Raw genomic sequence first — 71,282 nt, forward strand, 5'->3', positions numbered from 1 at the left:
AAATTTTTCGAACTTTTTTTTTTGGTCAAAATGTTTTCGAAGTTTTTTTTGGGTCAAAATTTTTCGAACTTTTTTTTAGGTCAAAATTTTTTCGAACTTTTTTTTGGGTCAAAATTTTTTTGGTCCCAAAATTTTTCGAACTTTTTTTTTGGTCAAAATTTTTTTGGTCCCAAAATTTTTCAAACTTTTTTTTGGGTCAAAATTTTTTTGGGTCAAAATTTTTTCGAAGTTTTTCTTGGATCAAAATTTTTTTGGTCCCAAAAATTTTCAAACTTTTTTTTGGCTCAAATTTTTTTTGGGTCAACATTTTTTTTAACTTTTTTTTGGGTCAAAATTTTTTTGGTCCCAAAATTTTTCGAACTTTTTTTGGGTTAAAATTTTTTTGGTCCCAAATTTTTTTGAACTTTTTCTGGCTCAAAATTTTTTTGGTCCTAAAATTTTTCGAACTATTTTTTGGCTCAAAATTTTTTTGGTCCCAAAATTTTTCGAACTTTTTTTGGGTCAAAATTGTTTTGGTCCCAAAATTTTTCGAACTTTTTTTTTGGTCAAAATTTTTTTGGTCCCAAAGTTTTTCAAATTTTTTTTTGGGTCAAAAATTTTTTGGTCCCAAAATTTTTCAAACTTTTTTTTGGCTCAAAATTTTTTTGGGTCAAAATTTTTTTGAACTTTTTTTTGGGTCAAAATTTCTTTGGTCCCAAAATTTTTCAAACTTTTTTTTGGGTCAAAATTTTTTGGTCCCAAAATTTTTCAAACTATTTTTTGGGTCAAAATTTTTTCGAAGTTTTTTTTCGGTTCAATATTTTTCGAACTTTTTTTGGGTCGAATTTTTTTTGGTCCCAAAATTTTTCGAACTTTTTTTTGGGTCAATATTTTTTCGAACTTTTTTTTGGGTCAAAATTTTTTTGGTCCCAAAATTTTTCGAACTTTTTTTTTGGTCAAAATGTTTTCGAAGTTTTTTTTGGGTCAAAATTTTTCGAACTTTTTTTTAGGTCAAAATTTTTTCGAACTTTTTTTTGGGTCAAAATTTTTTTGTTCCCAAAATTTTTCAAACTATTTTTTGGCTCAAATTTTTTTTGGGTCAACATTTTTTTGAACTTTTTTTTGGGTCAAAATTTTTTGGTCCCAAAATTTTTCAAACTTTTTTTTGGCTCAAAATTTTTTGGGTCAAAATTTTTTTGAACTTTTTTTTGGGTCAAAATTTTTTTGAACTTTTTTTTGGGTCAAAATTTTTTTGGTCCCAAAATTTTTCGAAGTTTTTTTTGGGTCAAAATTTTTTTGGTCCAAAAAATTTTCAAACTTTTTTTTGACTCAAAATTTTTTCGAACTTTTTTTTGGGTCAAACTTTTTTGGGTAAAAATTTTTTCGAAGTTTTTTTTGGGTCAAAATATTTTTGGTCCAAAAATTTTTCAAACTTTTTTTTGGCTCAAAATTTTTTTGGTCCCAAAATTTTTCAAACTTTTTTTTGGCTCAACATTTTTTTAGTCCCAAAATTTTTCGAACTTTTTTTTGGTCAAAATTTTTTTGAAGGTTTTTTTGGCTCAAAATTTTTTTCGTCCCAAAATTTTTCGAATTTTTTTTTTGGGTCAAAATTTTTTTGGTCCCAAAATTTTTCAAACTTTTTTTTGGCTCAAAATTTTTTGGGGTCAAAATTTATTCGAAGTTTTTTTTGGGTCAAAATTTTTTTGAACTTTTTTTTGGGTCAAAATTTTTTTGAACTTTTTTTTGGGTCAAAATTTTTTTGGTCCCAAAATTTTTCGAACTTTTTTTGGGTTAAAATTTTTTTGGTCCCAAAATTTTTTGAACTTTTTCTGGCTCAAAATTTTTTTGGTCCTAAAATTTTTCGAACTATTTTTTGGCTCAAAATTTTTTTGGTCCCAAAATTTTTCGAACTTTTTTTGGGTCAAAATTTTTTTGGTCCCAAAATTTTTCGAACTTTTTTTTTGGTCAAAATTTTTTTGGTCCCAAAATTTTTCAAACTTTTTTTTGGGTCAAAAATTTTTTGGTCCCAAAATTTTTCAAACTTTTTTTTGGCTCAAAATTTTTTTGGGTCAAAATTTTTTTGAACTTTTTTTTGGGTCAAAATTTTTTTGGTCCCAAAATTTTTCAAACTTTTTTTTGGGTCAAAATTTTTTGGTCCCAAAATTTTTCAAACTATTTTTTGGGTCAAAATTTTTTCGAAGTTTTTTTTCGGTTCAATATTTTTCGAACTTTTTTTGGGTCGAAATTTTTTTGGTCCCAAAATTTTTCGAACTTTTTTTTGGGTCGAAATTTTTTCGAAGTTTTTTTTGGGTCAAAATTTTTTTGGTCCCAAAATTTTTCGAACTTTTTTTTGGGTCAATATTTTTTCGAACTTTTTTTTGGGTCAAAATTTTTTTGGTCCCAAAATTTTTCGAACTTTTTTTTTTGGTCAAAATGTTTTCGAAGTTTTTTTTGGGTCAAAATTTTTCGAACTTTTTTTTAGGTCAAAATTTTTTCGAACTTTTTTTTGGGTCAAAATTTTTTTGGTCCCAAAATTTTTCGAACTTTTTTTTTGGTCAAAATTTTTTTGGTCCCAAAATTTTTCAAACTTTTTTTTGGGTCAAAATTTTTTTGGGTCAAAATTTTTTCGAAGTTTTTCTTGGATCAAAATTTTTTTGGTCCCAAAAATTTTCAAACTTTTTTTTGGCTCAAATTTTTTTTGGGTCAACATTTTTTTTAACTTTTTTTTGGGTCAAAATTTTTTTGGTCCCAAAATTTTTCGAACTTTTTTTGGGTTAAAATTTTTTTGGTCCCAAATTTTTTTGAACTTTTTCTGGCTCAAAATTTTTTTGGTCCTAAAATTTTTCGAACTATTTTTTGGCTCAAAATTTTTTTGGTCCCAAAATTTTTCGAACTTTTTTTGGGTCAAAATTGTTTTGGTCCCAAAATTTTTCGAACTTTTTTTTTGGTCAAAATTTTTTTGGTCCCAAAGTTTTTCAAATTTTTTTTTGGGTCAAAAATTTTTTGGTCCCAAAATTTTTCAAACTTTTTTTTGGCTCAAAATTTTTTTGGGTCAAAATTTTTTTGAACTTTTTTTTGGGTCAAAATTTCTTTGGTCCCAAAATTTTTCAAACTTTTTTTTGGGTCAAAATTTTTTGGTCCCAAAATTTTTCAAACTATTTTTTGGGTCAAAATTTTTTCGAAGTTTTTTTTCGGTTCAATATTTTTCGAACTTTTTTTGGGTCGAATTTTTTTTGGTCCCAAAATTTTTCGAACTTTTTTTTGGGTCAATATTTTTTCGAACTTTTTTTTGGGTCAAAATTTTTTTGGTCCCAAAATTTTTCGAACTTTTTTTTTGGTCAAAATGTTTTCGAAGTTTTTTTTGGGTCAAAATTTTTCGAACTTTTTTTTAGGTCAAAATTTTTTCGAACTTTTTTTTGGGTCAAAATTTTTTTGTTCCCAAAATTTTTCAAACTATTTTTTGGCTCAAATTTTTTTTGGGTCAACATTTTTTTGAACTTTTTTTTGGGTCAAAATTTTTTGGTCCCAAAATTTTTCAAACTTTTTTTTGGCTCAAAATTTTTTGGGTCAAAATTTTTTTGAACTTTTTTTTGGGTCAAAATTTTTTTGAACTTTTTTTTGGGTCAAAATTTTTTTGGTCCCAAAATTTTTCGAAGTTTTTTTTGGGTCAAAATTTTTTTGGTCCAAAAAATTTTCAAACTTTTTTTTGACTCAAAATTTTTTCGAACTTTTTTTTGGGTCAAACTTTTTTGGGTAAAAATTTTTTCGAAGTTTTTTTTGGGTCAAAATATTTTTGGTCCAAAAATTTTTCAAACTTTTTTTTGGCTCAAAATTTTTTTGGTCCCAAAATTTTTCAAACTTTTTTTTGGCTCAACATTTTTTTAGTCCCAAAATTTTTCGAACTTTTTTTTGGTCAAAATTTTTTCGAAGGTTTTTTTGGCTCAAAATTTTTTTCGTCCCAAAATTTTTCGAATTTTTTTTTTGGGTCAAAATTTTTTTGGTCCCAAAATTTTTCAAACTTTTTTTTGGCTCAAAATTTTTTGGGGTCAAAATTTATTCGAAGTTTTTTTTGGGTCAAAATTTTTTTGAACTTTTTTTTGGGTCAAAATTTTTTTGAACTTTTTTTTGGGTCAAAATTTTTTTGGTCCCACAATTTTTCGAACTTTTTTTGGGTTAAAATTTTTTTGGTCCCAAAATTTTTTGAACTTTTTCTGGCTCAAAATTTTTTTGGTCCTAAAATTTTTCGAACTATTTTTTGGCTCAAAATTTTTTTGGTCCCAAAATTTTTCGAACTTTTTTTGGGTCAAAATTGTTTTGGTCCCAAAATTTTTCGAACTTTTTTTTTGGTCAAAATTTTTTTGGTCCCAAAGTTTTTCAAATTTTTTTTTGGGTCAAAAATTTTTTGGTCCCAAAATTTTTCAATTTTTTTTTTGGCTCAAAATTTTTTTGGGTCAAAATTTTTTTGAACTTTTTTTTGGGTCAAAATTTTTTTGGTCCCAAAATTTTTCAAACTTTTTTTTGGGTCAAAATTTTTTGGTCCCAAAATTTTTCAAACTATTTTTTGGGTCAAAATTTTTTCGAAGTTTTTTTTCGGTTCAATATTTTTCGAACTTTTTTTGGGTCGAATTTTTTTTGGTCCCAAAATTTTTCGAACTTTTTTTTGGGTCAATATTTTTTCGAACTTTTTTTTGGGTCAAAATTTTTTTGGTCCCAAAATTTTTCGAACTTTTTTTTTGGTCAAAATGTTTTCAAAGTTTTTTTTGGGTCAAAATTTTTCGAACTTTTTTTTAGGTCAAAATTTTTTCGAACTTTTTTTTGGGTCAAAATTTTTTTGGTCCCAAAATTTTTCAAACTATTTTTTGGCTCAAATTTTTTTTGGGTCAACATTTTTTTGAACTTTTTTTTGGGTCAAAATTTTTTTGGTCCCAAAATTTTTCGAAGTTTTTTTTGGGTCAAAATTTTTTTGGTCCAAAAAATTTTCAAACTTTTTTTTGACTCAAAATTTTTTCGAACTTTTTTTTGGGTCAAACTTTTTTTGGGTAAAAATTTTTTCGAAGTTTTTTTTGGGTCAAAATTTTTTTGGTCCAAAAATTTTTCAAACTTTTTTTTGGCTCAAAATTTTTTTGGTCCCAAAATTTTTCAAATTTTTTTTTGCTCAACATTTTTTTAGTCCCAAAATTTTTCGAACTTTTTTTTGGTCAAAATTTTTTCGAAGTTTTTTTTGGCTCAAAATTTTTTTCGTCCCAAAATTTTTCAAACTTTTTTTTTGCTCAAAATTTTTTGGGGTCAAAATTTTTTCGAAGTTTTTTTTGGGTCAAAATTTTTTTGGGTCAAAATTTTTTTGAACTTTTTTTTGGGTCAAAATTTTTTTGAACTTTTTTTTGGGTCAAAATTTTTTTGGTCCCAAAATTTTTCGAACTTTTTTTGGGTTAAAATTTTTTTGGTCCCAAAATTTTTTGAACTTTTTCTGGCTCAAAATTTTTTTGGTCCTAAAATTTTTCGAACTATTTTTTGGCTCAAATTTTTTTTGGTCCCAAAATTTTTCGAACTTTTTTTGGGTCAAAATTTTTTTGGTCCCAAAATTTTTCGAACTTTTTTTTTGGTCAAAATTTTTTTGGTCCCAAAATTTTTCAAACTTTTTTTTGGCTCAAAATTTTTTTGGGTCAAAATTTTTTTGAACTTTTTTTTGGGTCAAAATTTTTTTGGTCCCAAAATTTTTCAAACTTTTTTTTGGGTCAAAATTTTTTGGTCCAAAAATTTTTCAAACTATTTTTTGGGTCAAAATTTTTTCGAAGTTTTTTTTCGGTTCAATATTTTTCGAACTTTTTTTGGGTCGAAATTTTTTTGGTCCCAAAATTTTTCGAACTTTTTTTTGGGTCGAAATTTTTTCGAAGTTTTTTTTGGGTCAAAATTTTTTTGGTCCCAAAATTTTTCGAACTTTTTTTTGGGTCAATATTTTTTCGAACTTTTTTTTGGGTCAAAATTTTTTTGGTCCCAAAATTTTTCGAACTTTTTTTTTTGGTCAAAATGTTTTCGAAGTTTTTTTTGGGTCAAAATTTTTCGAACTTTTTTTTAGGTCAAAATTTTTTCGAACTTTTTTTTGGGTCAAAATTTTTTTGGTCCCAAAATTTTTCGAACTTTTTTTTTGGTCAAAATTTTTTTGGTCCCAAAATTTTTCAAACTTTTTTTTGGGTCAAAATTTTTTTGGGTCAAAATTTTTTCGAAGTTTTTCTTGGATCAAAATTTTTTTGGTCCCAAAAATTTTCAAACTTTTTTTTGGCTCAAATTTTTTTTGGGTCAACATTTTTTTTAACTTTTTTTTGGGTCAAAATTTTTTTGGTCCCAAAATTTTTCGAACTTTTTTTGGGTTAAAATTTTTTTGGTCCCAAATTTTTTTGAACTTTTTCTGGCTCAAAATTTTTTTGGTCCTAAAATTTTTCGAACTATTTTTTGGCTCAAAATTTTTTTGGTCCCAAAATTTTTCGAACTTTTTTTGGGTCAAATTTTTTTGGTCCCAAAATTTTTCGAACTTTTTTTTTGGTCAAAATTTTTTGGTCCCAAAATTTTTCAAACTATTTTTTGGGTCAAAATTTTTTCGAAGTTTTTTTTCGGTTCAATATTTTTCGAACTTTTTTTGGGTCAAAATTTTTTTGGTCCCAAAATTTTTCGAACTTTTTTTTGGGTCAAAATTTTTTCAAAGTTTTTTTTGGGTCAAAATTTTTTTGGTCCCAAAATTTTTCAAACTTTTTTTTGGCTCAAAATTTTTTCGAAACTTTTTTTTGGGTCCAAATTTTTTCGAAGTTTTTTTTGGGTTCAATATTTTTCGAACTTTTTTTTGGGTCAAAATTTTTTTGGTCTCAAAATTTTTCGAACTTTTTTTTTGGTCAAAATTTTTTCGAAGTTTTTTTTGGGTAAAAAATTTTTCGAACTTTTTTTTAGGTCAAAATTTTTTTGGTCCCAAAATTTTTCGAACTTTTTTTTGGGTCAAAATTTTTTTGGTCCAAAAATTTGTCGAACTTTTTTTTGGGTCAAAATTTTTTTGGTCTCAAAATTTTTCTAACTTTTTTTTTGGTCAAAATTTTTTCGAAGTTTTTTTTGGGTTCAATATTTTTCGAACTTTTTTTTGGCTCAAAATGTTTTTGGTCCCAAAATTTTTCGAACTTTTTTTCGGCTCAAAATTTTTTTGGTCCCAAAATTTTTCGAACTTTTTTTTGGGTCAAAATTTTTTTGGTACCAAAATTTTTCTAACTTTTTTTTTGGTCAAAATTTTTTTGGTCCCAAAATTTTCAAACTTTTTTTTGGGTCAAAATTTTTTCGAAAATTTTTTTGGGTCAAACTTTTTTTTGGGGCAAAATTGTTTTGGTCCCAAAATTTTTCGAACTTTTTTTTTGGTCAAAATTTTTTTGGTCCCAAAGTTTTTCAAATTTTTTTTTGGGTCAAAAATTTTTTGGTCCCAAAATTTTTCAAACTTTTTTTTGGCTCAAAATTTTTTTGGGTCAAAATTTTTTTGAACTTTTTTTTGGGTCAAAATTTTTTTGGTCCCAAAATTTTTCAAACTTTTTTTTGGGTCAAAATTTTTTGGTCCCAAAATTTTTCAAACTATTTTTTGGGTCAAAATTTTTTCGAAGTTTTTTTTCGGTTCAATATTTTTCGAACTTTTTTTGGGTCGAATTTTTTTTGGTCCCAAAATTTTTCGAACTTTTTTTTGGGTCAATATTTTTTCGAACTTTTTTTTGGGTCAAAATTTTTTTGGTCCCAAAATTTTTCGAACTTTTTTTTTGGTCAAAATGTTTTCGAAGTTTTTTTTGGGTCAAAATTTTTCGAACTTTTTTTTAGGTCAAAATTTTTTCGAACTTTTTTTTGGGTCAAAATTTTTTTGTTCCCAAAATTTTTCAAACTATTTTTTGGCTCAAATTTTTTTTGGGTCAACATTTTTTTGAACTTTTTTTTGGGTCAAAATTTTTTGGTCCCAAAATTTTTCAAACTTTTTTTTGGCTCAAAATTTTTTGGGTCAAAATTTTTTTGAACTTTTTTTTGGGTCAAAATTTTTTTGAACTTTTTTTTGGGTCAAAATTTTTTTGGTCCCAAAATTTTTCGAAGTTTTTTTTGGGTCAAAATTTTTTTGGTCCAAAAAATTTTCAAACTTTTTTTTGACTCAAAATTTTTTCGAACTTTTTTTTGGGTCAAACTTTTTTGGGTAAAAATTTTTTCGAAGTTTTTTTTGGGTCAAAATATTTTTGGTCCAAAAATTTTTCAAACTTTTTTTTGGCTCAAAATTTTTTTGGTCCCAAAATTTTTCAAACTTTTTTTTGGCTCAACATTTTTTTAGTCCCAAAATTTTTCGAACTTTTTTTTGGTCAAAATTTTTTCGAAGTTTTTTTTGGCTCAAAATTTTTTTCGTCCCAAAATTTTTCGAATTTTTTTTTTGGGTCAAAATTTTTTTGGTCCCAAAATTTTTCAAACTTTTTTTTGGCTCAAAATTTTTTGGGGTCAAAATTTATTCGAAGTTTTTTTTGGGTCAAAATTTTTTTGAACTTTTTTTTGGGTCAAAATTTTTTTGAACTTTTTTTTGGGTCAAAATTTTTTTGGTCCCACAATTTTTCGAACTTTTTTTGGGTTAAAATTTTTTTGGTCCCAAAATTTTTTGAACTTTTTCTGGCTCAAAATTTTTTTGGTCCTAAAATTTTTCGAACTATTTTTTGGCTCAAAATTTTTTTGGTCCCAAAATTTTTCGAACTTTTTTTGGGTCAAAATTGTTTTGGTCCCAAAATTTTTCGAACTTTTTTTTTGGTCAAAATTTTTTTGGTCCCAAAGTTTTTCAAATTTTTTTTTGGGTCAAAAATTTTTTGGTCCCAAAATTTTTCAATTTTTTTTTTGGCTCAAAATTTTTTTGGGTCAAAATTTTTTTGAACTTTTTTTTGGGTCAAAATTTTTTTGGTCCCAAAATTTTTCAAACTTTTTTTTGGGTCAAAATTTTTTGGTCCCAAAATTTTTCAAACTATTTTTTGGGTCAAAATTTTTTCGAAGTTTTTTTTCGGTTCAATATTTTTCGAACTTTTTTTGGGTCGAATTTTTTTTGGTCCCAAAATTTTTCGAACTTTTTTTTGGGTCAATATTTTTTCGAACTTTTTTTTGGGTCAAAATTTTTTTGGTCCCAAAATTTTTCGAACTTTTTTTTTGGTCAAAATGTTTTCGAAGTTTTTTTTGGGTCAAAATTTTTCGAACTTTTTTTTAGGTCAAAATTTTTTCGAACTTTTTTTTGGGTCAAAATTTTTTTGGTCCCAAAATTTTTCAAACTATTTTTTGGCTCAAATTTTTTTTGGGTCAACATTTTTTTGAACTTTTTTTTGGGTCAAAATTTTTTTGGTCCCAAAATTTTTCGAAGTTTTTTTTGGGTCAAAATTTTTTTGGTCCAAAAAATTTTCAAACTTTTTTTTGACTCAAAATTTTTTCGAACTTTTTTTTGGGTCAAACTTTTTTTGGGTAAAATTTTTTTCGAAGTTTTTTTTGGGTCAAAATTTTTTTGGTCCAAAAATTTTTCAAACTTTTTTTTGGCTCAAAATTTTTTTGGTCCCAAAATTTTTCAAACTTTTTTTTGGCTCAACATTTTTTTAGTCCCAAAATTTTTCGAACTTTTTTTTGGTCAAAATTTTTTCGAAGTTTTTTTTGGCTCAAAATTTTTTTCGTCCCAAAATTTTTCAAACTTTTTTTTTGCTCAAAATTTTTTGGGGTCAAAATTTTTTCGAAGTTTTTTTTGGGTAAAAATTTTTTTGGGTCAAAATTTTTTTGAACTTTTTTTTGGGTCAAAATTTTTTTGAACTTTTTTTTGGGTCAAAATTTTTTTGGTCCCAAAATTTTTCGAACTTTTTTTGGGTTAAAATTTTTTTGGTCCCAAAATTTTTTGAACTTTTTCTGGCTCAAAATTTTTTTGGTCCTAAAATTTTTCGAACTATTTTTTGGCTCAAAATTTTTTTGGTCCCAAAGTTTTTCAAATTTTTTTTTGGGTCAAAAATTTTTTGGTCCCAAAATTTTTCAAACTTTTTTTTGGCTCAAAATTTTTTTGGGTCAAAATTTTTTTGAACTTTTTTTTGGGTCAAAATTTTTTTGGTCCCAAAATTTTTCAAACTTTTTTTTGGGTCAAAATTTTTTGGTCCCAAAATTCTTCAAACTATTTTTTGGGTCAAAATTTTTTCGAAGTTTTTTTTCGGTTCAATATTTTTCGAACTTTTTTTGGGTCGAATTTTTTTTGGTCCCAAAATTTTTCGAACTTTTTTTTGGGTCAATATTTTTTCAAACTTTTTTTTGGGTCAAAATTTTTTTGGTCCCAAAATTTTTCGAACTTTTTTTTTGGTCAAAATGTTTTCGAAGTTTTTTTTGGGTCAAAATTTTTCGAACTTTTTTTTAGGTCAAAATTTTTTCGAACTTTTTTTTGGGTCAAAATTTTTTTGTTCCCAAAATTTTTCAAACTATTTTTTGGCTCAAATTTTTTTTGGGTCAACATTTTTTTGAACTTTTTTTTGGGTCAAAATTTTTTGGTCCCAAAATTTTTCAAACTTTTTTTTGGCTCAAAATTTTTTGGGTCAAAATTTTTTTGAACTTTTTTTTGGGTCAAAATTTTTTTGAACTTTTTTTTGGGTCAAAATTTTTTTGGTCCCAAAATTTTTCGAAGTTTTTTTTGGGTCAAAATTTTTTTGGTCCAAAAAATTTTCAAACTTTTTTTTGACTCAAAATTTTTTCGAACTTTTTTTTGGGTCAAACTTTTTTGGGTAAAAATTTTTTCGAAGTTTTTTTTGGGTCAAAATATTTTTGGTCCAAAAATTTTTCAAACTTTTTTTTGGCTCAAAATTTTTTTGGTCCCAAAATTTTTCAAACTTTTTTTTGGCTCAACATTTTTTTAGTCCCAAAATTTTTCGAACTTTTTTTTGGTCAAAATTTTTTCGAAGTTTTTTTTGGCTCAAAATTTTTTTCGTCCCAAAATTTTTCGAATTTTTTTTTTGGGTCAAAATTTTTTTGGTCCCAAAATTTTTCAAACTTTTTTTTGGCTCAAAATTTTTTGGGGTCAAAATTTATTCGAAGTTTTTTTTGGGTCAAAATTTTTTTGAACTTTTTTTTGGGTCAAAATTTTTTTGAACTTTTTTTTGGGTCAAAATTTTTTTGGTCCCACAATTTTTCGAACTTTTTTTGGGTTAAAATTTTTTTGGTCCCAAAATTTTTTGAACTTTTTCTGGCTCAAAATTTTTTTGGTCCTAAAATTTTTCGAACTATTTTTTGGCTCAAAATTTTTTTGGTCCCAAAATTTTTCGAACTTTTTTTGGGTCAAAATTGTTTTGGTCCCAAAATTTTTCGAACTTTTTTTTTGGTCAAAATTTTTTTGGTCCCAAAGTTTTTCAAATTTTTTTTTGGGTCAAAAATTTTTTGGTCCCAAAATTTTTCAATTTTTTTTTTGGCTCAAAATTTTTTTGGGTCAAAATTTTTTTGAACTTTTTTTTGGGTCAAAATTTTTTTGGTCCCAAAATTTTTCAAACTTTTTTTTGGGTCAAAATTTTTTGGTCCCAAAATTTTTCAAACTATTTTTTGGGTCAAAATTTTTTCGAAGTTTTTTTTCGGTTCAATATTTTTCGAACTTTTTTTGGGTCGAATTTTTTTTGGTCCCAAAATTTTTCGAACTTTTTTTTGGGTCAATATTTTTTCGAACTTTTTTTTGGGTCAAAATTTTTTTGGTCCCAAAATTTTTCGAACTTTTTTTTTGGTCAAAATGTTTTCGAAGTTTTTTTTGGGTCAAAATTTTTCGAACTTTTTTTTAGGTCAAAATTTTTTCGAACTTTTTTTTGGGTCAAAATTTTTTTGGTCCCAAAATTTTTCAAACTATTTTTTGGCTCAAATTTTTTTTGGGTCAACATTTTTTTGAACTTTTTTTTGGGTCAAAATTTTTTTGGTCCCAAAATTTTTCGAAGTTTTTTTTGGGTCAAAATTTTTTTGGTCCAAAAAATTTTCAAACTTTTTTTTGACTCAAAATTTTTTCGAACTTTTTTTTGGGTCAAACTTTTTTTGGGTAAAATTTTTTTCGAAGTTTTTTTTGGGTCAAAATTTTTTTGGTCCAAAAATTTTTCAAACTTTTTTTTGGCTCAAAATTTTTTTGGTCCCAAAATTTTTCAAACTTTTTTTTGGCTCAACATTTTTTTAGTCCCAAAATTTTTCGAACTTTTTTTTGGTCAAAATTTTTTCGAAGTTTTTTTTGGCTCAAAATTTTTTTCGTCCCAAAATTTTTCAAACTTTTTTTTTGCTCAAAATTTTTTGGGGTCAAAATTTTTTCGAAGTTTTTTTTGGGTCAAAATTTTTTTGGGTCAAAATTTTTTTGAACTTTTTTTTGGGTCAAAATTTTTTTGAACTTTTTTTTGGGTCAAAATTTTTTTGGTCCCAAAATTTTTCGAACTTTTTTTGGGTTAAAATTTTTTTGGTCCCAAAATTTTTTGAACTTTTTCTGGCTCAAAATTTTTTTGGTCCTAAAATTTTTCGAACTATTTTTTGGCTCAAAATTTTTTTGGTCCCAAAATTTTTCGAACTTTTTTTGGGTCAAAATTTTTTTGGTCCCAAAATTTTTTGAACTTTTTCTGGCTCAAAATTTTTTTGGTCCCAAAATTTTTCAAACTTTTTTTTGGCTCAAAATTTTTTTGGGTCAAAATTTTTTTGAACTTTTTTTTGGGTCAAAATTTTTTTGGTCCCAAAATTTTTCAAACTTTTTTTTGGGTCAAAATTTTTTGGTCCCAAAATTTTTCAAACTATTTTTTGGGTCAAAATTTTTTCGAAGTTTTTTTTCGGTTCAATATTTTTCGAACTTTTTTTGGGTCGAAATTTTTTTGGTCCCAAAATTTTTCGAACTTTTTTTTGGGTCGAAATTTTTTCGAAGTTTTTTTTGGGTCAAAATTTTTTTGGTCCCAAAATTTTTCGAACTTTTTTTTGGGTCAATATTTTTTCGAACTTTTTTTTGGGTCAAAATTTTTTTGGTCCCAAAATTTTTCGAACTTTTTTTTTTGGTCAAAATGTTTTCGAAGTTTTTTTTGGGTCAAAATTTTTCGAACTTTTTTTTAGGTCAAAATTTTTTCGAACTTTTTTTTGGGTCAAAATTTTTTTGGTCCCAAAATTTTTCGAACTTTTTTTTTGGTCAAAATTTTTTTGGTCCCAAAATTTTTCAAACTTTTTTTTGGGTCAAAATTTTTTTGGGTCAAAATTTTTTCGAAGTTTTTCTTGGATCAAAATTTTTTTAGTCCCAAAAATTTTCAAACTTTTTTTTGGCTCAAATTTTTTTTGGGTCAACATTTTTTTTAACTTTTTTTTGGGTCAAAATTTTTTTGGTCCCAAAATTTTTCGAACTTTTTTTGGGTTAAAATTTTTTTGGTCCCAAATTTTTTTGAACTTTTTCTGGCTCAAAATTTTTTTGGTCCTAAAATTTTTCGAACTATTTTTTGGCTCAAAATTTTTTTGGTCCCAAAATTTTTCGAACTTTTTTTGGGTCAAATTTTTTTGGTCCCAAAATTTTTCGAACTTTTTTTTTGGTCAAAATTTTTTGGTCCCAAAATTTTTCAAACTATTTTTTGGGTCAAAATTTTTTCGAAGTTTTTTTTCGGTTCAATATTTTTCGAACTTTTTTTGGGTCAAAATTTTTTTGGTCCCAAAATTTTTCGAACTTTTTTTTGGGTCAAAATTTTTTCAAAGTTTTTTTTGGGTCAAAATTTTTTTGGTCCCAAAATTTTTCAAACTTTTTTTTGGCTCAAAATTTTTTCGAAACTTTTTTTTGGGTCCAAATTTTTTCGAAGTTTTTTTTGGGTTCAATATTTTTCGAACTTTTTTTTGGGTCAAAATTTTTTTGGTCTCAAAATTTTTCGAACTTTTTTTTTGGTCAAAATTTTTTCGAAGTTTTTTTTGGGTAAAAAATTTTTCGAACTTTTTTTTAGGTCAAAATTTTTTTGGTCCCAAAATTTTTCGAACTTTTTTTTGGGTCAAAATTTTTTTGGTCCAAAAATTTGTCGAACTTTTTTTTGGGTCAAAATTTTTTTGGTCTCAAAATTTTTCTAACTTTTTTTTTGGTCAAAATTTTTTCGAAGTTTTTTTTGGGTTCAATATTTTTCGAACTTTTTTTTGGCTCAAAATGTTTTTGGTCCCAAAATTTTTCGAACTTTTTTTCGGCTCAAAATTTTTTTGGTCCCAAAATTTTTCGAACTTTTTTTTGGGTCAAAATTTTTTTGGTACCAAAATTTTTCTAACTTTTTTTTTGGTCAAAATTTTTTTGGTCCCAAAATTTTCAAACTTTTTTTTGGGTCAAAATTTTTTCGAAAATTTTTTTGGGTCAAACTTTTTTTTGGGGCAAAATTTTTTCGAAATTTTTTTTGGCTCAAAATTTTTTTTGTCCCAAAATTTTTCGAACTTTTTTTTGGCTCAAAATTTTTTTGGTCCCAAAATTTTTCGAACTTTTTTTTGGGTCAAAATTTTTTTGGTCCCAAAGTTTTTCAAACTTTTTGTTTGGTCAAAATTTTTTCGAAGTTTTTTTTGGGTCAAAATTTTTCGAACTTTTTTTTAGGTCAAAATTTTTTCGAACTTTTTTTTGGGTCAAAATTTTTTTGGTCCCAAAATTTTTCAAACTATTTTTTGGCTCAAATTTTTTTTGGGTCAACATTTTTTTGAACTTTTTTTTGGGTCAAAATTTTTTTGGTCCCAAAATTTTTCGAAGTTTTTTTTGGGTCAAAATTTTTTTGGTCCAAAAAATTTTCAAACTTTTTTTTGACTCAAAATTTTTTCGAACTTTTTTTTGGGTCAAACTTTTTTTGGGTAAAATTTTTTTCGAAGTTTTTTTTGGGTCAAAATTTTTTTGGTCCAAAAATTTTTCAAACTTTTTTTTGGCTCAAAATTTTTTTGGTCCCAAAATTTTTCAAACTTTTTTTTGGCTCAACATTTTTTTAGTCCCAAAATTTTTCGAACTTTTTTTTGGTCAAAATTTTTTCGAAGTTTTTTTTGGCTCAAAATTTTTTTCGTCCCAAAATTTTTCAAACTTTTTTTTTGCTCAAAATTTTTTGGGGTCAAAATTTTTTCGAAGTTTTTTTTGGGTCAAAATTTTTTTGGGTCAAAATTTTTTTGAACTTTTTTTTGGGTCAAAATTTTTTTGAACTTTTTTTTGGGTCAAAATTTTTTTGGTCCCAAAATTTTTTGAACTTTTTCTGGCTCAAAATTTTTTTGGTCCTAAAATTTTTCGAACTATTTTTTGGCTCAAAATTTTTTTGGTCCCAAAATTTTTCGAACTTTTTTTGGGTCAAAATTTTTTTGGTCCCAAAATTTTTCGAACTTTTTTTTTGGTCAAAATTTTTTTGGTCCCAAAATTTTTCAAACTTTTTTTTGGCTCAAAATTTTTTTGGGTCAAAATTTTTTTGAACTTTTTTTTGGGTCAAAATTTTTTTGGTCCCAAAATTTTTCAAACTTTTTTTTGGGTCAAAATTTTTTGGTCCCAAAATTTTTCAAACTATTTTTTGGGTCAAAATTTTTTCGAAGTTTTTTTTCGGTTCAATATTTTTCGAACTTTTTTTGGGTCGAAATTTTTTTGGTCCCAAAATTTTTCGAACTTTTTTTTGGGTCGAAATTTTTTCGAAGTTTTTTTTGGGTCAAAATTTTTTTGGTCCCAAAATTTTTCGAACTTTTTTTTGGGTCAATATTTTTTCGAACTTTTTTTTGGGTCAAAATTTTTTTGGTCCCAAAATTTTTCGAACTTTTTTTTTTGGTCAAAATGTTTTCGAAGTTTTTTTTGGGTCAAAATTTTTCGAACTTTTTTTTAGGTCAAAATTTTTTCGAACTTTTTTTTGGGTCAAAATTTTTTTGGTCCCAAAATTTTTCGAACTTTTTTTTTGGTCAAAATTTTTTTGGTCCCAAAATTTTTCAAACTTTTTTTTGGGTCAAAATTTTTTTGGGTCAAAATTTTTTCGAAGTTTTTCTTGGATCAAAATTTTTTTGGTCCCAAAAATTTTCAAACTTTTTTTTGGCTCAAATTTTTTTTGGGTCAACATTTTTTTTAACTTTTTTTTGGGTCAAAATTTTTTTGGTCCCAAAATTTTTCGAACTTTTTTTGGGTTAAAATTTTTTTGGTCCCAAATTTTTTTGAACTTTTTCTGGCTCAAAATTTTTTTGGTCCTAAAATTTTTCGAACTATTTTTTGGCTCAAAATTTTTTTGGTCCCAAAATTTTTCGAACTTTTTTTGGGTCAAATTTTTTTGGTCCCAAAATTTTTCGAACTTTTTTTTTGGTCAAAATTTTTTGGTCCCAAAATTTTTCAAACTATTTTTTGGGTCAAAATTTTTTCGAAGTTTTTTTTCGGTTCAATATTTTTCGAACTTTTTTTGGGTCAAAATTTTTTTGGTCCCAAAATTTTTCGAACTTTTTTTTGGGTCAAAATTTTTTCAAAGTTTTTTTTGGGTCAAAATTTTTTTGGTCCCAAAATTTTTCAAACTTTTTTTTGGCTCAAAATTTTTTCGAAACTTTTTTTTGGGTCCAAATTTTTTCGAAGTTTTTTTTGGGTTCAATATTTTTCGAACTTTTTTTTGGGTCAAAATTTTTTTGGTCTCAAAATTTTTCGAACTTTTTTTTTGGTCAAAATTTTTTCGAAGTTTTTTTTGGGTAAAAAATTTTTCGAACTTTTTTTTAGGTCAAAATTTTTTTGGTCCCAAAATTTTTCGAACTTTTTTTTGGGTCAAAATTTTTTTGGTCCAAAAATTTGTCGAACTTTTTTTTGGGTCAAAATTTTTTTGGTCTCAAAATTTTTCTAACTTTTTTTTTGGTCAAAATTTTTTCGAAGTTTTTTTTGGGTTCAATATTTTTCGAACTTTTTTTTGGCTCAAAATGTTTTTGGTCCCAAAATTTTTCGAACTTTTTTTCGGCTCAAAATTTTTTTGGTCCCAAAATTTTTCGAACTTTTTTTTGGGTCAAAATTTTTTTGGTACCAAAATTTTTCTAACTTTTTTTTTGGTCAAAATTTTTTTGGTCCCAAAATTTTCAAACTTTTTTTTGGGTCAAAATTTTTTCGAAAATTTTTTTGGGTCAAACTTTTTTTTGGGGCAAAATTTTTTCGAAATTTTTTTTGGCTCAAAATTTTTTTGGTCCCAAAATTTTTCGAACTTTTTTTTGGCTCAAAATTTTTTTGGGTCAAAATTTTTTCGAACTTTTTTTTGGGTCAAAATTTTTTTGGTCCCAAAATTTTTCGAACTTTTTTTTGGCTCAAAATTTTTTGGGGTCAAAATTTTTTCGAACTTTTTTTTGGCTCAAAATTTTTTTGGTCCCAAAATTTTTCGAACTTTTTTTTGGCTCAAAATTTTTTTGGTCCCAAAATTTTTCGAACTTTTTTTTGGGTAAAAATTTTTTTGGCTCAAAATTTTTTCGAACTTTTTTTTGGCTCAAAATTTTTTCGAAGTTTTTTTTGGGTTCAATATTTTTTGAACTTTTTTTTGGTTCAAAATTTTTTTGGTCAAAATTTTTTCGAACTTTTTTTTGGGTCAAAATGTTTTTGGTCCCAATATTTTTCGAACTTTTTTTTTAGTCAAAATTTTTTCGAACTTTTTTTTGGGTCCAAATTTTTTCAAAGTTTTTTTTGGGTTCAATATTTTTCGAACTTTTTTGGGTCAAAATTTTTTTAGTCCCAAAATTTTTCGAACTTTTTTTTGGCTCAAAATTTTTTTGGTCCCAAAATTTTTCGAATTTTTTTTTGGTCCCAAAATTTTTTGGGGTCAAAATTTTTTCGAACATTTTTTTTGGGTCAAAATTTTTTTGGTCCCAAAATTTTTCGAACTTTTTTTTGGCTCAAAATTTTTTTGGTCCCAAAATTTTTCGAACTTTTTTTTGGGTCAAAATTTTTTTGGTCCCAAAATTTTTCGAACTTTTTTTGGGGCAAAATTTTTTTGGTCCCAAAATTTTTCTAATTTTTTTTTTGGTCAAAATTTTTTGGGTCCCAAAATTTTCAAACTTTTTTTTGGGGCAAAATTTTTTCGAAATTTTTTTTGGCTCAAAATTTTTTTGGTCCCAAAATTTTTCGAACTTTTTTTTGGCTCAAAATTTTTTTGGGTCAAAATTTTTTCGAACTTTTTTTTGGGTCAAAATTTTTTTGGTCCCAAAATTTTTCGAACTTTTTTTTGGCTCAAAATTTTTTGGGGTCAAAATTTTTTCGAACTTTTTTTTGGCTCAAAATTTTTTTGGTCCCAAAATTTTTCGAACTTTTTTTTGGCTCAAAATTTTTTTGGTCCCAAAATTTTTCGAACTTTTTTTTGGGTCAAAATTTTTTTGGCTCAAAATTTTTTCGAACTTTTTTTTGGCTCAAAATTTTTTTGGTCCCAAAATTTTTTCGAACTTTTTTTTGGGTCAAAATGTTTTTGGTCCCAAAATTTTTCGAACTTTTTTTTGGTCCCAAAATTTTTTCGAACTTTTTTTTGGGTCCAAATTTTTTCGAAGTTTTTTTTGGGTTCAATATTTTTCGAACTTTTTTGGGTCAAAATTTTTTTAGTCCCAAAATTTTTCGAACTTTTTTTTGGCTCAAAATTTTTTTGGTCCCAAAATTTTTCGAACTTTTTTTTGGTCCCAAAATTTTTTGGGGTCAAAATTTTTTCGAACATTTTTTTTGGCTCAAAATTTTTTTGTGTCAAAATTTTTTCGAACTTTTTCTTGGGTCAAAATTTTTTTGGTCCCAAATAAAATTTCGAAAAAATTTTGACCCCAAAAAAAGTTTGAAAATTTTGGGACCAAAAAAATTTTTACCCCAAAAAAAGTTTGAAAATTTTGGGACCAAAAAAATTTTTACCAAAAAAAAAGTTCGAAAAATATTGAACCCAAAAAAAACTTCGAAAAAATTTTGAGCCAAAAAAAAGTTCAAAAAATTTTGGGGCCAAAAAAATTTTGAGCCAAAAAAAAGTTCGAAAAATTTTGGGACCAAAAAAATTTTTGAGCCAAAAAAAAGTTCGAAAAATTTTGGGACCAAAAAAATTTTGAGCCAAAAAAAAGTTCGAAAAATTTTGGGACCAAAAAATTTTTGAGCCAAAAAAAAGGTCGAAAAATTTTGGGACTAAAAAAATTTTGAGCCAAAAAAAAGTTCGAAAAATTTTGGGACCAAAAAAATTTTGAGCCAAAAAAAAGTTCGAAAAATTTTGGGACCAAAAAAATTTTGACCCAAAAAAAAGTTCGAAAAATATTGAACCCAAGAAAAACTTCGAAAAAATTTTGAGCCAAAAAAAAGTTCGAAAAATTTTGGGACCAAAAAAATTTTGAGCAAAAAAAAAAGTTCGAAAAATTTTGGGACCAAAAAAATTGAGCCAAAAAAAAGTTTGAAAAATTTTGGGACCAAAAAAATTTTGACCCAAAAAAAAGTTCAAAAAATTTTTGGACCAAAAAAATTTGAGCCAAAAAAAAGTTCGAAAAATTTTGGGACCAAAAAAAATTTGAGCCAAAAAAAAGTTCGAAAAATTTTGGGACCAAAAAAATTTTGACCCAAAAAAAGTTTGAAAAATTTTGGGACCAAAAAAATTTTGACCCAAAAAAAGTTTGAAAAATTTTGGGACCAAAAAAAATTTGAGCCAAAAAAAAGTTCGAAAAAATTTTGACCCAAAAAAATTTTGAGCCAAAAAAAAAATTGAAAAATTTTGGGACCAAAAAAATTTTGACCCAAAAAAAAGTTCGAAAAAATTTTGACCCAAAACAATTTTGAGCCAAAAAAAAGTTTGAAAAATTTTGGGACCAAAAAAATTTTGACCCAAAAAAGTTCGAAAAAATTTTGACCCAAAAAAATTTTGAGCCAAAAAAAAGTTTGAAAAATTTTGGGACCAAAAAAAATTTGACCCAAAAAAAAGTTCGAAAAATTTTGGGACCAAAAAAATTTGAGCCAAAAAAAAGTTCGAAAAATTTTGGGACCAAAAAAAAATTGAGCCAAAAAAAAGTTCGAAAAATTTTGGGACCAAAAAAATTTTGACCCAAAAAAAGTTCGAAAAATTTTGGGACCAAAAAAATTTTGACCCAAAAAAAGTTCGAAAAATTTTGGGACCAAAAAAAATTTGAGCCAAAAAAAAGTTCGAAAAATTTTGGGACCAAAAAAATTTTGACCCAAAAAAAAACTTCGAAAAATTTTGGGACCAAAAAAATTTTGACCCAAAAAAAAGTTCGAAAAAATTTTAACCCAAAAAATTTTTGAGCCAAAAAAAAGTTCGAAAAATTTTGGCACCAGAAAAATTTTGAGCCAAAAAAAAGTTCGAAAAATTTTGGGACCAAAAAAATTTTGACCCAAAAAAAAGTTCGAAAAATATTGAACCCAAAAAAAACTTCGAAAACATTTTGACCCAAAAAAAAGTTTGAAAAATTTTGGTACCAAAAAAATTTTGACCAAAAAAAAGTTCGAAAAATTTTGGGACCAAAAAAATTTTGACCCCAAAAAAAGTTCGAAAAAATTGACCCAAAAAAATTTTGAGCCAAAAAAAAGTTTGAAAAATTTTGGGACCAAAAAAATTTTGAGCCAAAAAAAAGTTCGAAAAAATTTTGACCCAAAAAAATTTTGATCAAAAAAAACGTTCGAAAATTTTTGGGACCAAAAAAATTTTGACCAAAAAAAAGTTCGAAAAATTTTGGGACTAAAAAAATTTTGACCCAAAAAAAAGTTCGAAAAAATTTTGACCCAAAAAAATTTTGAGCCAAAAAAAAGTTTGAAAAATTTTGGGACAAAAGAAATTTTGACCCAAAAAAAAGTTCGAAAAAATTTTGAGCCAAAAAAATTTTGAGCCAAAAAAAAGTTTGAAAAATTTTGGGACCAAAAAAATTTTGACCCAAAAAAAAGTTCGAAAAAATTTTGACCCAAAAAAATTTTGAGCCAAAAAAAAGTTTGAAAAATTTTGGGACCAAAAAAATTTTGACCCAAAAAAAAGTTCGAAAAAATTTTGACCCAAAAAATTTTGACCAAAAAAAACGTTCGAAAAATTTTGGGACCAAAAAAATTTTGACCAATAAAAGTTCGAAAAAATTGACCCAAAAAAATTTTGAGCCAAAAAAAAGTTTGAAAAATTTTGGGACCAAAAAAATTTTGACCCAAAAAAAAGTTCGAAAAAATTTTGGGACCAAAAAAATTTTGAGCCAAAAAAAAGTTTGAAAAATTTTGGGACCAAAAAAATTTTGAGCCAAAAAAAAGTTTGAAAAAATTTTGACCCAAATAAATTTTGACCCAAAAAAAACTTCGAAAAATTTTGGGACCAAAAAAATTTTGACCCAAAAAAAACTTCGAAAAATTTTGGAACCAAAAAAATTTGAGCCAAAAAAAAAGTTCGAAAAATTTTGGGACCAAAAAAAATTTGAGCCAAAAAAAAGTTAGAAAAATTTTGGGACCAAAAAAATTTTGACCCAAAAAAAGTTCGAAAAATTTTGGGACCAAAAAAATTTTGACCCAAAAAAAGTTTGAAAAATTTTGGGACCAAAAAAATTTGAGCCAAAAAAAAGTTCGAAAAAATTTTGACCCAAAAAAATTTTGAGCCAAAAAAAAGTTTGAAAAATTTTGGGACCAAAAAAATTTGAGCCAAAAAAAAGTTCGAAAAATTTTGACCCAAAAAAATTTTGAGCCAAAAAAAAGTTTGAAAAATTTTGGGACCAAAAAAAATTTGACTCAAAAAAAAACTTCGAAAAATTTTGGGACCAAAAAAATTTGAGCCAAAAAAAAGTTCGAAAAATTTTGGGACCAAAAAAAATTTGAGCCAAAAAAAAGTTCGAAAAATTTTGGGACCAAAAAAATTTTGACCCAAAAAAAGTTCGAAAAATTTTGGGACCAACAAAAATTTGAGCCAAAAAAAAGTTCGAAAAATTTTGGGACCAAAAAAATTTTGACCCAAAAAAAAACTTCGAAAAATTTTGGGACCAAAAAAAATTTGACCCAAAAAAAAGTTCAAAAAATTTTGGGACCAAAAAAATTTTGACCCAAAAAAAAGTTCGAAAAATTTTGGGACCAAAAAAATTTTGACCCAAAAAAAAGTTCGAAACATTTTGGGACCAAAAAAATTTTGACCCAAAAAAAAGTTCGAAAAAATTTTGACCCAAAAAAATTTTGAGCCAAAAAAAAGTTCGAAAAATTTTGGGACCAAAAAAATTTTGACCCAAAAAAAAGTTCGAAAAATTTTGGGACCAAAAAAATGTTGACCCAAAAAAAAGTTCGAAAATCTTTTGACACAAAAAATCTTTGAGCCAAAAAAAAGTTTGAAAAATTTTGGGACAAAAAAAATTTTGACCCAAAAAAAACTTCGAAAAAAATTTGACCCAAAAACAAGTTCGAAAAATTTTGGGACCAAAAAAATTTTGAGCCAAAAAAAAGTTCAAAAAATTTTGGGACCAAAAAAAATTTGACCCAAAAAAAAGTTCAAAAAATTTTGGGACCAAAAAAATTTTGACCCAAAAAAAAGTTCGAAAAATTTTGGGACCAAAAAAATTTTGACCCAAAAAAAGGTTCGAAAAATATTGAACCCAAAAAAAACTTCGAAAAAATTTTGAGCCAATAAAAACAAAAAAATTTTGGGACCAAAAAAATTTTGACCCAAAAAAAACTTCGAAAAATTTTGGGACCAAAAAAATTTGAGCCAAAAAAAATTTCGAAAAATTTTGGGACCAAATAAAATTTGAGCCAAAAAAAAGTTCAAAAAATTTTGGGACCAAAAAAATTTTGACCCAAAAAAAGTTCGAAAAATTTTGGGACCAAAAAAATTTTGAGCCAAAAAAAGTTTGAGCCAAAAAAAAGTTTGAAAAATTTTGGGACCAAAAAAATTTTGACCCAAAAAAGTTCGAAAAAATTTTGACCCAAAAAAATTTTGAGCCAAAAAAAAGTTTGAAAAATTTTGGGACCAAAAAAAATTTGACTCAAAAAAAACTTCGAAAAATTTTGGGACCAAAAAAATTTGAGCCAAAAAAAAGTTCGAAAATTTTTGGGACCAAAAAAAAATTGAGCCAAAAAAAAGTTCGAAAAATTTTGGGACCAAAAAAATTTTGACCCAAAAAAAGTTCGAAAAATTTTGGGACCAAAAAAATTTTGACCCAAAAAAAGTTCGAAAAATTTTGGGACCAAAAAAAATTTGAGCCAAAAAAAAGTTCGAAAAATTTTGGGACCAAAAAAATTTTGACCCAAAAAAAAACTTCGAAAAATTTTGGGACCAAAAAAATTTTGAGCCAAAAAAAAGTTCGAAAAATATTGAACCCAAAAAAAACTTCGAAAACATTTTGACCCAAAAAAAAGTTTGAAAAATTTTGGTACCAAAAAAATTTTGACCAAAAAAAACGTTCGAAAAATTTTGGGACCAAAAAAATTTTGAGCCAAAAAAAAGTTTGAAAAATTTTGGGACCAAAAAAATTTTGAGCCAAAAAAAAGTTCGAAAAAATTTTGACCCAAAAAAATTTTGATCAAAAAAAACGTTCGAAAATTTTTGGGACCAAAAAAATTTTGACCAAAAAAAAGTTCGAAAAATTTTGGGACTAAAAAAATTTTGACCCAAAAAAAAGTTCGAAAAAATTTTGACCCAAAAAATTTTGAGCCAAAAAAAAGTTTGAAAAATTTTGGGACCAAAAAAATTTTGAGCCAAAAAAAAGTTCGAAAAAATTTTGACCCAAAAAAATTTTGATCAAAAAAAACGTTCGAAAATTTTTGGGACCAAAAAAATTTTGACCAAAAAAAAGTTCGAAAAATTTTGGGACTAAAAAAATTTTGACCCAAAAAAAAGTTCGAAAAAATTTTGACCCAAAAAAATTTTGAGCCAAAAAAAAGTTTGAAAAATTTTGGGACCAAAGAAATTTTGACCCAAAAAAAAGTTCGAAAAAATTTTGACCCAAAAAAATTTTGAGCCAAAAAAAAGTTTGAAAAATTTTGGGACCAAAAAAATTTTGACCCAAAAAAAAGTTCGAAAAAATTTTGACCCAAAAAATTTTGACCAAAAAAAACGTTCGAAAAATTTTGGGACCAAAAAAAATTTGACCAATAAAAGTTCGAAAAAATTGACCCAAAAAAATTTTGAGCCAAAAAAAAGTTTGAAAAATTTTGGGACCAAAAAAATTTTGACCCAAAAAAAAGTTCGAAAAAATTTTGACCCAAAAAAAATTTGAGCCAAAAAAAAGTTTGAAAAATTTTGGGACCAAAAAAATTTTGACCCAAACAAAGTTCGAAAAAATTTTGACCCAAAAAAATTTTGAGCCAAAAAAAAGTTTGAAAAATTTTGGGACCAAAAAAATTTTGACCCAAAAAAAACTTCGAAAAATTTTGGGACCAAAAAAATTTGAGCCAAAAAAAAGTTCGAAAAATTTTGGGACCAAAAAAAATTTGAGCCAAAAAAAAGTTCGAAAAATTTTGGGACCAAAAAAATTTTGACCCAAAAAAAGTTCGAAAAATTTTGGGACCAAAAAAATTTTGACCCAAAAAAAGTTTGAAAAATTTTGGGACCAAAAAAAATTTGAGCCAAAAAAAAGTTCGAAAAAATTTTGACCCAAAAAAATTTTGAGCCAAAAAAAAGTTTGAAAAATTTTGGGACCAAAAAAATTTTGACCCAAAAAAGTTCGAAAAAATTTTGACCCAAAAAAATTGAGCCAAAAAAAAGTTCGAAAAATTTTGGGACCAAAAAAAATTTGAGCCAAAAAAAAGTTCGAAAAATTTTGGGACCAAAAAAATTTTGATCCAAAAAAAGTTCGAAAAATTTTGGGACCAAAAAAATTTTGACCCAAAAAAAGTTCGAAAAATTTTGGGACCAAAAAAAAGTTCGAAAAATTTTGGGACCAAAAAAATTTTGACCCAAAAAAAACTTCGAAAAATTTTGGGACCAAAAAAATTTGAGCCAAAAAAAAGTTCGAAAAATTTTGGGACCAAAAAAAATTTGAGCCAAAAAAAAGTTCGAAAAATTTTGGGACCAAAAAAATTTTGACCCAAAAAAAGTTCGAAAAATTTTGGGACCAAAAAAATTTTGACCCAAAAAAAGTTTGAAAAATTTTGGGACCAAAAAAAATTTGAGCCAAAAAAAAGTTCGAAAAAATTTTGACCCAAAAAAATTTTGAGCCAAAAAAAAGTTTGAAAAATTTTGGGACCAAAAAAATTTTGACCCAAAAAAAGTTTGAAAAATTTTGGGACCAAAAAAATTTTGAGCCAAAAAAAAGTTCGAAAAAATTTTGACCCAAAAAAATTTTGAGCCAAAAAAAAGTTTGAAAAATTTTGGGACAAAAAAATTTTGACCCAAAAAAGTTCGAAAAAATTTTGACCCAAAAAAATTTTGACCCAAAAAAAGTTCGAAAAATTTTGGGACCAAAAAAATTTTGACCCAAAAAAAGTTCGAAAAATTTTGGGACCAAAAAAAATTTGAGCCAAAAAAAAGTTCGAAAAATTTTGGGACCAAAAAAATTTTGACCAAAAAAAAAACTTCGAAAAATTTTGGGACCAAAAAAATTTTGACCCAAAAAAAAGTTCGAAAAAATTTTGGGACCAAAAAAATTTTGACCCAAAAAAAAGTTCGAAAAATATTGAACCCAAAAAAAACTTCGAAAACATTTTGACCCAAAAAAAAGTTTGAAAAATTTTGGTACCAAAAAAATTTTGACCAAAAAAAACGTTCGAAAAATTTTGGGACCAAAAACATTTTGACCAAAAAAAACGTTCGAAAAATTTTGGGACCAAAAAAATTTTGACCCCAAAAAAAGTTCGAAAAAATTGACCCAAAAAAATTTTGATCAAAAAAAACGTTCGAAAATTTTTGGGACCAAAAAAATTTTGACCAAAAAAAAGTTCGAAAAATTTTGGGACTAAAAAAATTTTGACCCAAAAAAAAGTTCGAAAAAATTTTGAGCCAAAAAAAAGTTTGAAAAATTTTGGGACCAAAGAAATTTTGACCCAAAAAAAAGTTCGAAAAAATTTTGACCCAAAAAAATTTTGAGCCAAAAAAAAGTTTGAAAAATTTTGGGACCAAAAAAATTTTGACCCAAAAAAAAGTTCGAAAAAATTTTGACCCAAAAAAATTTTGAGCCAAAAAAAAGTTTGAAAAATTTTGGGACCAAAAAAATTTTGACCCAAAAAAAAGTTCGAAAAAATTTTGACCCAAAAAATTTTGACCAAAAAAAACGTTCGAAAAATTTTGGGACCAAAAAAATTTTGACCAATAAAAGTTCGAAAAAATTGACCCAAAAAAATTTTGAGCCAAAAAAAAGTTCGAAAATATTTTGAGCCAAAAAAAAGTTTGAAAAATTTTGGGACCAAAAAAATTTTGACCCAAAAAAAACTTCGAAAAATTTTGGGACCAAAAAAATTTGAGCCAAAAAAAACGTTCGAAAAATTTTGGGACCAAAAAAATTTGAGCCAAAAAAAAGTTCGAAAAATTTTGGGACCAAAAAAATTTTGACCCCAAAAAAAGTTCGAAAAAATTGACCCAAAAAAATTTATATTGTGGTAGGGGTGTGGGAGGAGCCAAGTGCAGAGATATAACGAAAAGGGTTTTAGTATAGTTGTGTGTGCATAAATGAAAAAGGGGAAAATAAACAAGAGAATGCTCTTTTGGCGCAACAAAGCTAACTAAATAATGCCTCTGTTTGAAATAAAATAAAGACAGTAATAGAAACAGAAATCAAGAAAATAAAATTATTTTCTTTTCCCCTCAGCCTTGCAGGCTTTCCCTTATCTTTTCTTTCTTGCCTGGCAAGCTTTCTTTTATTTTCTGTTCTCTTTTGTTTTCTTTTCTTCCTTTTCTTTTCCCCTTTTCAGTCTTGCAAGCTTTCTTTTATTTCTTGTCAGCCTTGCAGGCTTTCTTCTTTTATATATTTATTTATTCTCTCTTTTCAGCTTTGCAAGCTTTCTTTTATTTATTTTCTTTTCAGCCTTGCAGGCTTTCTTTTCTTTTTTTCTTTTCAGCCTTGCAAGCTTTCTTTTACTTTTTCTTTTCATCTTTGCAAGCTTTCTTTTTTTTTCTCAACCTTGCAGGCTTTCTTTTCTTTTTTTCTTTTCAGCCTTGCAGGTTTTCTTTTTTTTTTCTCTCTCTCTCTCTTTTCAGCCTTGCAGGCTTTCTTTTATTTTTTCTTTTCAGCTTTGCTCCGTGGAGCTACCGTTTACCGGTCACAGGGCATGAAAGTCTGCGACATCAGTCTGCTGGAAGCTCGCCTTTTTAAAGACGGTGCCACAGCTGAGGCTGATGACGCGTTATTGGCTTCAGGTGGCCTTAATGATCCCTGTTCTAATGAACTCTCAGCCGGTTCCCTTCTTACCACCTTGGTGGGTTTATGGCGGCCTCTGGTGGCCGCTGTGGGAACTGGCTGAGCCCTAACATATATGTACTTGTTTTTTTGCCTGGCTAAGAATTCATCAAGAACATCTGTTTAGGAAGGCTACTGGACCATGTTACATGTATGACAGTACATACATACATTGTCAGGAGCAAGTGTTGTTAAATGGTAAAGAATGTAAATCTATATATTTCCACACAGTATATTAGATGTGTTTAGTTTATGTAAGTGTTGAATATTATTGTTGTGTTATTATTAGTTTCTGTGTTGTGTTTTTATGCAATACAAAACAGTTTTCTCCACTGAAGCTGAAGTTCTGCTGACCTGATGTAGTTCTGATGTGATCTGAAGTTCATCATTGCTAGGTGGCAGTAGTGTTACATGTTTACTCTGAAGAGACTCAGTGAGGGTGTACTGTAGATACTAGGTGTTGTAGTTTGGGTATTGAAGGCAAAAAATATACACACTGATCCAAACCTTAAATTCCACAGTATGTGGAATCCATCAGTCTATCAGTGTGGATGTTGTTGTTCAGTGTGCACTGTGTAGAATAATGGTGAATTTGTCTGAATACATTTTGAGAACCTAATGAAATACAATTTTATTACTCTTTTATACATTATATTAATTATACTACTACACAAAAGTAAGTTAACAAACTAATTAATAAAGAACTATTAGGTACACATTGTAAATATGTCTTAGAAACGGTTATGCAATACACAAAAAGCAGTCTGACTTTTGTTTAATGTTAGTATCTGATTTTTTTTTTATTGAGTTATATTTCATTTATTAATTTTGTTGCTTGTATCTTTTTCCATTTTCATTATTATTTTAACAAACTAATGGATTTTATCCATCTTCTAAATACTTTTTTATCTTTTTATTTTATTTCTATTGTTAACTTTCTTTATATTCTTAGTGTTATTATTGGCTACTTCTTTTTTAGTCTTCTGTTATTTTTTATTTGTGTTAATATTTTTATTATTCTAATTGTTTATCTCTTCATTTGACTGTTTAAATTCTAGCCTTTCCACTTATCCTTTTATTCTGGATTATTTCTTTTTAATTTCTTCTTAATTAAATTTTAATTGTTTGTTAGTTTTTCTAATGCTTTTGCTGTTTTTTATGATGTTCCTTATTTTAGCTTAGCCTGAATATATACTTCATTTTAAGTTTAATTTTAAAAGTTTTCAGTCGCTTTAAATTGTAAATTCTCAGCTGCAGTGGATATAAGGGTTTCCCTCAATGTATTTCTGAGTGAAAATAAAGATTGATTGACTAAAACACACCATGTGTAGCATAATCTGTTTTCCATAATCTGCACATGTACAATATGTTCAATATCACCACTATTTATTTACATTGGTCACTGCTTACCAAGACTCATCTTATCTCATCTCACTTAACAGCCAGGGCAGGTTTTCCTTTCAGTCATCCAGCCTTGATGAGGAATGTTGATTTTCAGGTTTGGAGCAGACCAGCCAATGGTTGTAAAGAATAAAGTATAAGGTGTGTGGTTTGGATATGAGTTGGATAAGTAGGTTCATCTCTTCTTCCAGATTTGTCTGTGGACATGTCAGTTGTCATGGCCGTTGCTGAAGAAGGTAAGAAGCTGCTACTCATCAAATTAATCCAGCAGAGGTGGGAACTGTGAATTTACAACAGGACACTGGAGATATTAAAAGCATTTTAGACAGAAGGACAATGTGAAATTAAGAGTTAACGATGTTCACATTATTAGTGTTACATGTAGTTTTATTTTATTTTCTATTTTTCTTGATGTCAGTGGAATATTTAGTAAAATTTTCAGAGGGGTCATTATCAGAATACTGTCCTTCAAAACTTACATGATAAGCTGCATAATAAGGTGGACAATTTTAGTGCAAATTGGCATTTGATGATACGTAGTTGACCTAAAGTTGCAAACATGTTAAATGTGTTCATTGTAATCTTGTTCTGTTTCAAGTATAATGGATTTTTAATTTTCTAGAGTTATTTTAATTAAAACAGCTTAAGATTTAAGACTGGTTTATGTAACACATCTTTAGAAAGTTTACAACCATCCCCTTACAGATAACAAAGAAAACTTTCTTGATTTTATAACCTTGTAGAATGCCTAGGCAGTAGAAAAGAAAGACATACGTGTGCCTGCAAATGTAAAAAAAAAAAAAAAGTTTGATGAGGTAAAAAAAAAGGCAAATCAGTCATATCAGTTGCGAAGGCACATGGGATATGCCATTTAACACTGAGCAGATACTGCAAATCACTGCAAAAGCTGAGAGACCAGGGCTCCAGTGATCTTCCCTGTGTAACAGGGTTTTGTTTCTTTTGTCTATTAGCTACAGCTTAGCATGTGTTACAACCATTGATGATATAGTTACTTTGAAAAAGTAATCTGATTACTGATTGCTGATTACTCCTTTAAAAAGTAACGTATTACTTTATGGATTACTTGATTTTAAAAGTAACTAAGTTACTTTACAAGTTACTTTATTAGTTACTTTCAGCAGCTGCAGACACCACCTCCCGCCGCCTTAAAAATATAAATCATAAATCATAATCTCTAGACATTTAAAGTTGAACTATTTTTATAAAAAATAAAATATGGTCTTTCTTGATTTCACTTAACATAAATGTAAGTGAAAATATAAAATATAAAATAAAGAAAGTATTTCTTGACCTTACATACTGTAAAACTGAACATTGAACCTGTTGTTCTCAGCAGGGCAGCAAGGAGTGGTTTTAAAAAACAAAACCATGTATATCGGGGTGTCCAAACTACAGCCTGTGGGCCATTTGCGGCCCATTTCCTTTTTTGGAGCGGCCCACGAGATATATTAGAAATAGAATAAAAGTTGGCACGCTGTTAAGCAGTCTCACGTTATAGTTTTTATAACGTGAGATTCAAAGCTTGAACGCTAGGTGTCAGAAACGGGCCAAAGAGTCGGAGAGGGTGCGCATTTCTAGCGCAGAAAAACGGGGTAAAAGAGTCTAAAAGCGGAGAGAGTGCGCATTCCTAGCGCACAAAAACGGGGTAAAAGAGTCTAAACGCGGAGGGAGTGCGCATTTCTAGCGCAGAAAAACGGGGTAAAAAAGTCTAAAAGTGGAGAGAGTGCGCATTTCTAGCGCAGAAAAACGGGGTAAAAGAGTCTAAAAGCGGAGAGGGTGCGCATTTCTAGCGCAGAAAAACAGGGTAAAAGAGTCTAAAAGTGGAGAGAGTGCGCATTCCTAGCGCACAAAAACGGGGTAAAAGAGTCTAAACGCGGAGGGAGTGCGCATTTCTAGCGCAGAAAAATGGGGTAAAAAAGTCTAAAAGTGGAGAGAGTGCACATTTCTAGCGCAGAAAAACGGGGTAAAAGAGTCTAAAAGCAGAGAGGGTGCGCATTTCTAGCGCAGAAAAAGGGGGTAAAAGAGTCTAAACGCGGAGAGAGTGCGCATTCCTAGCGCAGAAAAAGGGGGTAAAAGAGTCTAAACGCGGAGAGAGTGCGCATTTCTAGCTTCATTGATGTGGAAGGGAGCGCTGTGTGTGTGTGTGTTCCTTACTAGTGTCACATAATGCGCCTTATAATCTGGTGCACTTTATGTATGAAAATAGACCAGAAAGTAGACGTTCATCGATAGTTTGCATTATAATCTGTTGTGCCTCATTGTGTGAAAAATGTGTATGTTGTATGGTAATACTGCACATTTATATGTACCATACTGAAAATATTTACATTATTACATTATTTTATCTTTCTACAAGAAACAGCTTTTTCATTTTTAACATCTTTTTCAAGCACTTCCACAAGATCATCGTTTAGTGTAGAATCTCTTAATCAAAATCCTTTACTCCAACAGAAATGAAAGAGATACACCTTCAAATGGAGGAAAAACCTGGTGAAGCTTCATCTACCGCCACAGTGTGAGTTCAGTAATTCTTAATTAATATGTTTTTATTTTTCCCTACTTAAATCCATAACTTGTCATCTAACGTATTTATGTTCTGTTTTTTATTGTAGTGTTGATGGATCCAAAGTGAAGTTCTCAGCCATCTGCAGTAAGTTTCTCCTTCTCTTTTATCTTAAAACTGATATGTTTTTTTCAGCCCAAAAGTATGTGGAAATATAAATATCACATGCACATATATTTGCTTAAAATTTAATTCCAATACAATGAGATTTAAGGTGGATTTAGGTGGCGAAACCTTTTAACACATTTAGTGCTATGTATTTCAATGCTGTGAAAACGTGTTTTCCCCCTACAGATTTATTTTGTTTTTGCTTTTTTATCATACTTACATTTTTCATATTAACAAACACATTTTAATATCAAACAAAGACAACCTGAGTAAATATAAACAGCATTTTTCTAAATGATAATTTTATTTATTATGGGAAAAACCTCTATAAATACCGGCTCAGCCCTGTGTGAAAAAAGTATTTGCCCCATAAAACCTAATAGCTCGGCAACAACTGCAGTCAAGCTTTGGCATTAACTGGCAATGAGTTTCCCATCTCTGTGGAGGAATTTTGGTCCACTGTTCTTGTTTTAATTCAGACACATTGGAGGGTTTTTAAACATGAGAAGCCCCTTTAAGATCATCCACAGAATCTCAAACGGACTTTGACCAGGCCACTCCAATTTTTTTTTAAAGCTATTAAGAGATGGACTTGTTTGTGTGCTTTGGATCATTGTGCAGAACCCAAGTACACCTGAGCTTGAGAACACAAACTGATAGACAGACATTTTATTTAAGATTTTCTGGTAGAGAACAGAATTCATGGTTTCATCTGTTACAGCAGGTTGTCTGGGTCCCAAGGCAGCAAAGCAGCCACAGACCATCACACTACACCCATCATGTTTTACGTTCAGTATGATGTTCTTTTTCTGAAATTCTGTGTTAGTTTTATGCCAGAGAACTCACACTTTTCAAAAAGTTTCCCTCGTAAGTTCACAGTCCAAAGTCCTATTATTGATTCAGTGACACTGATCCTAACTGAGGCAAGTGAAACATTTGTTTGTTTTTTTTAGATGTTATTCTGGGTTCTTTTGGGACCTCCTGGATGAGTTGTCCATGCCCTTTTGGAGTATTTTTGGGAGGCCAGCCACCAGTGTACTATATTTTCTCCAATTGTGAATAATCACACTCTCACTGTGGTCCGCTGGAGTCCTAAAGCCTTCTAAATTACTTTGTAACCTTTTCCAGGCTGATAGATCAGTTAGTGACTTTGTTACTAATCTGTTCTTGAATTTCTTCATATTGGGGCATAATGTGTTGCTTTTTAGGATCTTTTAGCTTCTTCGTGTTGTCTAAAAGATTCTATTTAAGTGATTCCTTCAAGTCTGGCAGTAATCAAGCCTATTTGTTGCTAGTGAAACTGAACTATTTTTTTTTTCTTAATAATTTAAATAATTTAAAAACAGGTTTTTGTATTTACTCAGGTTATCTTTGTCTGGTATTAAGGTTTGTTTAATAATCTGAAAAATGTAAAGGGGGATGTTAACTTTATGGACATAGTGTTGGTGAGGGAAAATGTCAGTGGTTGACAGTATGACAGTGTCCAGGTTTTTTGTCAGACATAGGTGGCAACCCCACACTTTTAACATGTTTTTGTCACGGTAACAGCCTCTGAAGCCTGCAGGGCTTACTTCCGTTTAGTCACAAGTATGGAGTGAAGTCAGAGACTGATACTGGCCGATCAGGTCTTGCAGGCCGTTTTGCAGGCCATTAACATATTGGGGTGGGGTGGAGATAAAGGCTTTGTGCATGCCAGTCATCTTCTACTTTTACAGAAAAGAACTACTTAAAAGTTGTTTGTAGCTTTGGAGTTTAAGAAGGTTTTCCAGAAACAGGCGCAAGTTGTTCAGGCACGCAGTTTTAATTCATTGAGATTGAGTGACGGGGTAGGGTGGGGATAAAGGCTTTGTGCAGGCCAGCCACACTCTTCCATTTCTTTATAGACCTAGGTAGAGACTGCATAGTTGTTTGCTTGTTTCTATAACTCTAGAAGTGGCTGAAGGTGCTTATTAGGTATGTAAATTAGGTGTGTAAATACAGTACTTCTACACATGTGAGTTATTAACGACCTGTCACTCTTCTCCTAACTTTGTGGTTACTGTCAAAACACAACCTAATTTTCTTACATTCTGAGCTAACAACTGTAGGGTGTATTGGTCCAAAACCAGTTCAACAGATATGATAAAAATGTTGTCACTTGTTGACTAGGGTCTAGAACTTCTGCTTAACCGTTTTGTAAAAGCTGTCAAACCTAACTCTCTTATCTACTTGTGCCATTTCCAAAATTTTCAGTAGACATAAAGTATGTTAGGCTATATTTTTGGTAGAATATTATTTTTTATTTTTAACATCTTATTAAAATCATGTTATTGTTTTAGAGGTTTTAATAAATACATTTATGATAAACTTTGTTAAACAACATGTTATTATTTCTTTTTGCAATTTTTGTTCTGTTACAGTGTGTCATCTTAAGGTTTTTATAGGGGTGTATTATTAAAAAAAATAGGCTTTCATTTATTTATTTTATTATTGACCCAAAAAAATGCTATTTTTTGGTGAGGATATTAAGGGTTAATTAAGAAACTGTTAAGATTGTTCTTCTTATTTAAAAAAAATCTCTTTGCTTTTTCCAAGTTTACAGTGCCTCGTTTTAAATTTTATGGTCCTCAGAATTTTATCAATGAAGTGTGGAGTGACTTTGAGCTTGTTAATGGTGTATAAATAGTGATTTCTTTACATGAGCATCACTATGCCCCTATCACTAGCCTGTTGGGAGTATTGTCTAAGATTAGGTTACATTGTTTGAATTTACTATTCCACCTTAAATGCTATTACGGTGACACACAGCCTTCAGGCTGAAGATGAACTTAACGTGGAACAGATTATTATATACAGTTTGATGTGGAATGTTTGTAACTTCTTTAAGCACTTATCATTTTCTTCAATCTTAGTGTAACATATGCACCTTTTTTAAGGTGGAAGACAAAGTATAAACATATGAACAATAAACTAAAAAGCTTCATACTCTGGTGGCTGCAGTATAGAGGAACTAGTTGCTCATACAAGTAATATTTATGCAGTGAATAAATACTATATATTTTTTTTCTTTTTGTAGAACATTAATTAAATTTTTAAGCCAAGAAAACTGCTAAAAGATAAGGCTTTATGAACCAGCCCAAAGGTTTGACACAGGATTAATTACTCAAAGCCTTGTTGAATGCTTCTCACTAGTGACACCTGCTGTGCAAAGGGAATACATGACAGACTAATTAATCCAAAGAGAGAGAGAGAGAGAGTACCACATTTTTTGCACTATAAAGCACACTGGATTATAAAGTAATAATAATTCTTACAACAACAAAAAACGAGCACTGGATGTAAATCTACACAGATTTCTCTCCTAAAAGCTGTTAATTTGGGTGAGTAAAGTGCTTCTGTTTATTTACAGTAAACTAAGATTTACATATTTCCACTATAGCTGGAGCATTAGCGTTAGCAGCTAAGCGCTAATGCCTAACTGCCGCCCGACAGCGCTATACTGAGGAGCGCTGAGTGTTTCGGTAAGTCAGGGCGATATCAGTTAGCAGTTCGTCCCACGTAGCTTGTTTTAAAACAGTAAATGCGCAGGGTACAGTCCAATATCCTCAAACTCTGAATGCCAAATGCTGCCGGAGATCTAAAGTGAAGCTACTGTATAATGCTGTACTTCAGCAGAGTGCCTTTACTGCTCCTTAATACCTGACTGGTAAAATTCAAACATAAGGCGCACTGACAATTTTTGGGAAAATTTAAGTATTTTAAGTGCACCTTATAGTGCAAAAAATACTATATTCTGGAATAGGGCTGCCACGATTAGTCGACTAGTCACGATTATGTCGACTATTAAAATAGTCGTCGACTAATTTAATAGTCGATTAGTTGTTTTTTTTTTTCTTTGTTTTTCTCTCCAAACTGCTGCGACTGCCTTTCTGTCCTGGACGCACATGCGCAGTAGTGGAAACCGGGTTAGGTAGTGGACGACATCTCAGGACATTATACAGACAGGCTCTGGTTTCATGGCTACCCCGCTACAGAACTCAAAAGTGTGGGATCACCAAGAAAATAAAAGTGAAACGCGTGCAATGCAATATCTGCAATGAAGAACTTGCCTTCCTCGGCAGCACAACCGCGATGCACGAGCACCTGAAAAGGAGGCATGTTGTGGCTGATTAAATGACGAAGAAGCTAAATTGCTATTTAGCTGCTAAAATTAGCGTAAACAGAGCGTTAACTTAGTACTTAACTTACTCATCTTGATAGCTTTAAAACAGAGGTCACTAATAGGCGGACCGCGATCCGGATCCGGACCCAGACGTTGTCACAAATGCCGTCCCAAACCGATAAACTACAGAGAAGGATTTCATTCTGACAGTGGCTTCTGTTTTCAGTGCTTTTCGGTGCAGTAAACTCACAGATCAGTCATGTGTGGTGTAAAATCACCAAACGCTCTCCTCTGCCAATCAGATCTGTGCAGACCGCTGCCCTGTGTACGGTAATGTACACAATATCTGGACAGAGAGGCATTTTTTATTAATATACTTTTTTTTCATTATAGTTCAAACAACCTCACAGTTGAGATGTTTCATAAATGCCAGTGCCTTATCCTTATTTTACACAGTTGTTTACACTTTATGCTAAACAGTAAAATAATTGTCTGTTACAACAAGCTGCATATTTCATTAAAGGTTTAATGAACTATGATTTTAATTGTTTTTATTTTTAGTTAGCATATAGCTGAAATCTAATGTTGGTTGTATAATAGCAGCTGCATTCTATTGTGATAAACTGTGTTTTATATTCAATTAACGTATGATCCGATTAGTCGACTAATCATAAAAAATAATCGGTGATTAGTCGACTATAAAAATAATCGTTTGTGGCAGTAAAAGTGATTTAAACAAGATTGATGATGTACACTAACAATAAATGCGAGAGTGCTTATGGAACTTGGAATAAAGGACAGTAAAGGTGTTGAGGGGTTGAGGAGATTCTTTTTCTTTGATACAAACTCCCCAGCCTTATAGAAAGTACCATTTCATTGGCACTAAGGAGGCCAGAGTGCAAAGTGCCAGCTGATAGAAATGTGGATATTGAGGTTTTTATTTTCTCCAATATATAAGTGGATTTTAATGTCAACTCGTGCTGTGAGGCTTGAAGAAATAGTGCCAAATGGAAATGCAAACACTACCATGGAAAAATGAAAATGCAATCCACAAGATGCATTGCTTTCCCTCACTAACATGCAGAATATATGCCAAAATTAAATGTAAAACGATTATTACATTACATTTCACTGCACATGATCTCAGTGCAGTGAAATGCAATGTAATAGTGGGTTTGGATTTCTGCATGTTAGTTAGAAAAAATGGAAAGCATCTTATGGATTGCATTTACATTTTTCCACGGTAGTGTTTGCTTTTTCAATATGGCACTAATTATCACGGGTCCCACAGAATCTGAGGTCTTGTTTGTCTTTGGTTACATGATTTCTGTGGTAATGATATGAGCCTCGAACTGGGGTTTCATCAGGAAGGCCACTTTTTGCTTGACACAGGCTCCGACACCTCGCTTCAAATGTCGCATTACAACTGACAGATGTAGATTTTTGGGTGCTTTTAATGTATCATGTACAGACCCAAAATACGTATGGTAGAACCCAGTAGCATTGTATATGTTTTTGCAGAATTGAGTAGTGGTATGTGCCACATTGTGTAATGGATTTATCAATTACATACTGCAGACGTTATAGTAAGCAAGCAAAACATTAAGCATTGTAACTGAAGACCAGCCCGCACTGTACTGAAGACCAGCCTGACTGTACTGGTTTCCCTTTACACCATGAAGAAAAATACCTACCCACTCCAATTATATTACATAATTGTAAAATAATACATCCTGCTGAAGATAAATAGATGAATATTTTGTCCAACTAATTTTGCTTATGATTGTTTTGTTTGGTCTTTTTCTGTAGATATGTTAGCAGCGCTGTCCCTGGGACTGCTGGCCGGAGGCTGCATGGGAGATATGGGAATATCGATGGCCTGCTTCATAAAGGAAGCTGTACAAGGTCGAACCGAGCTCACAGCGATGGTGCCCAAACTTTACCCATTTATCAGCTCTTCGTATATCACCTATGTGTCTCTTCTTGGGGCTTCACTGGCATCAGGGGCTGGCTTCGCTTGTGGATACCAGATTTATAGTCTGAAGAGACAGAGCCAAAAAGATCCTGAAGCATCAGTGTCAGTGTCTTTAGCTCTGGCTGCATATGTGGTTGTTCTGGGAGTGGCGGTCACTGGAGCTGCAGTCGGAGCCGTTTTGGAATTTTCCTTTTCCAGTTTTATGTTGATCCCGTTTTCAGTGCATTCAGGTGCAGCATTTATACTAGGACAGACTGTGGTCAGCATAGTAGCATTTGCACTGTGTGCATGTTCCTCAGGCTTTTATTATGGCTGTGTTAGTGTTGTTACATTTTTTGTATTAAGTTTGTTAGTATTTTTGGAGTATGCACTGGCTGTACTGTCTTTCAGAACAGGGTCTGTTCTTTTCTTGGACATGGGGTCCATGTTACCCCTCATTCCTCCATCGCTGGTGTTTTGCATGCTTCATAAATTCCACAAAGTCCAGCTCAGCAAGGCAGCTGTGAAGATACCAACTGTCATGATTATCACAGTTCTCATTGCCAGGAGCTGCTTCCACGATAAAGACCAACCTTCAGTGCCATTTCTACATCCAGCCAACTTCACTCTACCTGATTTACACGTTCTGGAGCGCTTCTTTGTGATTGTGCTCGGTCTGCAGATGTTTCAGGCTTCGTGTGGGGCGGTGGTCTTCTCGTATTTCGTCAACAGAGAGGAGGCCATGGAGATCAGTGCAGGTGCAGTGTCTTTCGCTGCGGCAGGAGTCTTGGCAGTCTTAATGAAACTTTCTCCCATGCTCCCAGCTGGAGTATTATTAGGGGGTCTACTGGCTGTGTCTGGAGGGGTTGGAGCAGCACTCACTGCAGCAGGAGATCTGGGCCACAGATATGGAGGCCATGGCGGAAGAGCTGCAGCAGTTCTAATTGTTGCAGTTGGAGCTTTTCTGCCTTTAGTGGTTCATGATGTACAATTCGCCCTTATGGTGGCTCTCTGCACAGCTGCTATTCCAGCGTCACCTTTTGTACAGTTCTGTTTGGACTCTATTAACAGTTGCTTTGTCTGTGGAACATCGTCATGATCTGTTATCTGTTTTGTTTTGCTGCTGATGTATCTGTAGAAATAATATAACTGTTTACTGTAAATACACTGTAAATTTGCAATGTTTCAAAAAAGGTGTATTGTTTTTATATACTGATCAACACCTCCTTTATTTTTTTAGCTTTACTAAGGATATAGAAGCACTTTGTAGTTCTATATTAACAGACTGCAGTCCTGTGTCTGTTTCTCTGTGTACTTTATTATTGTCCGCCTTTCACTCTGTTATTCAACTGCATGGACCCCAAAGGACCACCACAGAGCATCTATTATTTGGTTGGTTTGTTATTCTTCAGAACTGCAGTGACACTATCATGGTGTTTATGTGTTAGTGTGTGTTGTGCTTGTGGTGCACTGGTGGTGCCACAGTGTGAATGAAAAGCATCTACTATTGTTCATCACCTCCAGGAACTCATTTAAGATGCTTAGAAAACTATTCAAGGTGATTCTACCTCATGAAGACACTGAGTTTAAAATAGCAAGACTGTGCAAATCTGTCATGGCTACTTTGACGAATCCAACATTGTTTTTTGTTCACTAAATAATTCTTGATGGTTTTCTTTATAGTTTGGATGCTGTTAGTGTTAATCTACAATGCAGAACATTTTCAACTACTAAATTTAAGATGTGTCCAAACTTTTTGAGTGGTACTGTATATTTATTTAAAATTATTTTATGAAAATGTAATTTAGGGCATGTTAGTGTTTCTTTTTTTATCATAAGGATGCAAAAAAATGCCTTTAACTTTGGTGCGTTCATATCTAACAGCGTGGCTCTTTGCACGTCTCAGCAGAGAATTCTGACCTGCACGTTCACGCTATAAAGGTACGCCAGCAGCTCATTTAAAGGAATGCTATTTTATACTTTATTCTGTTTCTTGTTGAGTTAAAAGTCAGGTTTGCACTCTGCAGCATGACACACATAGAAATGGACTCTTAAGATTGACTGTTGTCTAAGTTGTATTCAGTCAGTGGAGCACCTGCGTTTTCCGCTGATAAAATAGCAACACGCCAGAAATTTACCTGAACACACCTCACTTCCAGACCACCACGGCCATCAGCATTTATTCCTAATCCTCGATGCTATTTTAACAGCGCTGGCTCATGGCGTAAAAATAGACTGTTGACAGGGTATAAGATAGCAAAGAGCATTGCAATTGATTTGGGATGAGCTGGATCTTCACAGCATGAGGGAAAGCAGCAGCTATTGTTCAGCACCTCCAGGAACTCCTTTAAGAAAACTATTCCAGGTGGTTCTACCTCATGAAGACACTCACACTAAAAAAGAGAGGCATGATATAAGTACTTTCTGGTACTCAAAGGTACTCTTTTCATAATTGTACCCTCAAAGGTATAATACTGGTCTTTACAGGGTCAGATGTGTTCCCTCTGAAGTACAAAGTCTTTCCTAACAGCAGGAAGTACAGATTTGTCCCATTTAACCAGCCAAAAGCTACATTCGGTATTTTGGATCACTGTACTAATAAACAATATATTTTATTTATACATTTTTCATGTGAAAGCCAGACAATTTTGGATCATCAAGTTCTCGACTCATATTCAGTTGATGATAATGTTTATAATCTTTATCATTTTTACTAGTACGAAAAAACATGGGTACAAAAAGGACTTTCACTAAAAGGTTCTCAATTGTACCTCAATATAAAGTACAGTCCCAGGGACAAGCTTTGTACTCTTTTAAGTACAAATCTGTACTCATTTTTCTTAGTGTGCTGAGAAAATTTCAAGGGTGTGCAAATCTGTCTTTAAAGCTAAATGTGGCTGCTTATAGTAGAATAATCTAACGTTTAAAACATATACTGGTTTGTTTAAAACTGTTTGTTTATTGAATAATTCTGCATGTATAGCTTTAATATAGTCTTTAGAATTACATTCACAATTTAGAAAAAATCATAAACAGCAAGAAAACACATGGAATGAGAAGAGAACTTCTGGTTTTGAAATATCATTGCTTTACTTAGAAAGTTCACCATCACTAGATGGCAGCAGTGTTGTATCCTCACTCAAAAGACTTACTGACATCTGGGGAGAGGGTTGGATCATGAATGCCAGACTTACACAACACTGTTGAGGCTCAGGTCAGGGAATCCCAGTGTACTCTCGGTCACCACAGTAATAACCAGCTACAGTAATATTTACTATATTCTAGCTTATTTGGCTTTTTAAGCTCCAAAATGTCTCATAGGCAGTGATTATCACCTTCCATTGGGCAGATTTCAGCATAAATCCAATCATATGATCAATCAGATGATGTGATCCAGAACCTGAGAACTGACAGTCAGGCCTGCTGGCACCAGCGGAAGTCTGGAGCATCTGGCCAGCTGTGACTGGCTGGGCTGGTTGTGGTGTGAGGTGTGTCCGGTCCTGTGGGAGCCGTGAAAGTGACGTAGGATTGGGTGAGATCAGTGAGGGAAGCTGAGGGGATGACCTGACCTGGGTTGGGAGAGGAAGAGGAGGAGAAAGAGAGAGAGAGAGGAAAGGAAAAGGAGGGTGATCACCCTCTCGTTCCCACCGTACCCTGCCAGACACACACAGAAAGACTGTCCAGAAGTGTCCAGATGGCTGAATGTGGGGGAGATGTGACTGAAAGTTTTGTTCCCATCTTCATGGCACATTATTATACTATCATATGCAGAACTTTGGACACCCCTGCTTTAGTGACAATGGACTATGAATATTTTGCATGCATATTTTTGATAAAGCACTTTGTAGTTGGGTGTTTTTATTTGGGTGGTGGGTCATTCATTCTCAGCACTGCCGTGCAAAGGTGTGAAAAATATTGACATTTATTACTCAGGTAGAAGTGCAGATACTAGGGGTTTAAAATACTTATGTAGAAGTTGACGTATCAACTCAAACTTTTTAAATATTCCATATGTAGCCCTTAATAGATTTCATGTTTTTAATATTAATTCACAATGTAGAAAATAAATTAAATATAGAAAGAAAAAAAGAAAAAACATTAAATGAGAATGTGTCCAAACATTTGACTGGTACTGTGTATTAAAAAGTATATTAATACTAACAAGAATTTTATATAAGAAAAGAATTTAAGGTGGACAAAATATGGAAAAAATATTTTAATAAAAATAAATATATATCATGCCGTAGTTTTGAATTTTTGTAGAAATATTTGAACCCATTTTATAAAATGACAAATTAACAACTTGTTTAATTTTATGGTGTTAATATTAGGAAAATCGATGTGGACAACAATGCTTGTATATAAATATATGAAAAATACATATAAATATAAACCATTTTGGTTTCATATTGTAGCTTTTTATTGTAAAAAAATTGTGTAAAAATTGTAGTGTGGAAACATTACTAGTTTTATACAATGGATTTGATTTTATGGGGTAAAGTAAGATTAAAAATTTATTGTTTTTTTGGTTTATATGCCAATACATATTTTATAAGTGTGACCTTTAACTGTAAAATATTACAAGAATTAGCAGAAATAAATGACTTTACTTTTTAGCATTGTTCATTTTTCTCTCTTTTTTGTTGCTTGTCTATTTCCACGTAAAGTTAAAGTAATCTAATCACACTAAACTAAAATAAACTAAATTAAAAAAAATCTAAATGCACTGGACAAACTCATTTTCATTACATACAGTAATAAACAATATATAATTTAATTGTTAAATGTTAAAATTCTATTAAACATGCAAATTAAACTATACATAATATTAACATGAATTTTATATGGACAAGAATTTACAAAAAAAAATCATTTTACCAAAAAAAAAAAAAAGGTCACACACTAATATTTCTTTGGACCACCTTTATCTTTGATTGTGGCCCCATATACTGTGCCATTGTTTCAATACGCTTTTGTAATGTTACAAGATTTATTTCAATCCAGTGTTGCATTCATTTTTCACCAAGATCTTGCAGCAGCATTGATGATGGTAAAGTCTGACCAACTGCTGCACAAAACCTTCTCCAGCACATCCCAAAGATTTTCAATGAGGTTAAGGTCTGGACTCTGTGGGGAACAATCCATGTGTGAAAATGATGATCTCATGCTCCCTGAATCACTCTTTTACAACTCCAGCCCCATGAATATTGGTATTGTCATCTTGTAATATGACTGTGCCATCAAGGAAGAAAAAAATCCATTGATGGAATAACCTGGTCTATATTCAGTATATTTAGGTAGTCAGCTGACCTGATTCTTTCAGCACATACTGTTGCTGAACCAAGACCTGGCCAACTGCAGCAACTCCACATTATTTGCGTAGTTAAATCCAGGTGTCGACCTTTTTTTTTGTCAGGCAGTGTATAAAAATGAGGTAAAATCTCGAAAAAATGTTTTATGACATTCAAACGCACAAGTGAGACAGTTCTTTTAAAAAAACTTCATTTAATTTGTAAGTTGAAATGCTAACAGTAAAAATATAAAAACATGGTTCACAGATTGTTAAGCTCTGTAGTGCATGGCACAGCTCACTGCCATATCACAGCACAGATTAACACAGTTTTACTGAAAGCACACGCTTCCATAGTCATGAGAAAAGCAAAAGTGCAAAGTACAGAAAGGAAATACAAGTTAGAGTTACATTTCTATTATACATTAAACATTAAAATCAATGAGGCATAGATACATCACTTAAGAGTCCTTTTCTTTTGGTCCTGTTTGGTACATTTGGAGAGTGGAACAATGAAATGCCTGTAAGTTAGAAAAGCTAGAGTGATCTGATCAGGCAAACAACTGTCCATAGACACACCTGGCTGAAATCCTCTATATACTTCACTGCTGCTTGTATTCCTTTTCCATCTCTTTAACCTGAACCAGAAATTGTCTTCAGAATGTCAGTCCATGTTCACTACACTATCATTAACAAAAATCTTCATCTTTGCTCCCAGAACCTTAGAACAGGGACATTTAATGAGCTGCTCGTCAGTAAAAATACTATAAAGTATTGTCAATACACATAATACACTTTTTTTCTTACATATCCATAGATAAACAGAGAGACTTATGCTCATTAGTTGTTCCCTAAGAGAAAATTCTACCCAGTTTGGTTCCATATTTGCCTCAACTGTCACAGCCATAATGTTATTTTCTTAATCATCATATAAAAAACTTTAATTTTAGTCTTTAATATTTAATATAAAAAAAATCTTTACAAGTGCTTTTCACACAGTGTCAACATGTGCATAACTTTGCTCACTAATATAAGCTCTTGTCAAACCTGGAGAAACAGTAAAAGGCTATGAAAACTTCAGGAGAATATATTTATACTGTTGTTGATATTGAAGAGCAGCCCATCACCTCCAGACTCAGCTAGTAATAGAAATCTTTCAATCAATTTCTGTACATAACAATGCGAAAAAAGGGAAATATGCTTGTTTTTTAGTAACACTTGAGAAAGTCAAACCTGGGGAAGTGAGAGGAAGCAAGGCTAAAAGCTAACAAGCCACAATTTCTTCAGCTTGCCAACAGCACATCCACTAAAAACAACATACCAAGATAACAACAGCAATGGGGGTAGGACTCAGCAATGATGACAAGAATAACTGCAATGTTCTTATTACAATATTATTACAATTGCATAAGTTATAATGTACTGTATGTTATGCTCTATGGCTCATGTGAGCTGTTGTGATGCTATAAACCAGCCAGGTAAAGCACCTTTACATAGGTTGCATTGGACATTCTGAAATGCTGAAAGCTTCACTGCTCTTTTTGAACTGTCTGGTGAGTTTGCACTCCCAGATGTGTGGCAGATGTCATCAAGGTGGCACAGAGATCACAGCCCTTATTACATGGGCACTGTTCATCCTGCCAGCATCTCAAAACTGCAAACAATAAACCAGCCATAAAAAAGACTGTAAATTACTGTTAAACTCTCTATTTTGCTTGTTTTAGTGACACTCCTAACCATGGTAGTCTACATCATCTTAAGTTTCTGAACACAAATGTAGTTGATAGAAACACAACTTATTTCACCTATTATAGTTAAATATTCACATAAAATTAGTTGCGAATAACATTTGCAAAATGTTTAAACTGAAACTTGTTTCGTGACGACTGTTAAAGAAACAGACAACTGGGGCAAATATGTGAATACAATGGATGAATTCTCTTTTAGTCGTCAGATCAAGAGATTGCAAGAGTCAGTGGCTATGACTCAGGTCACAAGAAAAATACATAATAAGACATTTTTTATAATCATATCTGAGCTAGCAGAATAGCTTTTGTCACTTGTCCGACATTCAAATTTATATTAAAATGCTGATTCGAAAAAAAAACAAACAAACAAAAAAAGTACAGTACATAGGGTGAGCTGTGTGAAACAGTGAATTTGACAAAGCCAAAGTGCAACATGTTGGCCTGATATCACTGACAAAACATATGATCAGTCTTCAAAATGAATGTCATGAGTCATTGCACTATGTAGAATTAAGAATAAGAAAAAGATTACAGAATTTAAATACAAACATATGTCACTTTCTTAAAGCTGGCTCAAGCCTAAGCAGAAAAGGAAGAGGCTGGACTTTAGGAATAAATTTGATCTATATATATATATATATATATATATATATATATATATATCCATGGATGGATTTGAGATGATGAACAAAATCTTTTAAAATTAAGTTTTGTTTTGGAGCAATGTCATCAAATAAAAAAAAGGCATGTTTGTTAAATTGTTTGTTCTGTTTTGTAAAAAAGATGTCCTATATTTATTGTGATTGTATGTAAACAATTTAATATTGGTCGAAAAATAATTAAATTAAGAGTCACATTATAGAAATGCCCTATATGAAATTGCTTGATCAGGATTTTTAATTATAATCATAATTATCATAATCCAGATCGTAACCAGATTTCCGCAGTTGTCTGATTAGTCAAGTAATGCAATGTAGAAAGAAAATACTCTGATTTCTTAGTCTGGATTAAAGCCTAGAAATCTAATTAAGAAAACTGATAAAGAGAGCTGGATTTTAGGTCAGTAATCAGATTTCTCATATAAACAGTTACAGTTAGCTTTTATCAGTCTTAGCTTTTTTATTAAGCAGAACCAAAAAACATAGCACAGATGTGCCTTTAAAAAATATCTTATCTCTATCTCTACAGCAAAACAATGATGCTGCATTAATGCTGGTGATGGTTCGTGTTAAAAATAGGCTACAGGGAGACGCTTAAAGTTTACGCCACATGCTTCTGTGAGATTACTTGCTAGTTGCAAAGAAGAAATCTGATTGTTGTGATTAATGTGAACCTGAAGATTTCCTATTATCTGATTTGCTGCTGTTATTGGATCAAGTCTGGTTAAATGCACTTCGTAATCTGATTAATGTACAACACATTAACTTTAAGTAATCAGATAATAGAAAAAAATCTTAAGTCTAATTTTACACATTAAAGTTTACACATCTAAGACAATAACAGACTTTTTGCTTGGCAACCAGTCAAAAATATCACAGGAAAAGACATAGTGTAAACAACATGTAAAACCTGAACCTCATGCCAGGACTATTTTTTACACATGGAATTGTAATATGAACATGCATACATCGGCTAGAAGATAAACATTTTTAAATCCTTGTGTTTAAAGTTTTTTTTTTTTTTTTTTTTTAGACATCGCGCATATTTTCCATATTTCTAGTACCATAGTCTGTTTTTATGCTTGCACAACTGGATACTGGAAATCTCCAGTTAAGAATCTTTAGTTACGAATATATATCAAGAAGTGAGAAATATGATTTCTGAGCTAAAATCCAGCTCTCTTTATCAGAATATTTTAACTGTAGGAAATCAGAGTATGCTGTTTACATGACTACTTAAATAATCAGATATAGCTGATTATGAATAATCCGATTATGAACTTATTCAAGTGATCACTATCATTGGTAAGGTCTTCAGGAACTGCACTGAAGGCCTTACACATCAGAACAGGCCCTGCCTGTTTTTGACAACGTCATCAGTCCAATCTCTGTTGCATGTTTTAATGTGTCATATAGGACATCTCTTGAACAAAACCTCTTTAGACAATTTAAGGCAGTTCTTGTTGATAATTGCTCCAAAGTACTCTTTAATTTTAGAGGCGAATATGCATTCCTTTTATGCGTCTATTTTGATCTGTGATGTTATCACGTGATTGTGATGTGACTGTAATACCTAGAAAGCAGCAGATTAATTACCTAATCCTGTTTCAGACTAGCCTTATTCCATTTTTGGAATACAGTAAGACCTTCCAGTCTATGGAAAGAGTAAGAATGCACCAGTCTTTCTTGGGAAAAGAAGAGATGCAGATTCTTCAGAGCATTCATGGCGCAGGAGGTTCAGTCAGGGTGACTGATGGATCCAGGATCCTAATCCAGAAAGACCCACTCATTAAGATCTCCTGTCCCCATTTTTTGTCTTCAGAACCACAAGGACCACCATTGCTGGGATGAGGCATATAGGTGTCATCACAAGGGCAAAGACGACGTTGGGAGGTGGATCCCTCAGTGTCTCTTCAGGGCACTCCTGGAAGAAGCTGGTGTGCATGTCCACAAAGATCTGCTCCACCAGCTTGTTGGGCCAGGGGATCAGCAGGCAGTCTGCTACATCCTCTGTACATTTCGTCAACTTGTTGTAGGGACTGCAGAGATACACAGAAGGAAAATCATGTAGCGTAAAAATGTACAGTACAGTTACTTGCTGGCAGCTGTTTTACAGTATGCATACTGTAATTTAATCATAGCATAGCATAAATTACTGTAATACTATAATAAATATATCAGTATTTAGCTGGTGTATTTTTATCAACGCAAAAAAGGAATAGTTTAAAATATAGAGCTGATTGTATTATTTTGCACAGTAAAAATAATTAGCTACATCAGAAATGTAATTTATTAATACCTTTTTTGCGTCAAGCTACATAAGAAGTTTACTAAATATTTTTTCTAAATAAATCAAAGTTTTGGTTTTGTTTTGCAGCTAAAATGTGTATAATATATCACTGAACTCTTGCTTAAATAGAAGCATTTTTTTTTTCAAGCTACATTTAAGAGCTTTTTTTTATTATTTAATTTTGATAAAATGTGCTAAAATGTGTAATATATCAGTAAACTCTTGCTTAAACTGAAGGGAAATGTAATTAAATTATACTTTTCTAGATGTCTAAACCTCTTAAAACTCTCTCACAGAAAGTTATTATACCAAAAGGTTATGAATACACTGCCTGATGCCAAAGACAGAGTTTCACCACAGTTTTGAGACGAGTTTGGGTCTGAAACCTGTTCTTAAAATTAAATATCTTTACAATTTTGTGCAACAAATAATAACAGTCCCCAAGACACACACGCATCCAGATATGAAAAAACAAACAAACAGTAAAATCATCAGTGCTAAACACAAGTTACCTTGACTATAGCAGGTTAGCTTTACTGTAAGTACAGTCTGACTATGTTTTGGTGCTTCATCTGAAATGCGAAAAAGTCCTGCACTCATGAAATAAAAGTCTGTGGGTTTTAAAACCTAGAGTCCAGGTAACATATTGATGCTGGATGCAGCAGAAATAACTCACACTAACTATACTGAGACACTTTGGCAATTTGATGTTATGCATACATGACTCTTAATGACAGATAAATGCTAATAAAAAGTTAAAGTTAATTAATTTACTACTACTTAAATTAATTGAAGGAAATAATCAATCAAAAGTGGTTCAATACCACTTTTCATGCTTGGTGTCCGTTACTACATCTTCACAAACACAGACTGACTGTTTACCACTGGACAATTGCAAGCTGTAAAAGGCTAGCATAGCATTAGCAAGCTGAGGTGAACAACCGCTAGCCTACGCGAGCTAAGCCAAACGACTGCCTGCTTTGTTTATCAGTGTACAGTTATGGAGTATTTAAAGATATCCTACCTTTTGCATTATAATGAAAACTACTATCTCAGTTGGAAATAATAAAATGTAAAATGTACAATTAGCAAAGATTAGCAGGGATTCTTGTTTAAACTGCTACGGGAAAAATCCAGCTCAAAATTACATGAGAAATACTGTAGATTTCACCCTTCAGTCAATTTCAACCATAATGCTTTGCAGATCTTCAGTAACATGCTTGATAAATGTTCTGCTGTAAGAATTAGCTCGTTATACAGCTGTTATGCTAGAGAAAATTGTTACAGTGTGGTCTCGCATCAGTAACTGGTCTCATATCTCTTTTGGCAGTTGTACGATTTGATATAGTGCAAAAAACAAAACAAACCTGTTCACTTTGTCCCACATGCACCAGCTAGAGCTGTTCATAGCATTCATATCGCTTCGGAACTGCAGGCTACACAGAGGGATGATAATATTATAGCAGTCAGTCTTTGACAGATGGAAGTCCCTGCAAAAGGAACAATAGTTCTCACAACTTCCATTCCCACAACCTAAAAAGACAGATGAAAGTAAGTAAAGTTAGAGTTGTTTTATATTTTTACCATTTATTATATAAAATAAGGTCAGTATTTATCACTGGCAAAATCTATTAAAGGTTTATATACATTGGTATGAAAAAGTCAAGCTAAGAGAAATCTCAGATAAGCAGAGGAGAAGGAAGGTGAGAACAGCCATAGTGAACCCACAGACCAGCTCCAAAGACCTTCAGCATTATCCTGCTGCAGATGGATCACGGTGCGTCACGGTGCATCAATTAGATATTCAGCACACTTTACACAAAGAAAGGCTGTATGGGAGAGTAAAGCATAATACTAAAGCACGTTTGGAGGAGACAGCTTCATTTTGGAATAAGAGGCTGTGGACTGTTTATGCTCAGAAACCATCAAACCTGATTAAACTGGAGATGTTTTGTAAAGAAAACAAAATACCTTCAGCCAGAAGATTCAACCAGACTCTTATTGGAAGCTATAGGAAAAGTTTAGAGGCTGTATTTTCTGCAAAAGGAGGATTTACTAAATATTGATGTAATTTTTCTGTTGGGGTGCTTAAATTTATGCACCTGCCTAATTTTGTTTAAATAATTTTTGTACACTTTCAGTAATTCCTATAATCTTTGTTTCAATTTTCAAATGTTAATCTTCTATATGATATATTTAAGTGAAATTGCTGACCTGAGCAACCAATGATTTATAAAGGAAAATCATGAAAATGATCAGAGGTGCCAAAAATTTTCATACCACTGTATAAATGTATCAATGAAAAAACTGTCAAATCCATGAAAAAAACACAAAATAATATCATTCCAAATATCATTGTAATTTTTTCTGGTGCTGCTTTTTGTTTAATGATAAGTTCATATACAATAGAGGTCCAAATGTTTGTGACATCCCTCGTAATTAATGCATTCACAAGTTGCACCCACTGCTGACACAGATGTACAAATATAAGGGCACAGCTTGTCTAGACCCTGTAGAGAGACGTACTACCAATAAAACAGGACTCTCTGGATAAGACCAACATCAACCTATTGTGCTAGGTGTGGGCTAAAGGAAACACCATTGTTTTTGGAAGAAACAGTAAATATACAGGTGTCCTAATACTTTTTGTCCACATAGTGTTGGACTATATGATAAACCAACATTTATACTACAGGTTCTGTAACAGAAAGTGAGAAACTTACGAAATGATGACTTTTCAAAGCTGCCACCTACAAAAGAAGAGAAACAGAAGTGTGAGAGAAACTGATTACACCCAAACTCAGAATGAAGATTCCCGCTACATTTGGTGGGCAAATGAATCACTGGGCAACAAGAGCAACAACTGTGACGACAGGCAATTACTCATCCTATAAACCCAACAACAAAGGACCAGACTGGCACTGAGCTCCACAGTAATTAACTCCTTTCGTTAATGGTGCAGCATCTGCTTTTAGATGCTCTGAAACTTGGAGACGCTGTCCAGCATTTTGATGACATTGAGTATTCGAATTTATCCAGCTTCATGTAGAGTCGAATACAGTTTTGATGGAGTTCTGATTAGGACATTTGAATATATGAAGCAGAACAGTATCTTATTTCTTTTTCACTTTTTTGCTTTAATATTTGTGAAGAATGGAATGGTCTCTCCTTGTTGGTTCAACCAAATAATGGGCTAAATAACTGTCCATTACTCTCACTTAGGAGCTTTAATATTTAATTCCAAACCAAATAGAGCCAAAAAAGAGAAGAGCAGATCCTACAAATACAAATTAGCCTTCATAATTTTCTGATAACAAGTCCGATGACTTTTGCAATGTTCTTTGAAAATTTAAAAACCCTGCACTGGCCTGTAGGTGGGCTATGTGTGTGGGGCTTCCTGCTGCATTACATGTGGATGTGATTTTTACCACAGTCACAATCATTACCACCCACTGCATTGTCCACTGTGAGTGGTACTGTCTTTTATGGCATATTCCCTGTACATACATGACACTGTGGATCAAAGAACGTTTAATGGCTTATTTTATCCGTACACTCATCTATGAGGTCCGCTCAAATAATTCTTGTTCACTCATAAGATAACTACACAGGTGTGGGCATTCCCTGAGGTAACACTGCATGATCAATTTACATGCTGCTATATCCCACAACTTACACATTAAAGTTAGCACCACTTTTACTTTAACACGCTGCTAGCTGCTCAACCCCACCCCTGCTGGATCTGCACCACAGAGCTGAACTTTCCTCGTACTTACCCGAGAGGACACACAGCGACACCCCTAAAAAGATGAAGGATCCCCTCATAGCAGAGCGAAGCTCCACTCGGCTCGTATCGAGCGGATTTTTAAAGCCAGATGAAGCAACAGGAAACGCGAATCCAGGTTAGCACATGGCAACTCAAGTTACAAAGGCAACAAGTTACACAGCAGATGTTTCAGAATGGGAGTTTCTCTCTCTCTTACTTTGTCTTTCTCTCTCTCTCTTTTTCTCTGTCATCTCTTTCACTCTCGATCTCTTTACTCTTTCTCACTCTCTGTTCACTTTCTGCTCATTTTCACTTAGTTCCTCTCTTTCATTAGTTTTTTTTCTCTATTCTTTCTCTTTGTCTTGTTTCTTTATTTCTCTCTTTCTCCTTCCTTCTTTGTCCCTCACTCTCCCTTTCTGTCTCCCTGAAGCACACTTCTGTTCTGAGGCGAGCACACCCTGACCAGACACACATGTGAAAATCCTTTAGCCTCTCTCTCTCTCTCTCTCTCTCTCGCTTTCTCTCTCTCTCTCTCTCTCTCCCTCTCCCCCCATTTTCTCTACCCCCACACTCCTATCCTCTCTTTCTCACAGGCTGCTGCCTCCCTAACACACTGCCTCTCTGATTTATTCGGCTTGCAGCTGTTGCCAAATAGGAAACATAAGTAGGCTAAACATTTAGGGCCGGGCGAGGAGGCACATCTTGATGAAACGGACATCGGAACAGCCTCGACAGAACATATAAAATGATCCAAGGTCAAGAACTTTTACAAAAAGTTCTCTAGCTGTACATAACAGGCCTTTATACAACAGCTTGTCGCTTGCATTATTTCTTTCCCATTGTTCTATTGTTTCGTCACCTCAGACAAGCCCATTAGCACGGCCCCTAAGTGTCATTGTACTTCCATAAAACTAAGCATCTGATTGCCACCACACTTCTTTAGAAGTCACCTAATGAAACAGTGAGGTCAGAGTGCTATCAGAGTACGTGTATTCTAAGCTTAGAGTTTTGGGTCTCTCGGTTGACCCAAAAGAACAATCCCTGAGTCTATTATTGCATCCAGCATGTATTAAAATAAAAGTTTTCCTTTCAGGCATTTTCACACCTCTGCCTGTTGTTCATTTGTACTCCTGGATGTAACTGTTTGGACAAGTGTGAAAACAGCAATCCCATTCAGATGTGGACCAAAACAACCACACTATTAAGCAAATTGAATAACGCTCCAAGGGCCCTATTTTAGCAATCTTTAGGTGAGCCATCAGCCGCACAGAGTGCAGCTTGATTAAGGTTGTGTCAGTAAGTCTTTGCTATTATAATGGCAGGAAAAGTACACCCTACACACCTCAGAAATGTGCTAAATGTATATACTAAATTAATTACTTAATTAATCATGATTGTGTTTTAGGCGTGACTTGCAATACCCCAATCAGTGTGTCACTTGCCATTCCCTTTAAAAACCTGGTGCACTCTGACTTTGGTGGATTGCTATTTCAACAGTATAGCTACCTGGACGTTTCCAACAAAAATTACCTGCTCGTTCACGCTGTGAAGGTAACTTAAGTGATATAACAATGACCTATATTTTGTGTTGATGTAGAATAATGTTATTTTATTTTCTATTCTGTTTATTGTTGATGTAAAAGTTTGCATAGCTGCCAACTGGCACACACTATGGGTTTGTGCACTGCTGTGTGTCAATGTTTGCGTAACAAGCGGGGGTGAACATGAGTTGTACGCATTGGACCTGTGTTGACAATCTGCTGCCAAGATGGCAATGAATGTCTGACTGTTGAGTCGCGATGCTCGTTACTATCTTTCAGCTTTTACATCAACAATAAACAAAATACTGTTCCCGTAAATTACCTGCTGGTGCATCTTCACAGCATGAATGAGCAGGTTAGTTTCTTCTGCTGAGATGCGCAAAAGTGCCGCTCTGTTAAGATATCAACACACCAAAGTCAGAGCACACCTGCCTCTTATAGTGAAAGGCAAGTAAAACGCTGATTGGTTTATTTCCTGTTACGTCCAAAATACACGCATGATGAATTCTTGCCTTTTGCAAGAGGGGTATTTTTTGCATTCTCACGATACTAAAGACACACTGACACACCCTAAATCTGGCTGTGCAATGCATGGTTGACAGCTCACCTATAGATCACTAAAATAGTGCCCACAGTGTTGTGAACCCGCAGTATGTGAACAGTCACTGTCTTGTCTCTTGGGGAAGACAAAATGTTTCCTCATGGCACTGTTCAGAATGCTTGCACTCAACTACAACTACAAAGAACCGCTTTATTAATGTTTAAGATATCATATATTTCACCATATATTTTGAAACAATTTGCACCAGTTAAACACCCATAGGTTGCTCTATTTTTGGATCATTTTGGTATAAAATGAAATGAGAAAGCTACAAAGTGAGAAGAATAACTGAGAGTAAAGTCCTGAACCAACACAAGACAATGAACTTGAGGAAAAAAAAAACTTTCTTCACAAAGCAACGACCACTTAGTAGTTTACACCTGTAAGAATACATCAGTTCTGTCTGACATTGGCTGCATTTCTCAGCTGTACACGAATGATCTTTTTCTTTAAAACAGCTTTTGAGAATGCAGGCCAAGGATTTTGAATGCAGCTTGTATCACAAACGCAGTCTGTGTACTAAAATTCCATCACTGCTTTCCCTTATCTAAGCTCCTGCTGTTGCCTGAAAGTTGTCTGGACAAGCTGTCAAATTCAGACATGCCCCACCTTTCTGATGACCTTTGACCCCAAAACAGATAACATACATAAGGCAGAAATTTCTGTGGTGCCTCTGCAGTCAGCTGTGTAAGCTTCTGCTTTACACTGCTATAAGAAAGGCAGAGTTTCTCTTAAACTTTCTTTCATGTCAGAAAAACTTAACAGTATTTTTTTATATTGTTTATTAGTATTATAGAAATTATGGAGTCTATTGGTCCTTTGTATGTTGCAGATCACTGCTAGCCAGTGGTGGAATAAACTTTAAACTTTATGGTAGTTCTGTGTTATTTTGTAATATTTGAAGGGCAGAGTAAGGCACAAACTAACACAGGGTCAAATTTAAGACAAATATTTCATGTAATTGAATTACTTCCAAGTTGAACATGATATGATACTGCTATCATATAATTTGTATTAGATAGAAACATCATGATTGAATTGTAACCATAGTCAGACCAATATTTATGCATATTTAACTTTTTAACTAAATTACTGATTTGGGTAAAAAAAAATCACAATATTTTAATTATGCTGGTGGTTATTATTATTAGAGCAATTTAATTATTAAGTAATATTAGTACTAGTAGTAGTGGTAGTAGTAGTAATAGTAGTATGGTAATACTAAGTCTAAGTCTAGTCTTGAGACCAGTCTCGAGACCACAAAGGACCGGCCTCAATTGGAATCGATCTTGTTATAGAATGTAGTTTATTCACTTAGATAATGAATTATTGTATTTATTATTTATTTATGTTTTTGATCATTTTTCTTATTTATGTTATTTCTATCATTTCATCCTAATGAAGTCATCCACACTATGAAGGAATCATGTGATAAACTGTTAAACAATATTAAACAAACCAAAATACTCTGTGAAGCATTTAGGTGGCTCCTATTTGGTGTTCTGTTAACTTGCGGTTTCTGAGGCTGGTAACTCTTGGTCTTCATTTCCTGGGGCAGTCCTGATGAGTGCCAATTTAATCATTTTTCAGATGTTCCCTTAAGTTCACTTCTTAAAGATTTTATTTCATTACTAGGTTGAGTAGTTCTTCCCATTAGGCCATACTATGGATTAAAAAACATTACTCAAATAGATCTATTCACTCTATACCAATTCTACCTCTTCACAACTTTACAACTGATGCTCCCAAACAAGAAATTCAAGTAATTATCTCCTGATAAGTTCAGCACAGCTGTTAACTGAAAGCCATTCCAGGTGACTTTACCACATAATGCTAACAAATAAATATTCTAGAAGTGCAAAGCTGTCATTAAATCAAGAGGTGCCTACTATAAATAATATAAAATGTAAAATATATTCTGGTTTGTTTAACAATTTTTTTGTTTATTAAATAATTCCATATGTTTATTCTTCATAGTTTGGATGATTCCATAATTAATTCTGATGATACCAGACCTTTAGTAACTGATACCTTTTAGTGAGTATTTCATGGAGTAAGATGTAGCATTTGAACTCACACTATTTTAAGCAGAATTCTACAGAAGTAACTGTATTTTACACATAATATTGCATATGCCTCCTCCTCCTAGTGGAAAGTGGTATTTCATCCAATCTCCTTCTGCAGCATGTCAATCTGAAAGCCTGGGAAATTTCTCAGTGAACTCAGTAGAATCAGCCCTAAAAATGTGCTATCACTCAGCTCAACCTAGCCGACCGAGCGTGGGTGGAAACCCTTGATCTCCTATCAGGCTGGGCTCTTATATTTTGACAGCTGTGCTGTTACAGGCTCTCTCACTTGTTGTGGTTAACGGTGTGGTTTGGACTCCCAGGAGAGCGAGGGGTGTTGTCCTGACCTGGAGCAGAGAGAGGGGGGAAAATGGGTTATATAAAAGTCACTGCTCTCACTGCACAGTTTTTTTTTTACATGTTCTTAATATTTAGTCATTTTTATATTACCATATATTCCGCACTATAAGGTGCACCGGATTATAAGGCTCACTATCAATAAACATCTATTTTCTGGTCTATTTTTAGACCTGTAAAGCTTAGCTAAGTAAACCAAACTGTTAAAAAAAAAAAAACAGCGCTTCAGTTTATTTACAGTAAGCTTAGATTTACAGATTTCCACTAATGCCGCCTGACAGCGGCACACAGAGCTACATTGAGGAACCCTGAGTGTTACGGTAACTCAGGGAGAAATTAGCTAGCTGGTCGTCCTGCGTAGCATGCTTTAACGTGGTAAACGCGCAGACTACAGTCTGATATAATCACCTCTTAACAACGAAAGAGCTAGCGCTTAGTGGCTAATGCTAATACCACTCCAGTCTCTGTGCTGGAGAAACTGCAACTCTTTTATAATGCTGTACGCCAGAAGAGTGGCTTTACGGTGTGAAAAATATGATATATATATAATTTGAGACTGGCAAAATACAGAACTCTGATATTATTCAGCAAATAACCTAATATTTGAATCTTAACATTTGCAGTTTTGCCAAGTTTAACAAGAGGAATTGTGATCCTATTATTTTGCCCCAGTAATAAATACACAGATTTTCCCTTTTATTGCCTTTTTGTTCATCAATGTTGACTCACAGCTGCATAGCCTAGCCTAGCTTAGCTTAGCATAGCTTTTAATACTGTAACATACTTCAATACTGTAACATTTTGACTTACAGCTGCTTAGCCTACTGTAGCTTAGCTTGCATAGCTTTTAATAGTGGTAAACCCACTGTTGATGTCTTTTTCCAACTGTTGATGTCCTGTATTGTATGTCTTAGCATTTGTGTATTCTATCTTTACTGTTTATCCCATAAATATATTAAATTTAAGTTTGTGTAACTTAATCTATATATCATTTAATGTTTATTTGCTGCAACTTTGGGTCAGAGAGGAACAAAATTTCAATTCTCTGTATTTCCTGTACATATGAGTAGGTATTGACAATAGAACTACTTGGACGTTTGGTGATGTTTGACATGTTAGCTAGCTAGCTTAGGTGACTGTAGTATAGTGTTTTATAGGATTAGCTTAATTTGGAGCAGGTTAGTACCAAATTACCTTTCCACAGCCTTTGTTTGCAGCTTTTGTGTCTATATCCCTACAGCTTTTCCAAGCATTGTTTCAGTCGGTCTGTAATATTAGCTTTTAGCCTTTTTAGCCTCCCTTTTAGCTACAAAGTTGCCAATACATTTAAAATAGGAGCACTGTTCCACACACATTACTCTGTATTTGGTATATTAGACATTTTATTTGTGTTTTAAATAATATAATACTTCCAACAATAATCTGGTGTTTTACTTTTTAAATCCTGGTAGGTTGCGAGAAAACCATGATGTTGGGTGGGGAAACATTGACTAGCTTATGTAGGTTTTATTATATTTTTTATATGTAAATCAATGTTAAGCATTCAACTGATGCCTTGTATTGATATACTGTAATATCTTTACTGCTAAATGAATTTAAGAGGATTTAACTTACATTAAAATCATTTTTAAGTGTTAAGGATCAGGAATATTGATGTTCAATTCTGATTGCAGTTTCCTTTAAAACCATTGGCCCAAAATGAACCTTAATTTATTTTAAATGCCTTTTAGTTGTCAGGCAGCTATTCCATAGTCCAACCAGTCAATACAGCCTATATGACTATTTTTCTTTGGTACTTCTGTAAAATACCAAAATATCAAAATTATGCACAGAACACTGTGAGCCCATGTTTATACTGAAAGAAATCCACTAATGGCCTATATGTATATGAATTTTGCAGCTAGTATTATGTATAATAACTCTGGAAGGCAGTTATGTAATTTCACAGCCCTGTTTTACTTATGTAAGCCTTAAAGAGGAACTACAGTGTTTGAGGTTTGTGGTTTGTCATTTCATTGCACCAAACTCTCATTATTAAAGCTACACTAACAGTTTTTCAGCCTATGGCACTTTAAATTGAGTAAATCTGTATAACTACAAAATAAAAGTGTTCCAAAGATGATCTTACCAAGCTGTCCTTCTGTTCATTTGGAACAAGAGCATTTAGTCCGCCAATATACATCACAACGAAGACTACAAAAGAGGAAACACAGGGAGACAGTTCTGTAAAATGTGCAATATTTAATTTAAGATATATTACTTAACATACAGTAACTATGATCCTATTAATATTTATCTTTCTTCACTGTCATATAGTGCCAACTTTACAGAGGGAAACAAAATGCTTTTAATTATAGTCAATTTAAAAAGATGTTTTTTTGCCCCACAGTCAATCAGACTTTTTTCAGCTTATCTCTTGATTTCCTGCATCTGTTAGCCTATTAGGCATTAATCTCCTATGTACAAAAACCTGTTTTCACTCTGTTTATACTCTCACTTTGCGAAGTATTGTATTGAGTGTTATTTCTGTTTTTTTGCCTTCCTGTTTTCATCTCTGCTTGTTTTTTTCTGTTTTATGTCTCTTTTGCATTTATTGCCTGCTTTGTTTGGATTCTTTATTTCTTGCCCTCTCTGCTCATGTTTTGATTGATGATTCTATGTTTATACAAACAAATAAGATAAAAACAAAAGTTAGACTCTTCTATCCTGAAACTATGTGAACACACACACTCTCACATAGTCACATTTAACCTCATAATCTTCACAGGGAGGAAGGGAGGAGAAAGAGGAAGATAAGTGGAGAGGGATGGCGGAGCATCCTCTCTTTGTCCAAAGCGAATGGCCTTTGGCAGGCATTTCCTGAGCCCAGCAATTATTTCAGTCTTCAAGAGCGCTTCCTTTTTCCATTAACCCAACATGAAACATGCCAGACAGGCTTCTGTGAAGGTCAGCACACAATTATTCTGAAGAACAGCTTCCTTGAGCTGCCTGTAGACCTATAGTAATGCGTCATTAAAAGATTTTGTCTGTATTTGGGTCCAGAGTTCAGTTCTTTCTTCTCATCCAGTTGATGATTCAAAATTTGGCATGCAATCATATCTTCAGCAGGTATGTACATGATTACAGGTGTGGTCTGATTGGATACTGGGTCTTGCCACAAGAGGGCATAGAAGTGTTTTCCCCTCTGCCCTATGGAAGGGCTCTCAGAGGCTTTATATTTACATTCCATACAAACTTTCATTCATTTTTAACATTTCCTTTTTAGTAAGAACTCAATAGTTCCAAAGAAACAATTACCAGTAGTATTTAGGGACTCCTATATAAGCTCACCTTAAACAATCTCAATCTCTACAGAATTATGTGCACTTAATAATTCATAGTGGTTTAACAACAGGTCTAAAAAAGATGAATAAACAAATATTAAGCCAGGAATTTAAGTAAAAATCTATTTTAATAAGAAAAAAGTCAAATTTGATTTATTTTGTTTCTCTTCAGCCTTTTTTATCTATTATTTTACATGTTGTTTAAGTGTTAAAATAGTCAAATTAGTTTTTGAGGACAAAACTACAGAACTTCATAAACTTGATGGATGATTGTACGCACAAATATTTCATTAGAACATCAAAATTACACAAGCATTACTTACCCCAGAGCAGGGGTCTCAGTGCTGGCCTTGCGCAGGCTGTGGATCTGTGGGGACCCATGGTGCTGTAGTCCAGAGCTGGTGCAGTAAGTGTGTGAGTGAGTGTGCTGGTGTGTGTCTCTCTGACTGAAGCACAGATCACATGTAGGAACCTTTACGCAGGAAGACTCAGCTAAAACAACAGGATGTGCTCATTTCCTTAAAGGGGTGGTGGACTCACACAATGGGACACAAGCCACAGATAGGGCGGGCTGCCACTGCCATGATTCTCTCTCTCTCTCTCTCTCTCTCTCTCTCTCTCTCTCTCTCTCGCACACACTCTCTCTCTTTCTTTTAGACTCCCTCACCCACTCTCTCTGTCACCCTTTTGTTGTTTCACTCAATTAAATATTTTTTTCTATCTATCTATCTATCTATCTATCTATCTATCTATCTATCTATCTATCTATCTATCTATCTATCTGTCTGTCTGTCTGTCTGTCTGTCTGTCTGTCTGTCTGACTACCTATCTGACTATTTATATCTGCCTCACACCATCTCTCTCTCACTCTCTCTTTCATTCTCTCTCTCCCTCACACACTCCTTTTTTCACTCTCTCTCTCCCTCACACACTCTCTCACACACACTCTCTCTCACTATTTCACGCTCCCTCACCCACTCTCTCTGTCACCCATTTATTGTTTCGCTCAATTATATTTTTTTCTATCTATCTATCTATCTATCTATCTATCTATCTATCTATCTATCTATCTATCTATCTATCTATCTATCTATCTATCGAAATATATTTTCTTTTTTCTATAATCTTCTAAGCCAGAGCACCTGCTCCAACAGGGCCAAACAACAGTTCAGTTAAAGGACAGCCGTATTTGATGGTGTGTTAAATAACACTGCAGTGTGGGGGCTGGGGGTTCTGTTACTCCATATGTTAAAGTCTGGGGGGTCAGTCTGAAGAAAAGCAAAAACATGTTTTCTGGCAACCAATAATAAAATGTCCATGTAGAGTAAAATCAGTGCTCAGAGACCACGCCTTCTCTGGAAACAACAAGAGGATTGTATTTAATTTATCACAAAAAGATTTATAGTCTTGATGTTCTCTGTAAGTGCTGGGATTGTGAAAATACAATATGTTCTATATTTAGATTTGACATTAATTAATAGAAAAAGCAGAGATATGTAGAAGGCTAATTCTTTTAAAATAGGCTCTGCCCACAAATGTGTTGGTGGTTAATGTGACGAATTAGACTGTATCAGATCTACTAATCAATTCGCAGACCATTAGACCTTCTCTAAATTCCCAGAAAGCTCTGGAGTCTACATCTAATATGTGTTTTCCTAAATAAATGGTACAAACTGAGATAAGAAAGTTCCAGAGAACGGCTCTGCTGGTGGTGTGTTACTGGCCATGAAGTTCTGAAATGGTTCTGAGAATAAAGCTGGAAATTTAAACTTGGGAAGAAAACAAATCAGTTCAAAGCCGAAACGCAGACATCAACAATCTGGAATATCTTGGGAAAATGGAAGAAACACTGGTGCAGGATATGATTGGTGACAGGCAAATTACCGGAGATGTGGGAAAGAAAGTTAAACAACTGTCACTTGAAGTACCAACAACTCCCACAGCACAGAAACTCTGATCACCCACAGTTTAGGCCACCCAACTATAAAGGGCTGATGGCATGATAGAACTAAACGAACAACAGAGTTCAAACAAAACTAGTGAGATGACCCAGCAGAGGCCCGAATATGATGAGATAAGAACAAGAAAGATAAAGAAAAGTCCCTAAATCTACAACACTAATTCCAGAAAAGTTGGGTCACTGTGTAGAAGAAGCCATATGTTCCTTTTAAAATTCCTTTCAAAAACATTTTCCATTTTGCCACAGTGCATTTCAAATGAGCAAATGGCCCAGAGAACATGGTGGCATTTCTTGATTTTGCAGACATATGGCTTCTTAATGTTCTTGTTAAAGTTCTTGAGATCATACAGTAATGATTCAGAATCATGCCCTCTTTTTAATGCAGGACCACCTGAGGGCCCAAAGATCATCAGCATCCAATACTGACCATCAACTTTGCCTACTGTGCTCCAGGACATCTTCAGTTTCTCAGAATCTTTGGATTATATTGGGTACTGCAGATGGTTGAATAAGTCTTTACAATTTTTTACGTTTGTTTTACATTTTAAATGTTTAATTTGTAACTAAAATAAATAATTGAGAAAATTATATTAGAAGCATGGTTTACTTACTAAAAAGTTAGAAACCTCTCAGAGTTAAGAACAACTGAAAAGCCTACAGTAGAGAGGGAAAATTGGCTAAGTAGCTTTTGAAATTGGCTTGGCATTGTTCAGCCCTGTGCTGTTTAGTGGCGTAACACTCAGGCCTGGAGAGCGTCCACTTTACTCAAACAAATGTTGTTTAATGATCCAGGGAGTGCTTGTGCTACGCCCTTGGGATTACACCGGGGTTATAGCCATGGAAGGAGAAAGGGGCTTCCATCGAGCGAGAGAAAGAAGAGAGAAAGTGAGAGATGACAGATGACAAATCCTGGGCCCCCCAGCAGAGGTTCAGAAGAATATCTTCTTCTGCTATTGACGTATGTGCACCCTCGGGCCTGCCACTGACGCATGTACAATACAAGCTTAACCACTGGCAAACACACACACAGTGCAGCTTGCTGATGGTGCAAGAAGCAGTGTCATTTCCCCAGTGATCCCTCACACACTTACACACATATACTTGTTTTTATTTTGCGTTGGGCCACAGAAACTTTACAGGATAAGGCTTGCTGTCACTTAGTGGGATTTAGAATTTTGTTAGAATGCCAGCTCAACAAAATTAATAAAGTCCTGCAACCACACACACTCTGGTGTGTTTTTCTAACAGGACAAATCTCATCCACATACTGCTGCCGTCTCAAGAACTTACCTTGAAGATGCAAATACTGTGCCATAGCCGGCCACATCGCCAGGCCTATCCCAGATTGAAGAAGTGTGGGATGCTTTTGAATTCATTTCAAGAATTCACCCTTACGGCAAAATCTACAAGAACTGCATTGCTGCATTGGATGCATTTTTACAGGACACTATTAGGAACCTCTACAACTTTACGCAGAGATGTCTGGCATGTTGTGTGACATGATACACACATTACACACTACTTCTGTAAAGTCAAGAGGAAGAATCTGAACCACTTTGACAGGGTCCAAACTGTGACGGCTTAACAACTGGACTGTAACACGGAGGAGGAGGACGGATGCAAATGCAAGTCAAATTTATTTTTTGACATAACAAAAAACAAACCAAAAACTGAGACAAAGAAAATAAACACTAACACTTAAAGACTATAAAACAAAAGATAAACTAGGTCTTGAGAAGCAAAGAATAAAACACCACAACAAAGACAACAAACCAGAACTGTAGACCAAAATAGCAACCACACGGGACAGGGTCAAACAAAAAGCACAACAGAGTGCAAAGGAGCACATGGGGTATTTTTACACTGGCACACACTAGGGACACCTGTAGAGGTAATGAGGGGGTGGAGTTACAAATGAGACACAAGGTGATAACACTAATGACTAGGGCGGGGCTAGGGTGGAGACTGGACAATAACAAAACAATGCCATGTGCTCAAAAAAGCACATGGCTGGGAACACAAACAGGAAAACAGAGGGCAGAAGCACAGAGAACCAAAAGAGGAAAAAGCACAGGACAGACACAGGTTAAGGTGTCACATGGACGTTCAAAACATCTCCAAAACATCAGGTAGGTCTTGTGTGGTGTTTCTTCATAGGGTCAAAGATGTGTGATTTTAATATTATGGCTGATTGGTGCAATGTGTGTGCATGTTATATATCTTGACCCCAGCAAAGCTAGTGGAAACAGTTGAACTTTTTCTGTTTAAAAAGATTAACATGATAAGATAATCTGTATTTGGGGAGAATGTGTAGTTGTACTGAACATGCAGAAAAGTACTTTTAAAACATGCCTTTTAGTGAGGTGTGCTTTTTGAACAGATGTATCTGCTCATTCTATTGTGTTGACCTCTTATTTAGCTCTAATCCATGGTTCTTTGGTTTCACAATGCCTGAATGAGCAGATTAAATTGTCCTATTTGTTATCTCAATGCTCGCAGTAGCCTTTGTTTCAATGCCATTAGCAGCACTGGAAAGCTATTTGAAAGACATGGACAGAAAAAAAATCCTGTGAAAAGCTTCCAGACCGCTCTGTTTTTAGAATTAATATTCTTGGCTTTGGATGAATAGTCACAGATACACACACCATTGATGCCATTTATTCAAATATTTAATTTCTAATAGTCTCCTTTCTACTCAGGAATGCATCTGCTTTCAATTTAAAAGAAACAATCTGAAGGACTGCTGCTTCAAAAAAAGGGCATATATATTTTTTGTGATAAACACAAGTAACTTACAAAATCAGGACCAGCTCATTGGTCCCGTAGATTAGACATCTTTTTGTCAGGAAATTGTCCTAAAAATGTTCTTAAACAAGCACAGTCTCACACACACATAGCCACAATCACACACGTCATAAACCCACCCCCTCCTTACCCCCACCCCAACTCTCACTCAGCTGGGCCCGGGCCCTGTGTATTTCTGCGAGCCAAATTATTTCCACATTTCATTGAAATTAGTTTAGGACTTTTTTTTTCCTCCAGCGCTGCTTTGTTTCTTTTTGGGAGGCAGATTAAGTTACACGGACTAAAGTGCTGAGAGAACACAAAGTTTTAATGTGATTAGCAATCAGAATAATGTGTTAGTGTCTCTGTGGTTCTGGCAGGTACAGACTGTGACAGAGGACAGACGGACTGTCCCGCAGGTCCTGAAGACAGTAACTGAAAATTTAAGCAGGGCCTTTATCAGTATATTTTGCCTGTACTTTAAAAATTAGATTTTTAATTATTTTGACTATTTACAGTATCATATTTGTAAAACAAAGTCACAGAAATCATGTTTTTCTAGTTTAATACATTTTTATTTCTTGTCACGCATGTGAAACATGATGGACAATGTTGGAGAGGGTAGACAAATTTAGTGAAAACTTTACCTCAGCTAGGTATGGAGACTACACACTAAAAAAAAACAGAGGTATGATATAAGTAATTTTTTGTATTCAAATACTATTTTCATAAGTTTGGCTTTAAAGGTATAATATTGGTCTTTAGAGGGTCAGATCTGTTCCCTCTGAAGTAGGAAGTATTTCCTAACAGCAGGAAGTACAGATTTGTACTATTTAACCAGCCAAAATGAAAATTCTGTATTCTATATCACTGTACTAAAAAAACAATATGTATTTTAATTATACATTTTTCATTTGCCAGACAATTTTAGATCAGTTAATGATAATGTTTAATGTATATTTTTACTGGTACAAAAAATATGAGTACAAAAAATGACTTTCACTAAAAGGAATTGTTCATAATATAAGGTACAGCCCATTTGTTTGTGTGTGTATGTGAAATATTAAGTGGAATTAATATTTTTAATTGCTGTACATGCAGTAAGTGTTTTCAAGGCCTTGAAATTAAAACAGTGTTAAAGAGGTGATATTATATCTCTTTTTACACAAGTTAGAACAGGTCTATGGGCTATACAATGATTTTGCACAAAATCACTCTGACATGAAGAGATCTCACCAGCTCTGTTCTTGCCAATTTCAGTTAATTTCAGAATTAATCATTTAAGGGCTTTGTCTTTTTTTTGCAAATAAGCCACTGCTGGCCACGCCCCATGTATACACATAATGTTTACCACACATTAGTGTAGAAGCAGAAAACACATTATTTACTTAGTAGATAGTACTTACATCCCCCTTACCTGCTGACTTGCCACAGATCCCTCCATCAGATGAAGTCTGCTGGCTAATCTTGCTGTGTACTGCCTGAGGTTCTCAACCAGCAGACCCAAATGACGTTTCTTCATCTGATCTAGTGGGTGAGGCTCTGGTGGGGGATAAGAGGTGAGGGTTGGTGTCAGGATGGTTGGTGCAGGTTTTCTTATTGCACCAATTTCTTTTTTTTTATGTGTTTGTGCTTGGGGCAATTTAAATGTTTATAGGAACAAACAAGACCCAAATGTAAATACAAAAGCATGCAAAAAGTAATTTTGCATATTACGTCCCCTTTAAGGTTATGATAATGTTTAAAGTTACTTTGCTTATCCAATTAACTTCACAGCATCTTCAAAACTTTAAGACCATTTTAATTGCTTTACTTAAACACTAAAAGGAATTTGTGGGCTTTGAGTGGTCCAGTGGACTAAGTGACTGCCTCTGTGATCTGAGGTTCGCTGGTTCCAATCCCAGATCACGCTGCTTGCTGTCAGCAGCCAGAGAGCAAGAGAGCACAATAGGTCTTGCTCTCTCTGGGTGGGTACATGGTGCTCTCTCCACTCAGCACAGGTGTCTTTTAGCTGACGTATAAAAGCCTGACATGGGGAAAAAATGGCATTACAAAGATGTTAACAGCAGATACTTTACGTCTTTAAGTTGTGAGGTGGGACATCCATCAAATGCATCAGTGTGGCATTATTAATCCTGTTGCCGGTGCTCTGGTCGTCTTTTCTTGAACACTTTTGGTAAGTAATGGCAAGGAACACCAGTTGTAGAGGTTTCTTATGGAGTCCTGTGATAGTCCATCCTATGCAGCTTGAATATTCTGATGCAGTGTGTCCAGTAACATCCCACACATTTTCAAATGGGGATAAGTTTGGCGATGCAGCTGGCCATGGGATTGTATCTGTGTAGTTAAGACAAGCTCTTTAAAGGGCAGCAGTGTGTGGACGAGCATTGTCCTGTTGGAATAGCACATTAGAGTTTGTGTTCAGAAAACGTATAGCTATTGTCTGCAGGACCTCACTGACGTTCACTAACTTTGCACCCAACACCAGACCTTCTAGATGAGAGAAGTGTGACAACCAATGGCTGGATTACTGACCGGGCCAGTGGGGTCCTTGAGGGTCAGGGGCCCTGGCCCAAAAAAAATTGCGATGCCTATCAACAGTTACATCACAATATATTTTGATATCTGAGGGCCCTCCATTTAAAGGATCCTCTGACTATTAAGGACTTTGACCCCAGGGCCTCCTGGGGGCCATAGCCATGCTTTTAGGGACCCTAGCCATGCTTTTGGGGGCCCTTATAAAATGGATGAGGCATTGTGGCACTGTTCTGACTTCGACTTCCAGCTATTAGGGGTCCTAGGAAAGAGGGGGGCATATTTTTAGAGGGCCCTGGGGCCCAGACTATCCTTAATCCGTCTTTGGTGACAACAAACTGTTGACCACAGTGCCTCCACACACAGATTTGTTGGTCTTTTTCACCAAGGCCAGCAAGACTCATCACTGAAGACTCGTTACAGTCTGGCGCACATACCCACCAAGTTTCGCTCCTGTGAGTTGATTCATTCTAGGTGCACGCATTTGTTGATTATGGATATCACAGTAAGCCACTTGATAGTTTTGGGGTTAGTATATGGGTATAATATATTTGTGTACCTTTGAAGTGCAAAGATGTCCATCATCATTTCAGCACTGCCTGCCCTGAGCGCATTCTGCTGGCAAGCTTTAGCCTGAAAGCAGGGAAAACTCTCCTCAGCCCCCACACGTTTGGAGATATCACACTCCACCTTAGAAGCCAAAACCAACACGCTGGGTTTACATTACGCAAAAATCCAAATCTCTCTCCCGATAAGGCCTCACTCTCGAGCCAGTCTTCCTGAGCCTGTTTGCTTTTGTTGCAGGGTCCAGGATAAACACGGCCAGAGTGAAGCCCCGAGGACAGGCCTATGGACTGCATAACTGCTGAAACCTCCGATCATCACGGAGCACAGTCTTCCATCATCCAGACCTAAACACCTGTGCAAGACCTCAGGCTGGCCAAGAATCAAGCACCATCTCATTTCCACTAAAAATTCTCCCAGGGTTCAGTGCAATTCCCAAAACTAACAAGGCCTACAGTAATCCTGGCTGAGTGGAAACCTTTACCGGTAAATCTGGAACAAGAGAAGCACTCCAAACACAATATCAGGTCAACAGATCAACTTAATGAAAAAAAATATATATTCCAGGGAGCCAATTTATTAAATATTTTATTTATGCAACAATGCGATTGTGATTAAATATTTTTCCCATCAGACGCACCCACACACATTTTGGACCACCATCTGAAAGCTGCAGAAAATGGAAACATCATGTTGTTTATGCAGTGGGGGTTTCTCCATGCTGAACCGCTCAGAATGATGGGAAACCATTTGGATCAGATTCAGGAATCTGGCAAATTTAAAGGTAGCTTGGAAATATCCACCAAGCCAACATGCGCTCATGTGGGGCCCACATGGAACATGGGCTAGGTGGGCTCCTGGTGGGCATGGGCTCTAAGTAAATTTGTTTAGGTGTTTAAATGGGACCAATTTGGGCTTACCAAATTAACCCCTATTGTTACAGACCAAGCAACTCTTGCATGGGTCTGGTGTAGACCCAATTTAGTTCAGTGTACAATCCAGATGGGGCCCATGTTAATTCCGTCTTAGTGCTGTTACTGACCCTTGTAGGGCTATACACAGACATCAATATGCTGGGTCAAGGAACCAAGGAACCATTTGGGATGCACATACAGGGCCAGCTTGGGCATGTTATCTGGGTAAACAACAGCAAGCAAATGAGCATAAACACTTTCTGAAACAACGGTGCTTCAAATGGGTCTTTTTGAGCAATGCAAGTTGTGTTGATTTCCTTGGCATACTGTGTCGACTTCCTCAGAGTACTGCAAATAATGGAAAATGCAATTAAACAGATTAGCCTTGCTAAAATAACTGCAACACAACAAGGAAGAGATGGTGGGTATGCCCACTGAACTGATGGTAATACAGAGGCGAGGATACGAAATGGTGGGCTTTTCACAGTTGCTGCCATCTGCGTTGACAAAACGAGCTATGTCTTTGGGGAGCTGCATGTCAGGCTACAGCATAGACTATGGCGTGTCTTCCCTTAACCACTAGAAACTGGATTCATGACCCAGATTTCAAGATCTGGGCCATTAAATAACTACATTTGGTTACATTAAGATGAGTTTGGTTAGATGTGTAGTTGAGTCTCAAGAATCTTTAAATCAGTAAAGGAGCTTTTACTTCAAGTGAAGGTTCAATAGGCCTTTAAAAGATTATTTACACTCACTCCCATATATTACTTCCATGTGGGGTTTGCATGGGTAGCCTGACTGGAAACCAGAAAGTTTCTTTATGGATGTCAGTGACCCACTGAGAGCCTTCGACTACTTGAACCTACCTAACCCTTGTTCTACCCATGTAAGGCCAACATGTTTGTCTCTGTTACAAACATGGATCTTGGAACCAAAGAAATGCTTCATGACTTTGCTGTTAAATTTTTTTAGACATTTTGGTGAAAAAACAAAATCTAAAATCTTGGCTCTAGAACAGGGGTCTCAAACTCAATTTACCCGGGGGCCGCTGGAGGTAGAGTCTGGGTGAGGCTGGGCCGCATCAGGTTTTCCACAAGAAAAGCTCTTACAAAAACATTCCAATGTTATCAAATGTCTTTATTTTTTAACACAAAATAAGATGAAAAAATAAATTAATTAACAATTCATAAGAAAAAAATAAAAATCAGTAAAAAATAAATTAAATGAAAATAATAATTATAATAATAATTATAATAATAATAAGAAGAAGAATAAGAAGAATAACACTGAAGAAACCACATATAGTTGCTGACTAGAGAAATGTAATTATTATTATTCAGATTCAAATGAAATTGATTCCTGAAATTGTCTGTGCTCATCACAAATCTTTCTCTTCACTGCAGGCTTTGAAAAAGACATGTTTGGGGCTGTATAATATATATAATTCCACTTGGTGTCGCTGTCGCGTTGAAGTTGAGCCGATGAGTCTTTTCTGCTTCTTTTTCTGTCCTGTGGAACAGCAACTTCCGGGTTCAGACAGCGCGTGAAGCGGGAGCAGCCGCGGGAATTGCGCATGCGCCGCGTGCATATAATGACAAATTCAAACTCGCGGGCCGCGCTAACATTAAACTTTCATATTAAGGCGGGGCCACAAACTATCGTCCCGCGGGCCGCAGTTGGCCCGCGGGCCGCGAGTTTGAGACCCCTGCTCTAGAAGCTTCATTTTCTGCCATTCCTACCCAGTTTTCGGCCTGTTTTTCTTTTTCCTTTTGCTTTGTACATTTGCAGAAAATTGGGGGTACCCAAGGGACATAAAGTTGTGCCTGTTGCATTCTCAAAACTGCTTTAAAATTTGACACCTGTTCTTAACTGTGGACAACCAGTTATTTAGTCTGAAAATGCCTTATATGATGTAGCCAATAAATACAGCCTACCTCAGCTCCAGTCTAGGCTTTGGGATGCATCTAATAAATGTATTCTGTGGCAATTTTAAGTGATTATTGATAATGTGGGTTGTAACTCAATCCTTAAACAGAGAACAGAATAAAAAGACAAAGAAAAGAATGAGAGAAGGTATGATAGCAGATAAAAAGCAGGCAAAAGGAGGAAAGCAGCCTCAGTTGTGGTTCCTTGGGGGGCAGGGAATGGACTGAAGTTCAAATGTGTTTCCTACAAACACGAAGTTCAGTCCCACAGAGGAATTACACAAACTGCCGGCCAGTAACATTGAGTAATATTGAGTAAATTGGGTAAAAGTGACAACAGTTTCCCATGAGCAAGATTCTGGCCAAGGACTCCAGACTGCAGAACAGTTTCTTCCCCCAGGGGATCAGACTGCTGAATAGATCGGCCTGATGTTTCTTTCGTTGCATTCAGACTCAGCTGCCTCATTCCTGTTTTTTGCTTACTTTTATGACACCCCACTGAGACTACACTTTATTATATCCAAAAGTATTCACTCACCCACTTAAGCCTTTAAATTCAGGTTTTCCAATCACTTTAATGGCTACAGGTCTATAAAACCAAGTACCTGGACATGCACATTGTTTCTACAAACAGTAGTGCAAGAATGTGTCGCTCTAAGCAGCTCAGTGAATTCCAGCGTGGTACCATGATAGGATGCCACCTGTGCAACTGTTACACCTCAGCCCATGTCTGTCCTGTGTTTTTCCCTCTTTTGGTTTTCTGTGCTCCTGCCCTGTTTTCCTGTCTTGTGTTTCCAGCCATGTGCTTTTTTGAGCACATGGCATTGTTTTGTTATTGTTCTGTCTCCGCCCTAGCCCCGCCCTAGCCCTGCCCAAGCCATTAGTGTTGTCACCTTGTGTCTCATTTGTAACTCCGCCCCCTCATTACCTCCACAGGTGTCCCTAGTGTGTGCCTGTGTGTATATATACCTCATGTTATGCTTTGTTCTCTGTCGTGCTTTTTGTTTGACCTTGTCCCGTGTGTTTGTTATTTTGGTCTACAGTTCTGGTTTGTTATCTTTATAGTGTTTTGTTCCTTGCTTCTTAAGACCTAGTTTATCTTTTGTTTTATAGTCTTTAAGTGTTTACTTTAAGTGTTTTCTTTGTCTCAGTTTTTGGTTTGCTTTTTTTGTTATGTCTAAAAATAAATATGACTTACATTTGCATCTGGCCTCCTCCTCCTTGTTACAGCAACAAGTACAGTCATGAAATGTTCTCACTACTAATATATATAAATATATACTAGCAAATGTAATAAATTAAAAGTCCCTATAACTGAATAAAGTCCACATCTTTTTTCATTTAATTTTTATTCTTTCCTATTTCTCCCCAATTTTACACAGCCAATATCCCAACCCACTCATTAGGACTCCCCCATCACTATTGATGCCCCAACAAACCAGGTGGGTGAAGACTAGCACATGCCTCCACTGACACATGTGAAGTCAGCCTTGCAGCATTGCAGAGTAGCATCACAGCGTGCTCGGAGAAAAGTGCAGCGACTCGGTTCCGA

The 71,282-nt window shown here is 33.0% G+C and overlaps 2 protein-coding genes across 3 annotated transcripts; one reads left to right on the forward strand and one right to left on the reverse strand.

Annotated features, from left to right (window-relative positions):
- Window positions 1–28,760: 28,760 nt before the first annotated feature.
- Window positions 28,761–39,156, forward strand: LOC103044883 (uncharacterized). Of its 2 annotated transcripts, XM_015602526.3 has the most exons (4): window positions 28,761–28,853; window positions 31,090–31,153; window positions 31,251–31,288; window positions 37,260–39,156. In XM_015602526.3, exons 1-4 carry the CDS (start codon window positions 28,823–28,825, stop codon window positions 38,501–38,503), a joined length of 1,377 nt encoding a protein of 458 aa, XP_015458012.3. In that variant the 5' UTR covers window positions 28,761–28,822; the 3' UTR covers window positions 38,504–39,156. The 2 variants fall into 2 exon arrangements, with proteins under 2 accessions (XP_015458012.3, XP_049324168.1); XM_049468211.1 differs by lacking the exons at window positions 28,761–28,853; window positions 31,090–31,153; window positions 31,251–31,288 and adding an exon at window positions 34,502–34,668.
- Window positions 39,157–42,889: 3,733 nt separating this feature from the next.
- On the reverse strand, window positions 42,890–59,564 carry ramp2 (receptor (G protein-coupled) activity modifying protein 2). Its single transcript, XM_007237605.3, has 6 exons — window positions 59,369–59,564; window positions 57,851–57,915; window positions 55,655–55,712; window positions 50,115–50,141; window positions 48,759–48,924; window positions 42,890–47,140 (listed from the first exon to the last, which is right to left on the reverse strand). The coding sequence occupies exons 1-6, from the start codon at window positions 59,424–59,426 to the stop codon at window positions 46,891–46,893; spliced, it is 624 nt and encodes a 207-aa protein (XP_007237667.3). The 5' UTR covers window positions 59,427–59,564; the 3' UTR covers window positions 42,890–46,890.
- Between the last annotated feature and the right edge of the window lie 11,718 nt (window positions 59,565–71,282).

Source organism: Astyanax mexicanus, chromosome 19, assembly GCF_023375975.1.
Source record: "Astyanax mexicanus isolate ESR-SI-001 chromosome 19, AstMex3_surface, whole genome shotgun sequence".
Classification (NCBI taxonomy): domain Eukaryota; kingdom Metazoa; phylum Chordata; class Actinopteri; order Characiformes; family Acestrorhamphidae; genus Astyanax; species Astyanax mexicanus.

What these genes read in the sequence shown, in the direction of transcription:
- LOC103044883 (XM_015602526.3), top strand. Translation starts at nt 28,823, where the DNA reads ATGTCAGTTGTCATGGCCGTTGCTGAAGAAG. An exon ending in CATGGCCGTTGCTGAAGAAG is followed by an intron (nt 28,854 to 31,089) that starts GTAAGAAGCTGC and finishes TTACTCCAACAG; the next exon opens with AAATGAAAGAGATACACCTT. An exon ending in GCTTCATCTACCGCCACAGT is followed by an intron (nt 31,154 to 31,250) that starts GTGAGTTCAGTA and finishes TTTTTATTGTAG; the next exon opens with TGTTGATGGATCCAAAGTGA.
- ramp2 (XM_007237605.3), bottom strand. Translation starts at nt 59,426, where the DNA reads ATGGGTCCCCACAGATCCACAGCCTGCGCAAGGCCAGCACTGAGACCC. An exon ending in CACACCGTTAACCACAACAA is followed by an intron (nt 50,142 to 55,654) that starts GTGAGAGAGCCT and finishes CTTCTTTTGTAG; the next exon opens with GTGGCAGCTTTGAAAAGTCA. An exon ending in CTTTGAAAAGTCATCATTTC is followed by an intron (nt 48,925 to 50,114) that starts GTAAGTTTCTCA and finishes CTGTCTTTTTAG; the next exon opens with GTTGTGGGAATGGAAGTTGT.